This window comes from Schistocerca serialis, chromosome 9 (assembly GCF_023864345.2).
Source record: "Schistocerca serialis cubense isolate TAMUIC-IGC-003099 chromosome 9, iqSchSeri2.2, whole genome shotgun sequence".
Taxonomy (NCBI): domain Eukaryota; kingdom Metazoa; phylum Arthropoda; class Insecta; order Orthoptera; family Acrididae; genus Schistocerca; species Schistocerca serialis.
In genome coordinates this window covers 142,051,111-142,123,199 of record NC_064646.1, presented here as the reverse complement: position 1 = coordinate 142,123,199, position 72,089 = coordinate 142,051,111, and the positions used below count along the sequence as shown (strand labels likewise).

The window sequence follows — 72,089 nt, the reverse complement described above, 5'->3', positions numbered from 1 at the left end:
CCTTTCTGCGGAATCTCTTGCTGTACAGATGTTGATCCATTCTAGTCTGTGACGCAACAGTGTTGATACACTACGATAGCACGTCTTCTCTTCACAATTGGTTGTTTACAGTGGTTAGTTCAGACTGACAGCGCAGTTACTGCGCTGAGGTCGCTTTTATGTCAGAAATAAAATGAATCTCCAAATTCTTTGGGAGGACGGTTTACATTCCGCTCAGTACTAAATTCAGTACTTTTAAAGCACTTCCTGAGGACTAAGATTCAAACAATCTGCCTTGGAATGAGGGGACATTAATGTTAGTAAGCCCACCGGTGTTTTTAGTGAAAGACTGGAAAGAAATTGTGATCGTGACAAATTGAATACGACAGGCCCGTAGTATTTAATAATCACTCTGACCACATCGGATCTAAACGATCATAAAGGTATGATAAGGAGAGTTTCCATGACGTCACAGATTTGATGTCGACGTCCGACATGTGAGTAGCCGTAAACATTAGCTTCTAATAGAAGCTTTTGATAAAAAAATGCCAGTCTGCGTCATTTAGAGGGATTCAAGTCATTCTCATTATAGTCTCATTTGTAAAGAAAACACGTTTCGTTCGTAAGTGCACTCGTTCAACCAATATTCTCTACTATGTATATGAAGTTTAGTTGCACTGCTTACTTTTATGGTGGTGGTTACACTTTCCTGTGAATGCAACTCGAAGAGCGCTCTGGTTAAGCGCTGGGACAAGGATACAGCAAACCGCTCAGACATAGCAAAATACGTTCTCAGTATTTTCGGGAAGAGGGCACAAACGGAACTACAATTTCTTTAATCTTTATGAAAGGAAAATGCGGTATTATGAACCTGTAACGCTATTAACGGTAATACCTGCATCTGTCGTCCAACTTCTTTAGTTTGTTTTTACTCGTTGTGACTTCTGTATCACCAAACTGATTCATTTAACATCTATGTAAATGTCTTATTCATTTTTATGACTATTTATGTAATTGTAATTAATCTATGGATGTTATTTCAAAAGTAATATACTGTGAAAGAATGGAAATGTTAATACTTTACTTGGAGCATTTGTTTATGCGTAGGACATATTGTACTCATGTAAAACATGGAGGGAAGACCCTCTGCGACGTAACTGGCTTCGCGGTAGTAGAAGAGGTGAATCTGGGGGTCGAACAGCAGAGTTCCTCTGTGCCATGAATCAGCCGGTGGCTAGCATGCAACGTGTTCACATCTTGCTAACTCGACGAGGCAAGAAGAACAGCAAGATTATACAACAAAGCCTCGGATGTGGAAGTAATTTGGCTTATTGTTCGTGACATACTTTGGCTGGCTCTGTACTACGAAACTCCGACGCTAAGAAGAGAATTTTCAGAGCTGGTTACATAGCGAGAGCTATGGATATTTTTGCCTCATTTTTGGATAGCCACAGCAGATCGACACTGCTACCAATTTCATCTCAAATTACCAGTTGACGCTCTTTCCTGATTACTGATTAATTGCATAGACGAGTTATGGGGTTTCTCCGGCCTCCATACTTTATCCTTAGTCGTTTTTCTGGACAGGCTCCTAACCCAATTGCTACGATAATACCGAGTATCCTATTTTACTGAACTCAAAAGCAATGATCCTTCGTAACATAAATTAATAAACTTTGTGGAGTTTTAAAGTACATAATTATTTAGTGAGCATAAGTTTTGAAATACTCCCCGTAATTTTCATAAAAGGATAGTTGAAGTTTCATCAGAGTACAATTACTAAGAGAAGATTAAAAGTGTTCAGTTTAAAGATTCTTTTTATTGAAATAACACTGTTTATTGAAACTTCCTGGCACATTGAAACTGTGTGCCCGACCGAGACTCGAACCCGTGGACTTTGCCTTTCGAGGGCAAGTGCTCTATCACTCAGCTATCCAAGCACGACTCACGCCCCGTCCTCACAGCTTTACTTCTGCCAGTACCTCGTCTCCTACCTTCCAAACTACAGAAGCTCTCCCGAGATCGAGTCTCGGTCCGGCACACAGTTTTAATCTGCCAGGAAGTTTCATATCAGCCCACACTTCGCTGCACAGTGAAAATCTCATTCTTGGAACACTTTATTATTTCATGTGTTATATATTTAAGAATGTTTCTCAAATTGTGTTGTGATTAAAATGTTCAGCCTTTGTCGGAGTCTAATGATAGACTAGTTTCCAGGTCCCCATGTTAGGCCAGATTTAAATTTCAGCTACAATAAAGGTACTCAAGAAGTACAACTGTCATTATTATAACTTGTGTGTACATAGTAAGAAAATAGTTACAACTATTCAGGCTGTGCTACATTCAGCTATCACATGTCCCATCTTAGTTCAATACTATAAGGAAGTGAATATTCCTTGAGAATACAAATAAGAATCAGTAGAAAAGACCCAATTACTTGGTAACTATTGCAGTTGTAGTACTCTCCAATAATTAATGTGAAAAAAGTACCCCTCGTCAATGTTAGCAGTGATCCACCATTAGTAGCCATTTTTACTTACAATGATCATTAGCTTCCTACTGTAAAGTAGATATAGTAGGTGTAATTGAGAGTCAGTTGTTGCCCTCACGCATTAATACTCCAGCTGTGTAGTTCGTGTTAGATCATCGTACATTACTTGCAAAAATTGCGCTACTGTCTTGTATCTTTGCAGCAAAAAAAATTCAGTATCAAGCAAAGCCAATCCTAATAGTTAACTTTCTTGCTAAACCTAGTACTTGGCACAACTTTGCCCAAAGAGGATGGTGGTCGTTTTTTGTATGTAATTATAGTTTATTTGACCGCCAATAGAACCTTGGTTCGATTCCCGTTTGTTCTGCTGCTGCTTCCCTTCTATAGAAATCTTTAGAGAAACAAAAATAGTCCAATACCTTTCCATTACGCACGATCACGTTCAAGTAAGTATCCTTTCATAGGAGTAACGTTATCGGTGTATTGCTAATTTAGTTGTAGCTGGTAGCGTTATAAGCCTTTTCACACCACACTGAACCGCCCTGCTTAACCCGCAGCACAGGACAGATAGCATAAGTTGTGGAAAGGGACCAAAATAAGGGGCCGTCAGTTACACTCGAACATACAACTTCATTATTTGATCAGACGTTACAAGAACCCAATACATTTTTTTAACACACAGCTTTAATCTTTGGGACTTAATTACAGGCTGAAAGCCACCTTAATTTAAAAACGGCTGAAGGCCAATAACTTAAAACGCAAGCATAAACAGAAATTTAAAAGGCAAGCCTTATCTGAAAACAGTTCTTTAGTTAAGCTGAAGTAAACAAGTTAAATTCAAATCGGCTGAAGGACCAACGCTTAAAATTCCATAACATTATTTTTTTAAATACCAAAGGCCTTGCGTGAAACAGTTCTTTAATTTACGCTAAAGGCCTTAAGAGCAAACAACTCAAACTCAAAATCAGCTGAAGTCCCAAGACTTAAAATTCAACAACATTAAAAGTTTTAAAATGCCAAAGGGCTTACGTTAAACAGTACTTTAAACTAGGCTGAAGGCATTAAGAGCAAAACAACTCTAATTTTTTTAAAAAATCGGCTAGAAGCCACAGAAGTACAAACAACAAGAACAAATTTTAAAAAAATATGGCAGAGCACCCAAGGGCGCTCAGATGTTCGAGGGTCGGCCTGTAATTCCAACACTAATGCTCGCTTAGGTGAGCCAGGCAGTCGAGCCAACCATTCACGATCCAACGACAACCCAACCGATTGACAGTCAACGGACACACTGACAAGATAACTTCCACTTCACGCGACCAAGGAACAACAGGGATTCCAACGGAATAATGTAGAAGATATTGGCGCCCAGAACCAGTCATACACGCAGCTGTCAAACTGCGCACCGTGCTGGACAGCAACAACACGATGAGGAAACTACACTGCCTGAAATTTACGTCAACGGCCAGGGCAGGTAACCAGAATGTTAACGGCCACAAGGTAGAAGATTCGGCTGGTGCACTTCAATTCAAATAACCAAATACAGTGAAACTCCACCGGAAGGTGGCTAGAGTTTTCTAAGCTGAAAACCATGTTGTTGCTCGCGGGAATATCCCAACAGCCGACAACGAATCCCAATCGACAATCGACACAATGTGAACAGTCTTGACTTGCTGGTAGGTTAAATCAAAACTCAACTTCCGCGTCCAGGGTCGGTGAGCCATGGAGCTCGTAGCAATGGGAACAGCGCCACACACTCCGACACCATGTAGAGACTGCCAGCGGGCCTGGCCAAACTACGCCCACCGAGAATTCCTCGCTGCTCCACGCCAACCGACTGACTGGTCGCACACCGCCCAGCCAGAAACTATAAGCGCCAGGTCAAGGATAGTCTAAGGTGCGAATATCGATACACGCTGCTGCTGCCACCCACGGAAGGAGAGGATAACAGCACAATCGCGATAATCGCGGGAGACTAAAAACAGAATCGTAAGGAAGGTTTACTCCAGCGCATAGCATGAGCCAGCCGTGGCTCACACATGTTTCACTTCTTGATTGTTCGAAACGTGTAAAAAAATATTAAACTGATGAGGCCACATGCGACGTATTACTGTATCAAATGTGGCTTTAAGACCAGATAAACGTCTGAAAACGCCTATCTGACACTTTCATTCACGAAAGCGCTGTAACATTTACTATTTAAAACAACAGTTGGGGACCTGAGAGAAATTAAGAACATGAAGCGGTTCTGTACACTAGTCCGCTAATTTTTACGGGCTGCTAACATGGAGACGTCGGGTTCAAAGCAACGCACAGCGATTGTCTGTAGCGCCACCACCCCTTATTATATCTCCATCTAACTGATGTTACAATATGTGATGAAAAGTATCCGGACACCTGGCTGAAAATGACTTACAAGTTCATGGTGCTCTTCATCAGTAATGCTGGAATTCAGTAAGGTGTTGGCCCACCCTTAGCCTTGATGACAGCTTCCACTCTCGCAGGCATACATTCAATCAGGTGCTGGAAGGTTTCTTGGGGAATGGCAGCCCATTCTTCACAGAATGCTACACTGAGGAGAGGTATCGATGTCGGTTGGTGAGGCCTGGCACGAAGTTGGCGTTGCAAAACACCCCAGAGATTTTCTGTAGGATTCAGGTCAGAACTCTGTGCAGGCCAGTCCACTACAGGGATGTGATTGTCGTGCAACCACTCCGCCACAGGTCGTGCATTACGAACAGGTGCTCGAACGTGTTGAAAAATGCAGTCGCCATTTCCGAATTGCTCTTCAACAGTGGGAACTAAGAAGATGCTTAAAACATCAATGTAGGCCTGTGCTATGATAGTGCCACACAAAACAACAACGGGTGCAAGCCCCCTCCATGGAAAACACGACCACACCATAACACCGCCGCCTCCAAATTTTACTGTTGGCACTACACACGCCGGTAGATGACGTTCACCGAGCATTCGCCATACCCACACCCTGCCATGGGATTGCCCCATTGTGTACCGTTATTGGTCACTCCACACAATGTTTTTTCACGGTTCAATCGTCCAATGTCTACGCTCCTTACACCAAGCAAGGCGTCGTTTGGTATTTACCAGCGTGATGTGAGGCTTATGACCAGCCGCTCGACCATGCAGTGCAAGTTTTCTCGCACCCCGCCTAACTCCCATAGTACTTGCAGTGGATCCTGATGCAATTCGAAATTCCTGTGTGATGGTCTGGATATATGTCTGCCTATTACACATTACGACCCTTTTCAACTGTCACCATTCTCTGTCAGTCAACAGACGAGGTCGGTCTGTACGCTTTTGTGCTTACGTGTCCCATCACGTTTCCACTTCAGTATCACATCGGAAACTGTGGACCTATGGATGTTTAGGAGTGTGGAAATCTCACGCACATATGTATGACACAAGTCACACCCAATCAGCTGACCACGTTCGAAGTCCATGAGATCCGCGGAGCGCCCCATTCTGCTCTCTCACGATGTCTGATGACTACTGAGGTCGCCGATATGGAGTACCTGGCAGTAGGTGGCACCTAACATGAAAGACGTATGTTTCTGGGGTGTCCATATACTTTTGATCACATAGTGTATGTAACGTTAGTTCTCTTTAGAGGTCACCCAGTACTCTGATAACACTCTGTTTCGTAAGGATCAGTGTTTTTCTTTTTTTTGTAGGTTTCTTTGTCCGTTGCCATAATGGAATTTTGAAAATTGCTGAATATTTGACACCGGGAAATTTATGCATAATACATCAGATGTCGACGTTGGCTGTTTACAAGATGAACATATTGATCACAACGTCGTATTTTCCTACACAAATTTTTCATTTAGTCATTAGCTAATTATATCGTACTTACATTGAACATACATTCAAGAAACGTGATTTCCCTAAATCGCTCCAGGCAAATGCCGGGATGGTTCCTCTGAAAGGGCACGGCCGACTTCCTTCCCCATCCTTCCCTAATCCGATGAGACCGATGACCACGCTGTCTGGTCTCCTTCCCCAAACCAACCAACCAACCATTCAAGAAACGCAATACAAACTATTGTCAAAATAATAAAATTATTGTGGGATAGCTGCCAACTTTTCATTTCTTATACACCCAACACTTAAAAAAGTAAAGCTCTCACACATCCACAGTCCGATCATCGCCAAGCAGGTATGATCCTACAGACGACCTAACGAGGTAACGCAGTGGTTAGCACACTGGATTCGAATTCGGGAGGACGGCGGTTCAAACCCGCGGCTGGCCATCTTTATTTACGTTTTTTCCATGATTTCCCTAAATCGCTTCAGGCAAATGCCATAATGCTTCCACTGCAATGGCGCAGCCGATTTCCTTCCCCATCCTTCCCTAATCCGATGGGACCGATGTTTGGTCCTCTTCCCCAAATCAACCAATCAATCCTGTAGACGAGACGGCGTAAGTAGATCCCTGACAGCTCGCAGCACTGTTGCCAGTTTTCAACTGCGAAGCGCTAATTGCTGGAAGAGAAAACAGTAACTGTCCACGGAGCTGTGACAATACTGTGACGCTGCCAAAGGCACGTTTACAAAATCAAGTCACGTTATTGGTTGAGGCAGGTGTACGAAGCTATTGCGCCCAGACCTCTTCAACTGACACAGATCAGCTCACACCAACTCAACTATTGCCCTCCTCTTACCTTTAAACTGACTTACTCAGGATCTACACTTTAATGTGTCAGCTCCAAAACACTGTGTAGCTCGGCATTTTTCATAATAACAAACACTGCCAGAAGCTGCATAAGCGACAGCTGTCACATGAAAATTTAGTACTGATAGTTAATCAAATTCGGTTATGTATCACTGAACCTCTGAGCCAAACCCCCTTCACAAATAAAGGTCATATTACTCTCGGGATATGATTTATTAACCAACATTAATCAGATTATATTGCATTCTACAATTAAACTTTGTAGCTGTAATTTGCTGTGTATTGTTTCCTTTCAGTTTCGTTTGTGAAATATCTGCCGTATTTATCTGATATATCTTCTTTTTGGATATATAATGTGTTTTGCAGTTGTGGCTAGATTGAGAGGAAGTAGTTCAAATTAGATTAATCTTAATTGTATCATCTGCTATCCTGGTTCTTTGGTTCTACGTATTGTATGTTAAGAAAGTGGATTTGCTTGCTAATATGGCTCTGTACTTATTATCATGTAGGTTAATTTTGATTGTATGACATCGTGTTTGTCATTTTTTTTGCCTAATTACGAAATTGTGTGTCCCCGCTTGAAACCCCCAACTTCCCCATAGTTCAATAATATGAACGAATGTTGTCATTTGAAATGAGACTCGGATATTTTTGTACAGGGTCTTGTTTGGAAACGTGGGATTACTTGTGGTTAAAGTTATCACGTTGACCACATTATCAGTCAACGCCTAGGCCTTAATTGCACCGATGATTTCACGTCTATTTGTAAATGAATCGCTGATTCCAAAAACAACCTAAGTCACATTCACCTACTTTTAAGGAAAGTGAGAAAAGCAATATACGTACTATACCAGTTATTAGAATAAGGTGAAACTTAAGATGAAAATTGAGTAGCGCTCAACAGGCTTATTGTCAACATCTCATACGTACATGCTAATCCATTTGCATTGCAAAAATCTTTTTATGCTGTGAATTTCTGTTGTTTTTGCAATCAATGCAATTGATGATAAAAAAAATTCAAAAAATACAGTAACAAATTAATTATTTTTTTTTAGAATACAGTACACTGTTCTTATATTTATTGCAGAGCTGTAATACGACATTTTGAATGCTTTCGCTAATTAACGCTGTTTACAAAAGGAAAAACAAGTAAAAAAACAAAATAGTTTTTAATGTATACAGTGGGTAAGTCCACCCAACGCTTCTTGCATATTTGCTGTAGGCCACGTTAGAACTTCATTCCAGAAGGTTGACACACTTTCACTGTCAGGAACAAATCGTGCTCATTATGCAATGTCTTCCATTTTCTTCACCCCAATAGGTACTTTCGTATCGTAGCAATACTTTTCATGTGGCAATTGTGGCTTCTTCCTTTGTTCAAATTTCAAGCAGAAGTTATTGGTCCGAAGCCCATTAATGCTTCCATAATTCCTGGCATTGATGATTTGTAATGGAAATGATGAAACTTTGAAATATTTAGTGGTACACTGTCAGCCTCGTTTCGATGTTTCAATAGAAAATTAAATGTTGGCCACCACTTCTTGACGTCTACTATCTCATCTCCATCCATCAAATACACGATGTAATTTCAGTTTGCAGTTATTATAAGCTCCATTAATTCATGAATTTAGTACATCCTCTCTACTTTCTTGAGAGCTCTCTTTATTACCCCAAATGCCCTGTCACATGTCAGGAATGAATGATGGTGGATAGGGTAAAAATATTCAATCTTTTCAAATCGGTCTAATCCCACAAGAGCTAAATTCAGGCCGATCATTGTGATGTGTTTGTTCTGTCCCCGGCAGTTATCGGAAAACAGAAGTAAGTTTTTCACATCTGGGCTATATATTCATTTATGTAGCTTAATAGAAAACTACAAACTTTGTTGGGTCCTTTCTTCGCATTCCCTTCATGACAGAGACAAAAAACAATTGACCTTGTATGTAGATTATGTGTACAAAATACTGCAACCGTAGAACAGCTGTTGCACCGGGACATGAGGAAGTTGAAAATTTTACATGTTGACGGTATGGCCTTAACACTCCCACATTTCCCTCTTCCGTCTTTCGGCGTCTGCCCACTACACAGCATTTCGCCAATTCCTTTAACTCTCGCATCAGTTACTGCACAAATACGTACAAAAGCTTTTATACATACCACAAATCGTTTGTCTCCAACGAGGACACAGTAGCTAAAAGATTTTTCATTCCTGCACCCCTTCTCATTCCTTGGGCGGAGTCTTTTAACATCGCTAACTGTAACCAGTCCTTGCAAATAAAGGTCCTGATCATTCTTGGAGTCCATGTTCAGAAAACGTGCTAAAGAGTGAGTTCTGCAATAACACTAAAACAGCTTCTTCGAAAATTGCAGTCTTCTCATGTCACCTTTTTCGGAATTGCTTCGCCTCTATAATTCATAAGTTCCGCTTCACGAATTTTAGCTTTCTCCATAACATTTCTTTGATATTCCGAAGAATGTTTCACCCTTTCCTTCTCATAACTGTTGATACACGCCACTTCATCCATTTTAGCAAGAATACCAAAAATCAACCATGCCAATTTCTTCAGTACAGTTGTACCGCACTTTACTTCAATGCCATCAGTCGAAAAGAAAAATAACCGGAGTCCTGGACTTCGGATGCTTCTGCACTCAGCTCAAAGTTCCTGCCTCTGTTTGAACGGCAACAAACGATGACTTTGGCTGTTTTCGTGCACAGTCTGGTGGAGCTTCATGCAGAGAACGCATTTTTGCATGAACTCAGTTTTCACCGGCCTCCACACGAAGAAAATAAAAGCGACGCGCCGCCTATACTCGGCCGCACTAGAAGAGTCGTGGTTTGTGATCTATATCAATAGCTTGCATGTATAATGTATATTTCGAAGAACACTGATTATTTGCATGTCGCCTCTACGAAGCGCAAGCATTTGGTTGAATTGATACAGATAGTCCCCAAAATGAGAATATGTGACATGATAAAGCACATTGAGCAGTGGTAAATTTGTTGTTTTGAAGAGCGCGCCGCAGCGCGTAGCGTGAAGCAGTCGCCCTCCGTTTCTGGCGGTGGCGCCGCTGTGGCAATCGCAGCTTTGGTGTCTCCCTGTGGTGGAAAAGGGGAAAGGTTGGCTGTTCACGTGCATTTAAGGGGCGCTATGAGCTCGCCAAGGGCATCCCTCCAAAACCCAGGCGATCATTGTAGGCAAAACCACCCCTCCCTTCCGCCTCCTTGATTTCTATCTCACCATCTATGGCCGTCCTATTGCCCTCACTCCCACCCTTAAGTACCTTGGCGTCACCCTCGACCGTCGCCTCTCCTGGACTCCCCACCTCCGGACAATCCAAGCCAAGGCACGCTCCCGACTCAGTCGCCTCAAGCTCCTCTCTGGCCGTACGTGGGGTCTGGACCTCTCCACCATCCTCCACACCTATAAGTCCCTCATCCGCCCTATCCTTTGTTATGCCCATCCGGCTTGGATCTCCGCCCCCCCCTACCTTTTATAAATCCCTCCAAATCCTCGAACGTCATGCTCTCCGCCTCACCTATCGCATCCGTCTCCCCTCCCCCACGCGGATCCTGTACAATCTCATCCCCTTCCCCCACCTCCTCCTTTTCCTTGAAAGGATACGGACCCTGTACACCTCCCGCAAACTCGATCCTCCTCACCCGCTCGTCTCCCCGATCCTCTCCCACCCCCGCCCGCTGCCGCGCCTGTATTCGCACGTCCCACCCCGTCTCCATCTCTCCACCCTCCTTACCCTCTCCCAAGGTGGCTTCCGCCAGCTCCCCCTCCCTGATGATGTCCTCCTCCCCTGCATCTACCCCTCCTATCAACTTTGATCCTCCCCCCCACCTCCTGTGTCCTTTCCTTTAGGCACCCTCCCTCCCTCCCTTCCCTTCCCTTCTCTTTCCTTTCCCCCCTCCCTCCTCCCCTCTCCCCGGGGCTTCCCCTCCCCCTTCCTCCCTCCCCCTTCCTCCCTCCCCCTTCCTCCCTCCCCCTTCCTCCCTCCCCCTCTCTCCTTTGCCCATGGCATCTCTGCTCTCCCCTCTCCCATTCCCCTTCCCCTTCCTCCTCCTCCACCTCCTCTCTTGGCAGGTCCCCGGACTCATACACGCTCAGTGAACATTCGCGCGGCGGAGATCATCGCCGTCAGTGTTTCGTGTATGTGCCTTCGATTGTGTGTAGTGTTGTTCGCCGTCACGCCACCACCGTTCCGTGCCGTCGCCATCATCCATGTTATGTGCACCGTGTCGCCTCGTGTTAGTGATGTTTCTCGTCCAGCGTGAATGGCTCCATGTTTTTTCGATTTTTAGTGTCTACATTTTTTGCCCACCGTTTTTACTGTCTACTCTGTGCCACCTTTATGTACTACTTGTTGTCAAAGTCAAGGCTGAAGAGCGGCGTATTGTGCTGCTGACAGCCCGCCTTTGTCTAAGGTGTTTAAAATCACAATAAAGAAAAAAAAAAAACCTCGCCAAGGGCGGTTGGTCAGTCGGGGCGAGTCTGGTCAGTTGGTCATCCAGGTCAGTGTGGGGCAGTCAGTGTCTGTCTGTCGTCCGGAGTGCTAGTATGTGTTAAGCCGCTAGTCTGCTAGAGTTTGTTCAGGCGATGGTCATTGGTGGTTGGATCGATCGGTTGGTCGGTCGCGCACCGGGACACAAGATGACTGGTCCGTCTTGAGCGTCGGCGCATGAGAGGTCGCCACGTCAGTCCAGTGGGCCGCGCCGTATAGCGAGGGGTAGTGGCTTCGCGGCTGACAGGAGAGCAACAGGGGGTCAACAACCCACGACATCGGTCTGGCCGGCGCGAGCTGCGACGCGGTGAGACGGGAGATCGGTGCGCCTTCCTGCGTCCGTTGAAGCGGCTGGTAGCAGACGGTTCGGGAGAACGTTTTGGGGGTGCTGCGCCAGGTCTTCGCCAGACATTGTAGTTTATTAGATTCGTGATATGTTGTTTCATTTACTTGTTAAATTCTACTTGTTTCTTGGTCAGTCTCTCGTCCCTATTTGTTAGGCAGTTAGTGTCTGTCTGTCTGTCTGTCGGTCGGTCTGCCTTACGTCAATAGGTGCCTCTGTCATGTTTGTCGGATTCAGTGTTAACAAATTTTTTGCTTAAGGTGTTATGACCGAATTCCTGAAATATGTTTTTATCTTGCCTATCATCTTCAGAGGCGGTATATGTGTAATGTAGAGCATGTTTGTACATTTTATGTAAGACTGCATTTCATGGGTTTTTGTTTAAATGGTCATTTTACCGTAAGAGTTTTCTTTAAAAACAAGTTGCACTTTCGGTGGCAAGTAATTTTTATAATGTGAGTGTTTTGTACCATTTCCATCCCTCCTACGGGGTGCATAGTTGGTGTTTGTGTGAGTTGTTAAAATTTTTAGTTTAAAGTAATCTGGTGTGTTTCAGATTTGCACCAGTGTAGTCTTTCAGAGGCTGTTGTGAGCGGTCGTGACTATGGCCGTGTTAAAAGGGAGCTCCAGGCTTCCCAGCCCGAAAGATAATACTGTCAAAAAAAGAAAAAAAGTTATTTCTTCCACTGAATAAATTGTAACTTGATGTTTAGAGGGTGCTTTCTGATTATAATTTTAAATCTGTCTTTTTTTTTTTAAAAAAAAGAAAGAGTTTTTAGGAACAAAATTTCCATTTGTTGAAAGAAATTTGCTTCCTCAGTTACACACTGGCAACCACTTCCACGCTCACATAGTGTGATTAAATGTGTCAATGTTCTTGATGAATCGCTAGTAAATAAAGTAAATTATTTAAGAAAAGGTTTTGAAAGTAAATCCACGATTCCGATATGACTATAAGGTAGAAGACTAGAAATAATTATCCTAGTCAGCGTGCTATTGGCTGTCGTCGTCTCACAGCCCTCTCTGGTGTATCGTTCTCGATCTTCATGCAGGCGCTTGTCGTTACGCCGGAACAATTGTTGCTATAATGATGTCATGATCGCTAATCCTCGTTAGTATACTAACATTGCCGATAAGATCCAGTGTATTTGTAGCTAGAAGGTCTAAGGTATTTCCGTGATGTATGGACAGCTGAGCTAGCTGCTCAAGACGGTTTTCAGAAAACGTTCAAAAGTATTTCGCATGACTTTGTCTGTACCCCCCCACAATGAATCCATAGAGATCCCAACCTATGTCGGCAGATTAAAGGTGCCTCCAACTAGTACTGAATGATTTCATCCACGCGTACGATCATTTGTGTCACATAATAAAAATACATAGGAAGGACATGTATGGCATAGTATATCAGAATGTCAAACGTAAAACAATCATTATAGAAATACCATACACAATGGATCACATATAACATATTCGATGCACTGTCTGATATATTATGTAAGGACTGTTTTACATTTGAGATGGCGATGTGCTATGTCACGCATGTTCTTGATATGTCGTTTTCTTATGTGACGCAAATGATTGTACCGATGGATAAGATTCCTTGAAGTGTAGCACATAAGATCAAAAGATGGCAACAAAACCGGTTATCTGAATAAATACTCAAAAAAGTGATAGTGGCATTTTTGAAGTTCGTTACTTTTTTTTTAATTACCTATACTTATTGAAAATAATCTGCTGACTTCACATATAATTTTTTTAGCCTTCTAAGTTATATTCATATGCTTTATCATGTCACATATTCTCATTTCGGGGACTCTGTAACAGTTCAACCAAAGGTTTGCGCTTCTTAGAGGCAGACACTTGTTTGTCATCTTCTTGTATGTACAGACAGTGCTATCCATCACAGTGTAAACAAAAAGTTTAAAATTTCGGTGCTCTTTCGAGGCATGTATCATTTGTTTTTCAAATTTCTAGAAATAAAAATTGCTCTTTTTTTTAGATTGCCATAAACGACTCTATCTACACCTTCAAAATTTAATCCTAGGAAGGCGAAGCTTATTTTATTATAAACGTTTCAGTTTAGCATCGATTTCATATGGAACACAACATTTATTTGATTTTTACTAAAATTCGAAAAATATACTTTAGAAAATCCCCCTTTCGTATTTTTAAAATATTCTGGTTTTCATGTATGTACTCATAAACAATGGTTTAAATTTGATAATGGAGAAGGGACTGGTTACTGACAGAGAATCCCTTGAGTGTGAGGTCGCAAAAGGCCAATGATGTTTACAGCATTCTACGCTCCACATATTGTCTATCATACAAATACAATAGTACAAAAGAGGCTGAAGATATGCGTTGGTGAGCACAGCATGAGGCTATACGGAGCGTAGTTGAAGAGCATAGTCGACGAGTAACTGACAACTTTGCTACAGGGCTAGTGGTGTTGATACAAAGCAGAACAATGGCAACGATAAACAAAACAAACATTCGCAAAATATTTACAACAGTTACCGAAGTTTACATTTCGTCAGATAGGAACCCAAGGAATTTCATAGGGTAAGAAAGAAGTGGCACATGAAACATTACCTTTTGTGCAATATGAAATAGTGTGATGTACACGGTCGATTGTGCGGACAGTACACATGAGGAGTACGGTGATGACGGTACATACTTCACAAATCAAAGTGATATTAAAACAGGTGTGAAGCCATGTAGTTGTCATCCTTATCGGACAGGGAGCCACAAATCACGTCTCCAGGGAAATGTAGCAAAGGACAATCGTTGTCCAAGGAATGGATACTAAACATAATTATGTACATGGAAGATCATACGCAACATAGTAAAAAAAGTTATTAACAGATTTCGAATAGGTCATCAGCAACATGACTGGTTAGTGCATAAGTCCTAAAAAGAGGACAAGGCCAACTTACTACAAAAACTAGTGTTTGTGCTTTTCAACGATGCTCGATACTACAGGGTGTTTCAAAAATGACCAGTATATTTGAAACGGCAATAAAAACTAAACGAGCAGCGATAGAAATACACCGTTTGTTGCAATATGCTTGGGACAACAGTACATTTTCAGGCGGACAAACTTTCGAAATTACAGTAGTTACAATTTTCAACAACAGATGGCGCTGCAAGTGATGTGAAAGATATAGAAGACAACGCAGTCTGTGGGTGCGCCATTCTGTACGTCGTCTTTCTGCTGTAAGCGTGTGCTGCTCACAACGTGCAAGTGTGCTGTAGACAACATGGTTTATTCCTTAGAACAGAGGACTTTTCTGGTGTTGGAATTCCACCGCCTAGAACACAGTGTTGTTGCAACAAGACGAAGTTTTCAACGGAGGTTTAATGTAACCAAAGGACCGAAAAGCGGTACAATAAAGGATCTGTTTGAAAAATTTCAACGGACTGGGAACGTGACGGATGAATGTCCTGGAAAGGTAGGGCGACCGTGTATGGCAACCACAGAGGGCAACGCGCAGCTAGTGCAGCAGGTGATCCAACAGCGGCCTCGGGTTTCCGTTCGCCGTGTTGCAGCTGCGGTCCGAATGACGCCAACGTCCACGTATTGTCTCATGCGCCAGAGTTTACACCTCTATCCATACAAAATTCAAATGCGGCAACCCCTCAGCGCCACTACCATTGCTGCACGAGAGACATTCGCTAACGATATAGTGCACAGGATTGATGACGGCGATATGCATGTGGGCAGCATTTGGTTTACTAACGAAGCTTATTTTTACCTGGACGGCTTTGTCAATAAACAGAACTGGCGCATATGGGGAACCGAAAAGCCCCATGTTGCAGTCCCATCGTCCCTGCATCCTCAAAAGGTACTGGTCTGGGCCGCCATTTCTTCCAAAGGAATCATTGGCCCATTTTTCAGATCCGAAACGATTACTGCATCACGCTATCTGGACATTCTTCGTGAATTTGTGGCGGTACAAACTGCCTTAGACGACACTGCGAACACCTCGTGGTTTATGCAAGATGGTGCCCGGCCACATCGCACGGCCGACGTCTTTAATTTCCTGAATGAATATTTCGATGATCGTGTGATTGCTTTGGGCTATCCGAAACATACAGGAGGTGGCGTGGATTGGCCTTCCTATTCGCCAGACATGAACCCCTGTGACTTCTTTCTGTGGGGTACTTGAAAGACCAGGTGTACCGCCAGAATCCAGAAACAATTGAACAGCTGAAGCAGTACATCTCATCTGCATGTGAAGCCATTCCGCCAGACACGTTGTCAAAGGTTTCGGGTAATTTCAATCAGAGACTACGCCATATTATTGCTACGCATGGTGGATATGTGGAAAATATCGTACTATAGAGTTTCCCAGACCGCAGCGCCATCTGTTGTTGAAAATTGTAACTACTGTAATTTCGAAAGTTTGTCTGCCTGAAAATGTACTGTTGTCCCAAGCATATTGCAACAAACGGTGTATTTCTATCGCTGCTCGTTTAGTCTTTATTGCCGTTTCAAATATACCGGTCATTTTTGAAACACCCTGTATTAACAAGATGTGCATAATAGTGACCTACTACGTTCGGACGACATGGATTACAATGATTTCAAGGGAACCAGTAGATGGTTGCATAACTTCAGACAGTGCTATAGAATTGGAAAACGAACAAAGTGTCAACCAGACGATGCACAGCAAACTGTGGAATCGGTCCGAAAATTTGTATATGAGATAAATTTACTTTTGCTTGATTCCTGGTCTGCGTACAAAAGTCATATTCCTTTAGAGAAAACTACCGTTTCTGAAAGTCCGCCTGCTTGGCTCAGTGATGGCATGTTTGCCTACCATGTAGCAGGTCCGGATTCGATTGTCAGCTCGGTTAGATATTTTTATTCTGTTGTCATCATCCTCCCATTATCATTGACATGCAAATCACCCAATGTGGCATCATCTGAAATAAGTCTTGCAACCCGGCGGGCGAACTTCCCTGGTTGGGGCCTTCAACGCCACACAATCATTTCATTTTTTCGTTCCTGAAAATTGTGTGATATCGCAATTCATGCCACCTGGAACTAGTGGACAAATTCAGACTCTGGGTGTTTCTTTTTCCCGTGTCTAGGAGTTCGCCTTCGATTTCGATGGTACGAACCATTGTGATCACTGTTGCGCGCCTTTTTTCATTCGATGTTCACGGTGCGAGTTAATGATTTGTTTGAACATTTCTTGAATGTCGACGATGTCCATTCTCTGAAGTGTGATGCAAACATCCCATAGAAAGTTGATGTCTGAACCTCACGAACACTCATTTTCTGTCGCCCTCCTCATGCGTATGATGAGTCATTAGAAGCTAAAATTTCCTGCCAAAATTGTTAACACAACACTTTCAAGACTGAACTTGCGACCTCGCACTCAAGTTGGTTCTTGTGAGATGTTAAGTTAAGAATATTATATTACATAAAGGAATTACGAGATTTTATTAACAAACGCCAGTAATTTTCATTGAACGTCAAGTTGAAGTATTTGACAGATTTTAATTGAATTTTATGTTTATTAATGTTTGTATTCCCCTATTGTACATAATTCAAAATGAATGTTAGAAATGGTTTTTCGAGCGAAGTCATACAGCTGCCTGGGGCCACGATTTTCTTTCGAATAGTCTTTGTAGACTTGGTTTAGTAGAAAGTCTTTTGACAGCGCCACCAAATCCAATGCAATCATATTTATAATGTGTTGTGCGAAAATTGTCACACTCCACATATTCTCAATCATTTGAAGGCATACGTCAGGATTCGTTTTATGTGTAGTACTGCACTACCACCAGAAAAATAGAATATATTTTTAATGTTAGAGAATTTTTCCTTTGATCCTGAGAGGTAATTGTGATGTTTCAGTTCATTACTTCCGTCATTGTACGACACAACTGAAAGATGCAACATGATTTGGTTGAATATGCAGTGCTAGAACTGGATTTTGTATTGAGGCACAAACAAGGTAACAATGAAAGGCCGCTCTAGTTGCCGATATGTGCTTTATGTAAGTCGACGACAAGTTTAGCCCTTTAAATCAAGTCTGTTTTCAACTGGGACTGAAAGTTCCATTATTAATGCACAATGATGAAAATACGAACTGTATTCAGCAAAATCATAGATCATGGCAACTTTTACCTCTTATGTGTTACTTTGTGTAGCAAGAAAACTGGTTTACCTCAATTTTTAAACATTTTCTAGCAACGGAAGCTGTGGTTAACTACTTTCAAACGCACTTTCCGTTACGTCTACTTTTTGACACCAGTAGGCCCCAAGTAACGAAATGAATATTTCACACTTCAGAGGTAAAGAGTATCCGTCACATAAATGCAAAGACGTCTGTAAAATATACAGTGGTGTAACTATCATCTACTAGAAAGGAAAAGCTAAAACAAGGATTCCCTATTTGTTAGTTGTTGACCATTCCTTGTAATATGAACTGCAAAGAGAAATCACTGCGGTGCAGTACTCTATTCAAAAACTGATATCCCTTTCCACCAATCCTTTTTTCTGTTTTTGTATTTGATGCAAACACATATCCGGAAGAAACAAACATATTTTCTGACAAAGAAATGTAGTGTTTTTGATATTTTGAAAATCCAATATTTCTGGTATTGTTGCAGGATAAGATAAATCTCACGGCGTATCCAATTTTAGAGCTTTAAAATTATACAAGAGTCAAGCTTACAGCTTCAATAGTTTTGGAAAATTTATAACATTTTGAAACCATAAAGCAAACAACATGCATGTCCAATACCTGTTAGAATTTTCAGTAGTTTTGAACTACACAGCTACTGCCAAATAAAAAAATTCAGAGATATCTGAGACACCAATGTTCGATATTAACCAAAATTGGTTATTTGATATGGTTAGTCTTCTCGTACATAAAAAATACGTTTCAGCCTTTCTCATTGAAAAAAAACTCTGTAATATACTTTTTGTTAGAATTACTTCCTCTTAATAACAAAATAGCATTTTCACATTCGATAGGCAGTTACTACACTGCGAATCTGGACGTGATACAACTGGGGTGAGAATATTAGATATTGCCGTGAAATGACGTATGGGAATCGAAAAAGCTAATGTAAACCCATCTTTCATTAGCCTCTTCAGAATTATCTTATAAGCGCTACACGAATTCTTACAATTTCGTCCAACTTCTAGCCGGGATTGACGATAGGCCAGAGGCGTTTCAAATTTTGTTTTCATCGATTTCCTCTTTTGATGACAGATGAAGAAGTGATATAATGCTCAATCGAATCCCTCAATCGATAGGAAAATACGCCAAGAATGCACAACATAAATGTTATTGTACACGAAAACACAAAACTAAGGAAATCCGTTTATGTCAGAGCCGGGAGTGGTTTTAATGTCACAGGCAGAGATCTTTTATGTACCTAACTACGAAACAAAGATAGTTTAGAGGAAGAGGCTTGCTCAGTACAGATTAGCGTGGAGAACTGCATCAAAGCAGTGTTAGGTCTGAAGACCACAAGAACTGCCTTGTTGCAACTAGCAACCAACATTGTGGTTGGATGGTAGACAATATGAGGGGCGTGGAATGTTGTAAACAGCGTCATTACGTCTGGCATTCTTTAACTTTACGACCGCATCCGGTAACCTTTTGAATGCCTGATCGCAGTTAACACTAAAAGCGCAGTCTCGAGGTTCTTTAGTTATTCCAACCGCATCGTGTTATTTCTAAACACTCTGGGTTTCCCCCTTTTCACATCCATGCCCTAATATTGCTTTTATTACGCGTTCGATAGATGAATACAGGACTCAACCTCAACCTTAGTCTAGGCGTAGCAGTTGTGACTGTTAATCCAGAGATGTTCTATCTCATATTAGGACACACACACACACACACACACACACACACACACACACACAACTTTGTAGAAACAGAGAATACATAAATAGTTGATACAATTAATTAGCTGACGAGAAGATGGTGGTGTCAGTTTCTAAGGCGCTGAGGAGTGTATAAGTTACTTGCACTGACACGGCTCTCCTGCTTTGACCAGGGAGATGTGTGACATGGATAACTATGTTGTTTTCCTTCTCTATTTTCATTGTTGCACGCAGTCAGATACCCAGAAATATGTTGAACTGCAACAATGTTTGGGCGAAGTTAAGTGCGTGAAGTAGTGTGAGTGGGGTAGTGATGAGTGATGAGATGTATGGAATAATAACATAAGATTTTAATTTTTTTGTTCATAATTAAGACCCAAAGTTCTATATTATATTATCTACATTCTGTATGTTGTACATCTCTTTCGAAGTGATTTGTCGGCGTAACTGTTCAGAAGCATCAAAGAATGAATAAACATATTTTTTTTTTGTTGTAGCTGACGTACTCGGACGTTCAGTGGTTATGTGGCCACCAGGAGCAAAATAAAACCCTCTAATATGACAGTAGTCCGTAAAACAGCATACACTGTTTAAAAAGTGAGGGATGCACAAACTCGTCTTGGAGGCTGATGAGGCAGACGAACAGATGTGGCAGTTCAAAGAAACTGCCCCCACTTCCGCTTCAACGACTGTATTGCTGGTGCGAGCGCTCTCGGAGGAACATAAACTATTCAGAGAATTTCCCTGTCTTCTCCAGCGTCGACACTTCGCTTAATGTATTTAGAACGCCACTCTTCTGGACTGGATGATGAAAATTGTGTGCGCTGAGATGTTGACCCATTTTATGTGATGTTTAACCACGGCAAACTTTGGTACAGTCTCTTCACCTCGACAACGTTGCAGTAGCGCTAATTTGCTCCGTAACTCCGAATATGTCGCGCAGCTTCTCAAGCTGACGAAAAGTATATGCAGTTTCTTCGTATGAGACCGCCGGATTAGGGCCTATGCGGAGACAGTCTCTGACAGAATGACGTAGTGATGACGTACGACGACCTGGCACAATCCGCCTATGGGCTACAAATGTTCATTATAATAGCAACCACGGCAGTCAGTTGCTCCTGATGAAACCTATTCGAGGATTTCGTCGAATGCTCAAGATTTTATCCAGATTTGACGTGACAAGTGAAATGAGAAGGTGTCCGTAAGAGGACAACGCGAGAATCTGGTTTCTATTTTTTTATACCTATAGTAAACGGAATTCAGAACTCACAGATTCATCCCACAAAATAGTTCGGCGCAATTCTCAAAAATTCTCGAGAAAATCGGATTTGAAATTTTCCGACCGTCCTTAATATGCTAAAGCAAGGTTGCTGTTCACCTATTGGCTGTGTGCCTACGTGGAAGAATGTTCGCCTGCGAGCAGGAGTTTTAGTTTCGATTCCTGGCTGATTTAAATTTTTAAACAGAGGTGCATTTTCTGCTAGCAATTCCGTGAAGATGGGAAAAAATCAGTAGTGTTAGAGACACGTAATCGATGGTTCGAGTATTGTTGCGACTATTTTTTGGTCTTCCTTCCGTTCAATTCGAATAACTGTCATTTCAATACAAAATTCATCAAATATATGCTAACTAACACATATCTAATTGCTGTTATTATGAAAATTGCATGTCTTATTTCTAATTACATATCCCACACAAGAATACGGTTTTCATTTCATACGAGTATATAAATCCTACATCACTGATCTTTTGTAAAAGATTGTTTAAATTTGAAACAAAATTGCTAGTTAAATTCTTTCTCATGCTTAGGTATTTTACGCCTCAGAAAAATGTTCATGGAGATGCACCGCTGCTTAAAATGTTTCCACGGTTGGAAACCAAACTCACAGCCACACTACACTTTTTCTATATGAATTTATTGAGCAACAGCAAACACCAAACATTTACATTAACTTTAAATACAGCATTTAAATGAAATGTATAAATGGTCACAACTTTTCTCTTTTCCATTACTGTTGAGGATTTCGTGTTTATCGTTCTTCATGTGTTGTTTCAAGTCATTCGTAAGTAGACACTCCTCCCTTGTTGCCGATGCAGTTTATAAAACAATATATGAACCACGTGAGTGATCTTGTCTTGGATGTTGGAAACGACTTGACGTTCATGTACACTATTTTCTTGCTGTTTATTTTGCCAACAGTCACTGATAGCAATCCTGCTGATTTAAATTTTATTCGTTTCCACAGACCTGCGACTGTGGAGCAACCTCCCTGTGATGTCGCGCAGCTGTCGGCGTCAAATCATCTATGAACATGTAATCTGCTGTGCTGAACATTTAGCTTAAGGGTTTGTCTGCAAAATATGATCAGACCGTCTTCCAATTTAAGTCTTTGCGTTTCATCTGGTTTGCTGTGGGGCATAGAGAAAAATCGGCGTTGCTTTATCATACTAAAGACGGTCGAGAAACTTCAGAGTCAATTTTCTGGAGAATTTTTGAAAGTTGCAATGAACTGCTTTCGCTGATTGATGTTTGAGTTCCGATCTTGATGTACCGCAAATATAAAAATATATATACTAGGTCTACAACTTTTCTTCCGCCGTTTTTTCTCGAAATTCGGGGCTTTATTCTGAAAAACTTACAACAAAATTATGATTCATAATATTGCCAATCGCTGGCCACTACATTCTCCCATCTTTCGGATAGCATACGAATCCCGTGGCGGAAGAACTGGGCGTCTTTTGGGGATCCTTGAATCGATTCAATTTTGCACTTGTTCATACGATCGGAAGGACTGGTCAGCCAGACTGTATGCCACTGATCGAAAAAGGTGGTAGTCAGAGAGAGCAACGTATGGACAATACGGTGGGAGGGATAGGACTTCTCATTTCAACGTTTCCATGTATAGTATGACGGGTTTTGCGACATGGGGTCGAACACTGACCTGCTGCAAAATTACCTTTACGTGTCCATCGCTGTATTGTGGTTGTTTGTGTATCAGTGCTGCACTCGAACGCATCTGTTGCTTTCGTTAATGATGTCCTGTGACTGTCTTCGTCTGCTTCAGTAGCTACGAAAACGTTCTGTCTTCCACTGCCATGCCGGTCTTCAACATCAAAAGCACCGTTGTTAAGGCGTTGAAAACATTCTCTGCACGTTTAAGAACCACAGCCGGAGATTCCTTCATGTTAAAGCAAAAAATTAAAACCTCCCGCAAATGGCGAGAAATGGGTACGTAAGTTGACGTACTAAATCGAGAATAACCTTATTATGCAATCACAAATCGACTAATATTTTTATGGCATCATGTTTACAGGTGCCTAAGCTTATTATATTACACCTGTGACCGATCACCTGAGCCCCTTTGCCGCTACTGCCGTCTATTGCAAAACTGCGGAAGCGAAGTTGTAGACCCAATATGTGTACAAAAATTGGATTGTCATGCGGTTCCCGTATTAGCCTACTGCATGAACTTGTTTTCTGTTATACGGAAAATATTTCCGGAAAAAAAGGTTGCAGTATTACTTCAAAAGGCATAAATCAATCTGGCATGGTTATCGTCCTCGGCACGAGATTTTTCTTGACAGGCGACAAGCAGCAGAGATCACTCGATGCCACTCCAGCCTCACAGTGGCCGTGATCCATTTATCAGGCGCGATAAACGCGAGACAAGGACGCTCTTGTGGACCTATCTGTGGCCGTCGTGGCGTAGTCGCCGATCACCAGTCTGTGCAAGAGCAACCCACGAGCCACTTGGGACCAGGTGAGGTCATCTTATAAGTAACAGTTGCCCTAGTTTTGTCATGTGACCGTAAACACATCGTAGTCGCTCCCCCGATATCTGCCAACCACGTCATCAACTTCTGATCGTTTATCCACACAGTGGGCTTCAGGGGAAATAGTAAATACGAGGCGCATTTTTAAAATAAGTACCGTTCTGAAATATTGCCACTGGAGCTCTGCAGCTGCCGTACTGCGCATGCTCGTAAAGTATCTCCAATTGTTACTTATCCACAAACACATAAGCGATAGCTTTCGATTTAATTAACGTTCATTTACACTTTTTTTAATATGACTGAGCCGATTTAAAATTCCACCGATTTTGAAATACGCGCTCTTCTGTTTTTTAAATGGAAGAGACATGAAAGCTAAAAATTCGTCAGCAGATTAGTGAAATGTGTGGTGAACACGCTATGAGCGCTAGAAGAGTTAGAATATGGCGAAGAGCATTTTAAGATGGTTGCAGAAATGTACACGATATGAAACGAAGTACGAGGCTGGTTTGAAAAGTTCTCGAAACGGAATAGAAAAAAAGTACTTACATCACTCAAACTTTTTTATTTTTCAATGCAGTCTCCTTGTAGATTAATGCACTTGGTCCAACGATGTTCCAGTGCCCTGATCCCATCTCTAAAATGAGTTTCCTCCATGTCTGAAAAATAGTTGTCAAATCCAGCTATCAATTCTTCGTCTGAAGTGAATCTTCGTCCACCAAGAAAAATTTTCAGTCAGTCTGACGGAGCCATATCATGTGAATAAGGCGGATGTGGCAACAATTAAATCCTTATTTCGTGTAATTTTGCCATGGCGACGGCACATGTGTGCGGGCGCGTTTTTGATCCAGCGTCAAGAGTCACGGCACCCATCTTGCAGATAATTTTTTTTTCGTTTCTGATTCTTCAGTTAAAATGTGATGTACCCTTTCAGATGACATCTGCCAAGCGTGAACAATTTCATGCACTTTCAATCGGCGATCCTACTTGACCATTTTGTGCAATGATTTCTGGAGTAGCGACACACCTTGGCCGACCACTGGGCGGATCATCATCTAAGCTCTGCCGACCGAATTTAAATTCATTTGTCCAATTGGCAAAAGTTGAATATGAAGGAGCAGAGTCCCCCAGTGTAGTCTGGAAATCGCCATTAATGCCCTTTGCTTTCATACATTTCTTTACGAAGTACTTAATCACTGCTCGAATCTTTTTTTTTCATCTTGGCAAATCACTATGCGGGAACAACAACAGAATCACGTCACCGCCACAGCTCTCTTCCAAGGGCACTGGCGTGGCACGTGTTTACGGGCAACAGTCCAATGAATATCATGTGAACAACTCGTTGCGCTAACGCTGACCTCTTGTGGTGATTCCGAGAACTTTTCAAACCTTACTCATGCCCTGGTGCGGAAAGTCAATAAAAAATGGATATCATGATGTCATCATTTCTTCATGCTTTTCTTCAAATTCAGGAAGTGTTCTGTACGAAGCTGTAACAAGACGCTTACAATATCGGAAGTTGTGTGCACTCTCACTTAGGAAAGTCCTACAGAGTTGTACAAAAGAAACGCATTGAATTTAGCCGTATCCTCCACCCCAACCCATTGCCGCACCTCTATCGCTGTATCTCTCCCTCTCTCCACCTCCACACCCTCCATCTCCTTCATCAGGGCTATTTCCAGCGCCTCTCCCTCCCGGATGTTGAACTTCGCTGTGACGTATATCCTTCCTTCCAACTGTAACCTTGCCTTGCTCCCCCCCCCCCCCCAGAGCCACCACTCTTCCTGTCCCCTCCATCACTCACAGCGGATTTTTCTCCTTCACTCCCTGATTCTCTGCACCCCCTCCTCAGCTGTCTTCTTCCCCTGTCCCTTCCCACCTCAGCTCTCATTCGGCGCCCCCCCCCCTCCATCTCATCTCCCTTTCTTGCCCCTCCTCCTCGCCTCCTTTCCCCTTCCTCCCATTTCCCTTGTCTCCCCCCTTGCAGATCCTACCAGTTTTTAATCGTTATCAGTTTGCTGCATTAGTGCTGTGTTTTGGTGTCATTATACAGTGTCATCTAGTGATGTGGTTTCAATTGTGTGCTCGATCTGTCTTTCGTCCATGACTTATCCTTGCTACGCTGTCCGTCACGTGGCAGGTTCACTCGTTCTACAAATTGTTATGCTCCAGCCATACTTTGCCTGGCGCCTTTTAATGTAGTGTGTGGTTTTCTGTGTACCGTACTTGTTTAGATTTTTATCTCCGATCTAGAGGCTTTGTATGCCTTCTATTCGTCTGTTCTGCCTTTTTTTGTTTTTAAATTCCGCCATGTTACGTTCTTTATATTGTTTTAAATGTCTTCCTATCTATTTATGGTAATGAGAAGTAGTAGAAATGAGAACAGCGAAAAACTTAACATCAGGATTGATGGTCACGAAGTCAATGAAGTTAAGGAATTCTGCTACCTAGGCAGTAAAATAACCAATGACGGACAGAGCAAGGAGGACATCAAAAGCAGACTCGCTATGGCAAAAAAGGCATTTCTGGCCAAGAGAAGTCTACTAATATCAAATACCGGCCTTAATTTGAGGAAGAAATTTCTGAGGATGTACGTCTGGAGTACAGCATTGTATGGTAGTGAAACATGGACTGTGGGAAAACCGGAACAGAAGAGAATCGAAGCATTTGAGGTGTGGTGCTATAGACGAATGTTGAAAATTAGGTGGACTGATAAGGCAGGAGGAGGTTCTACACAGAATCGGAGAGGAAAGGAATATGTGGAAAACACTGATAAGGAGAAGGGACAGGATGATAAGACATCTGCTAAGACATGAAGGAATGACTTCCATGGTACTAGAGGGAGCTGTAGAGGGCAAAAACTGTAGAGGAAGACAGAGATTGGAATCCGTCAAGCAAATAATTGAGGACGTAGGTTGCAAGTGCTACTCTGAGGTGAAGAGGTTAGCACAGGAAAGGAATTCGTGGCGGGCTGCATCAAACCAGTCAGTAGACTGATGACCAAAAAAAAATGTATTTATGTCTCTCGGCTGAAGAGCAGCGCTTGTGTTGCTGCCAGCCCGCCCCTGACAAAAAAGGGAAAAAAAATTATCTGTATCCAAGGGAAAAAATGTTGTAAGGTACATTGTCACTGGTATAAACGGCGTTCTGTAAACTCCGCCCACTTGTGCGTAGTAAAGGTCGAGGAAAGCTCCACTAATCCTCCTGTCCAAACTCCGCAACTTTCCTGGCAGGTACGCTACCCCACCACATTAATATGACTACCGGTCAAAAGCCCGAATAATTACTTCTTGCAGTGCGGGCCAGCTGCGACACGTGCAGGAAGAGAATCATTGAGGCCCTGGAAGATACCGATAGGGATGTGTAGAAGAGCTGAGGACTCTGATGTCCTGTTTTCCTTTACAGCAACTACTAATGAAATTGAGTGGAGATTGTCTAACAAGAACTAATTGTATAATGACAATTTTTTGCATTTGGAATTGATCATAGTTTACTTTATCTTCTGTCGAACTCATTCACAAAATTTCTGATTATGACTAGACCTTCAGAAATTACAATGGAAAGCATCAAAATCAAAATACGAATATAGAATTTAAAAATAGAATATCTTCTATTTGACAAAGCACCCTTTCAAATAAATATGAAAGAATGTACTGCCCGTACTCCTAGAGCAGCATATGGTATATATAATAAACTTGAAATTGGTTTCAAAAATACATAAAAGACCAGTACTACATACGTGTAGAGGTGAAATAAGCTGAATATAGTTTCATTTCTCACTCCTAACGCTAATTTGAGTATCTCCACAAGTGACTTAAATACATAAAAACCATTTTTTATGATAATTAATTAAAAACCCTCAGCTGCCGACAGGTGTTGTTGACATGCCTTGATGCGGACAGCTGAAAATGTGTGCCCCGACCGGGACTCGAATCCGTGATCTCCCACTTACCTGACAGACACTCCATCCATCTGAGCCACCGAGGACACACATGAATAGCGCGGCTGCAGGGACTTAACCCTCACACGCTTCCCGTGAGACCCACATTCCCAACTGTCCACAATCTACATACGTTAAGTTCCTAATAGATACTTGCCCAAGACCAAGGTCTTGCCCAGACCAAGGTCAATGGCCGGGTAGCCTTTAACTATATATCTTTATATGAAGATAGTAACTGTTCTCTTACGGGAATCGTCACCTGCATGGTCATCAATGTTATCTGTTCTTTCGAGAATAGTTACTATCTTCATAATTTTTTTATAAATCGTCAGTATTTCCAAGTGGAAGATATATATGTACTATATCACTGAAATTAGCTAAGGTAACCTTTTAAAAAAACAGTGTGGATCATAAAATTACGTAATAACAAACATTTTCTATGATGACAATGCACAATGATATTCTATATTAGGAAACAGTATGCATGTCGGCCATTGGGACTGCTTTTCTTTCATCAGAAGCTTGTTTACGCCCCTGGGCATTTGGATGGCGGTGTCAACGGGGCTCGGACAGGGCGGCTGCTAAATTTCTACCTACCTTGAGCGCATCTGAACAGACCACTACGAGAGTAGGGATCGTCTTCGTTGGGCGAGGACTCGTGGTGTAAATAGAGTGAGCAACTAATTGCCAGGAATATTGGGCGCAAATTTCACAGATTAGTGTTCAGGGTCGAATTTCAATGGGCGCAGCTTTCGTAGCCCCGCGGAGTAGCCGCGCGGTCTCAGGCGCCTTGCCACGGTTCGCGCGGCTACCCCCATCGTAGGTTCGAGTCCTCCTTCGGGCGCGGATGTGTGTTGTCCATAGCCTAATTACTTTAAGTTAGATTAAGTAGAGTGTAAACCTAGGGATCAACGACCTTAGCAGTTTGATCCCATAGGAACTTAACCACAAATTTCCAAAAAATGGTTCAAATGGCTCTGAGCACTATGCGACTTAACTTCTGAGGTCATCAGTCACCTAGAACTTAGAACTAAGTAAACCTAACTAACCTAAGGACATCACACACACCCATGCCCGAGGCAGGATTCGAACCTGCGACCGTAGCGGTCACGCGGGTCCAGACTGAAGCGCCTAGAACCGCACGGCCACACCGGCCGACCAAAATTTCCAGCATTCATACACTCGTGACTAACAAAAGTTGCTTATGTTACACCGGAATCAAAACAACGGTCCTTGGAATCGAATCGTTTAGTATCCCCTATAAACTGAAGTTCCAGTAAATGGTTTCAGCCCGTAAAATTATGTGCACTGTGTTTTGAGATATGCAAGGTATTTTGGTTGCCGATTTATTTGCCGCAACGTGGAGCATGTAGTGGACACAGTTATTTTGAGATCTTAAAGAAATTGCGCCACCGAATCCAAAACAAACAGCATGGCATCCTCCGTAGAGTGATAGTTTTGCTGCACTTGAGATAACATCGCCACGTGTGGGAGCAGTGTGAGCACCCTCCGCGTAGCCCTGACTTAGCGCTCAGTGGCTGTAACTTGTTCTTGCACTTAAAGAAGAGCCTTTCTGGATAGCGCTAGAAGGAAGATGTTGTTACCAGTTCAGTACACGACTGGTTAAAACTGCATGCGGTAGAGTTCTGTGAGGATGGACCTTGGAAGCTGGTCATAGCATACGATAAGTACCTTAACAGGAGTAAAAATTCTGTTGAAAAGAAGATTTGAAGTCGAGCTTTTCATCTAAAAATAGAGTTCTTGTAATAATGTTTTTATTTTCATTTTATTTTAACCTGGCACTTCAAAAAATTTCCTCTTATTTGATGAAGCTCTGGCATGGACATTGCACGATTTATAATTCAGAAGTTCATATAAAACAGCTTCCAGTTTTCAGTGGTCGAAGAGATACAGCTGCGCCACACGGGGTAGCCGTGTGGTCTCTGGCGCCTTGTCACGGTCCACGAGGCTCCCCCCGTCGGAGGTTCGAGCCCCCTCGGGCATGGGTGTGTGTGTTGTCCTTAGCGTAAGTTAGTTTAAGGTAGATTAAGTAGTGCGTCATCTGAGGGACCGATGATCTCAGCATTTTGGTCCCACAATACCTTACCACAAATTTCCAAGATACAGCTGGCTGAAGCTGTGTACGCTTCACAGTACCGGTATAACTGCTGACCGGCCCTTAGAATTCGAAGTCTGGCATCTGGACGATCTGGCAACACTATAGGATGCGGAAGTATCTGCAGGCAGTGCTGTATTTCGCTCGAGGTGTTAAAATGCTCGCCTTTTAGTAGTATACGTCACGCAGTGTAGATACAGAGCACAGAGTTCGAATCCTCTCTTTCTGTGGTTTCTTTTTTTTTTTTTTACCCCTTCTCGGCTGTCTGTTAAGGGCTTCAGTCAGATGCAACCTCGATTTGGCGAGAGAGCTCGTGGTTGCGTCAACATCAACACAGTTTATGCTCGAGAGTTTGCTGGTCCAGCAGTGGCCACAGACCACCAGCCACTTGACGGCGACCACCGTCTCACCAGGTGAGCGCGGCGCGTTTCTGCTCTCACATAGGTAAGCCTGAAATTTTCTTGTTCGAGTTTGGCCTTTCGCGCAAAATAGCTTCGATAAACCGAATGAACACCGTGCAGTTACACAAGACGCGTATGTCACTAAAAGTGTGTTCAACAATTGTCATTTTCTTATTTGAAGTACTAGTACTCGTCTTCCAGTTGCGAATTGGAGTTTGCTCATTTTAAATCTTGTGAACATAGTTTGAACGTTGTACAGGGACATCCAGAGTCCGTTAACATTTGAAACGATCAAATCACGGAATAATGTACATAGAGAGGTAAAACTTGACTCACATGCCTGAAATGCCACGGAGTTTTATTGAAACCAAAAACGAATGCAGAAACCGTTCAAAATATGGTGCTGGAAAGCAACACGTCAGTGACGCTGGATGAGAATTGTGTATGAGCTGTAGTGAGAGGAGAAAAATGCGCCAGCAGTCGCGGCATTTGGGCTTTAACAGAAAAAGCACTGTTAGTGAAGCTTTACTATCACAATGGAGAATCCGCTTGATAAGCCCGCTGAACCAGCTGAGCAGAACAGGTGATTAGAATTGTGGAAAGGGCCAAATAAGGTTGGAGTCAGTTTCACCTTAAACTTTTAATTGAATAACACATTTACAACCAAAGCGGCACAGAGCCGAACTTTTACAACTACGAGTTTCAAACTTCAAATCTTTCACGGCTGAAGGCCTCCAAACAAGAAATCTTAAAAATCAACAAGGTAAATTTCAAGTGAGTGAAAACACGCAATTACAGTTACATACAAAAATAACTAAAAAATCTATATATCACAGCTAGGCTGAAAGCCTCAAGGCAAGGGTGGATAGACAAACATAAACGAAGTACAATACAAACGGCTGAAGGCCCAAAATAAAATTTTCAATATTATAAAATAAATTACGATAAACTTTCAAAGGCAGAAGGCCGCAATGTTTATGATTGGAAGGTAATTTTAAGAATAAGGTTACAAAGTTGAAGGCCCACAATTAATTATCCAGAGTTTTAAGAAAGTATAGCCATAAGCCGTAAGTTTTACGTAGCTGAAACTGGACTAAAAGAAAAGACAACTCAACGGCAACAACCTTTCAGCAAATATCCACTTGCCGGAATTCAAACTTACTTACATAAAACACATTAAAACCAAGAATGTTGTTTTTAATCATTGGCTATCATAGATTATAACCAGACAGTTAAACACCGATGAGTAAGACGGTAAAGACAACAGCACTCAGAAGCCTCCAGGGGGTCGGTCTGCCCTCGTTCACTTAGGCGAGACAGGTGGTGAGCCCAACTACACTTGATCTGTCGGAACCCAACCAAGGGACAGCCATGGACCGACCGACAAACGACTTGCTTGCCACCAATCGGTACATAAGAATTCAAACACAAAATGTTACGGGCGTGATTATCCACAATGTAATATGTATATGAATTAAGCTGTCAAAACTACACAACGTGTTGGACAGACAAGAGGTGAGGAAAGGACGCTGCCTGAAATTACGTTAATGGCCAGGGCAGGGAATCGGAACACTAACGGCCACAATGCATTGAGTTTGACGGACATCATTTTGAGCATTTATTGCATTAATGTGGTATTTACAGGTAATCACGCTGTAACAGCATGCGTGCTCAGAAATGATAAGTTCACAAAGGTACATGTGTCACATAGGAACAACCGAAATAAAATATTCAAACGTACCTACGTTCTGTATTTTAATTTTAAAATCCTACCTGTTAGCAACTGTTCGTCTAAAATTGTGAGCCATATGTTTGTGACTATTACAGCGCCATCTATCACAAAGCGAAAAAAGTGGTCCAACTAAAACATTCATATTTCTTTACATACTACATGAATATGTAATAAAAAAAGGAGGTTCCTATTTTAAAAAACGCAGTCGATATCCGTTTGACCTATGTCAGCGCCATCTGGTTTCCTCCTTCAAGCTAGACGAGTTTCATTCTTTGTAGTTTTTTCGTTTGATGCTTATTTCGTGAGATATTTGGCCCGCTCACTATCAATGGACCACCCTGCACATCAGTTTTAAAGTTTTACAATGAGTTTATAAACATTGTCACTATCTCTTCTTTCGTCTAAGTTTTCAATGAATTTGTTGAAAGTACTTCTTCTTCATTCACTTGTGGTGTTTTTAAATTTGGTGTTATCTTTCACCATTCTACCACATACCTTTGTTCTCTCATTGAATCCACTTTTTTCCTCGCATTCTCTCTGTCTGTTTTCATGAGAGAGAAAGATCTGGAGAAACCTCGTGGGTGTCCCAGCAGTACCCGATGGATCAAGGAGAACAGCATCAGTCACGTTCCGCTTGGATACTGAACATGAATGTTTGGCCGCCCCGCCCATCTGCATAAGATATCCATCCTGCCGTTTGCGGAAGGTGTTCTGTGTCACAAAAAAGGTTCGATCACGATCAAAGAACATTTAAAAGAGTGTAAAGTGATTGTAATGCAGACCGAATAACATTGTATTGGGAATCATTAAGAAGAACGACAATAAGTGCCAGAACTTTAAAGTAATAGTTATAATTTATGGTGTTGAGTTCATAAAAATAGTTCCACACAGAAACTGCAGCTAATGTTGTCTTTTACTTAGTGGTTTATTTTTCCTAGCCATGATGATGGAAATAAGGCGAGAAATGAGTGCTGTAGTCCTTCGATAGCTCTGAGTAATGGAGTCACGCTGTAATGTGAAGGCTGCATTGGCTCTTGCTTTAAATCTCGCTGGAAGCCGGCTTAACTACTCTGTGGCAGTGCTACAACCAACCAGATCGAAAATGAATAAGGAAATCTTAGAAAACTTCTGTATCGGTAACCTTCTCACTAGTTCCAGTACTGTATAGTGTAACAACGAAAAACTTACGATATTCCATACTTCATAAGGCCTTTTATTTCTTCTGCCGACGTAATTTTGATTTTGGTCAATAGATCATTTTAGTTATGACATCGTGGCACTGAATAAGTTATTAACTGGGTTTTTTAATGCGTCCACTCTAATAATTTTGACTGTGTGCACAAATGTGATACATTTACCGTAATTTATCAATCTGTGATTATAATTACAGCATACAATATGTACATTTTTGGACCTGTCATGACATTATGATTGGCTCAAATGGTTCTGAGCACTATGGGACTTAACATCTTAGGTCATCAGTCCCCTAGAACTTAGAACTACTTAAACTTAACTAACCTAAGGACATCACACACATCCATGCCCGAGGCAGGATTCGAACCTGCGACCGTAGCAGTCCCGCGGTTCCGGACTGCAGCGCCTAGAACCGCACGGCCACAACGGCCGGCCATTATGACATCTGCTAAACCAACGTTAAGCTTCTGAAACTGACATACTAATCTATTGAAACCGATAAAGCAAAATAAAAATAGCTCTGCAACTGAAATATACACGGTATTGCAGCTGCTGAGAACATAACAGCTATGAATAAAATAATGTTTGAATATGTCGCAGGACAGCACGTAAACACACCTTTCAAGATACTGTCCATTCTGTTCAGTTGCTCTTCCAAGTGCTTTTGCTATCTCTGAAAGAATTACAATGTCATTGGCAGACGTCAAAGTTTTCATTTCTTCTCCGTGATCTATGGTTCCCACTCGAAATTCTTCTTTTGTTTTCTTTACTGCTTGCTGAATGTACAGATTGAATAACATTGGTGATAGGCTACAATGCTGGCTCACTCCCTTCTCAGCCTCTTTCATGCCCCTCGACTTTTGTAACGGCCTTCTGGTTACTGTGAAAGTTGTAAATAGCCTTGTCTCCCTGTGTTTTAAAACCCCTGATACGTTCAGAATTTCAAAGACAGTATTCCAGTTAACATTGTCAAAAGTTTTCTCAAAGTCTACACATGCTATCAAAGTAGGTTTGCCTTTCCTTAACCTATCTTCTAAGTAAAGTCGTAGGGTCAGTACTGCCATGCATGTTCCTACATGATCCGACTTCTACCAATCTTTCCATTCTTCTATAAAGAATTCGTATTAGTATTTTGCAACCAAGGTTTATTAAACAGATAGTTGGATATTATTGACACCTACTTTCTTTGGAATTGGAATTACTACATTATTCTCGAAATCTGAGAATATGTCGGCTGTCTTATACACATTGCACATCAGATGAAAGGGTTTTGTCATGGTTGGCTCTGCCAAGGCTCTCAGTAGCTCCGACGCAATGCTGTCTACTCCCGGGGCCTTGTTTCGACTCAGATGTTTCAATGCTCTGTCATATTCTACTCGCAGTATCACATCTACATCGTACTTTTTAAGCCACCTAAGGCTTTGTGGCGGAGGATATTTTTTGTACCTCTAACTAAGCCCTCCAACCCTATTCCTATGGCGAATAGTGCGTGGGAAGAATGCATTAACTGTAATTTCTCGAATTTTCTCCTCATATTCATTACGTCAGACTTACGTGGGGGAAGGGGGAGTAATAAATTGTCCAACTCTCCCCAGAAAGTGTTCTCTAGAAATTTCGACAGAAATTTCCTCAGTTATGCACAATGCCTCTCTTGTAAGATCTTCCAATGGAGTTTGTTGAGCATCTCCTTAACACTCTCGTGTCGACTAAGCAATCCTGTGACGAAATGTGACGCTCTTCATTGCATCTTCTCTCTCTCTCTCTCTCTTCTATCAGTCCTATCTGCTAGGGATCCCAGATAGATGAACAATACTCACGAATAGGTCGAACAAGTGCCGGCCACTTCCTTCGTGGATGAGTTATATTTCCTTGAGATTCTTCCTATGAATCTGAGCCTGGCATCTGCTTTTCCCTTTATTTGTTATATGTGGTCATTCCATTTAAGGTCGCTCTGGATAGTTACTTCCTGTGTATACGCAATATGTTACATTTATTTACGTTGAGGGTCAACTGTCAGAGCCTGCACCATTCATCAATTCTCTGAAGTCGTTCTACAAATCGTTACTATTTCTGTCGCTACTACTTTGTTATAGGTAACCGCATCATATGCGAACAGCCTTAGACAGCATCCGACTCTTTCTACTAGATCATTTATATACATTGTAAACAGTAACTGTCCTATAACACTTCCTTGGAGTACCCTGGAAATTACCTTTACATCTGTCGATGTTGTTCTATTAAGAGCGACGTGCTGGATTCTGTCTGCAAGCAAGTCTTGAATCCAGTCGCAAATCTGCTCCGATACTCGATAAGCTCATACTTTTTCAGTGCGGGACGGTGTCCGATGCCTTCCTGAAGTCAAGGAACACGACAGCAACCTGAACGACATTTTTTACGGCGTTGTGGATCTCATCTTCATCTACGTCCTCTTCCATTTCGATAACATTCCCTTCAAGTTCATCTCCCTTGCATAGACGCTCTACGTTCTTCTTTCACCTTTCATCTTTCCATTCTTTGCATACGACTGGTTTTGCATTTGAGCTCTCTATATTCACACACTTGTTTCTCTTTTCTCCAAAGACGCCATTAATTTTCCTACCAGAAATACCTAGCTTTCTTCTACGGAACTATGCTTCTAAATCCTTACATTTGCCCTTTACCCATTCCTGCTTAGACCGAGCGAGCTGGCGTACTGGTTAGCACATTGGACTCACTTTCGGGAGGAAGACGATTCAAACCGACGTCCGGCCATCCAGATTTGGGTTTTCTGTGATTTCTCTAAATCTTTCTGGTCAAATGACGGCGTGGTTCCTTGGAAGGGGCATGGCGGATTTTCTTCCCCACCCTTGACACAATCCGAGCATGTGCTCCGTCTCTATTGACCTCAATGTCGACGGGACGTTAAAGCCAATCTTCCTTTCTTTCTTCATTCCTGCTCAGCCATTTTGCACTTACTGTCAGTCTCACTATTTAGACATTCGTATTCCCTTTCACCTGCTCTATTGACTTCATTTATGTATTATTCCCTTTCATCAGTTAGATTCAACATCTTCAGTGTTATCCTAGAATTCCTACCAGGCCTTGGATTTTTACCCATTTGATCCCCTGCTACTTTACCTATTTCATCTCTCAAAGCTACCCATTCGTCTTCTACTGTTTTTATCCCCCTGTTCTAGTCAATCGTTGCCTAGTAGTCTCTCTGAAAGTCTCTCAACAACCTGAGGTTCTTTCAAGCTATCCAGGTCCCATCTTCCTAGTATACTACCTTTTGTAGTTTCTGTAGTTCTAATTTACAGTTCATAACCAATAAATTGTGGTCAGAATCCACATCTCCCCCTGGAAATGTATTACAATTCAAAATGTGGTTCCGAAATCACTATCTTACATTTATATAATCAATCTGAAATCTTCCGGTGTCTCCAGGTCTCTTCCACGTGTACAACCTTCTTTCATGATTCTTAAACCAAGTGTTAGTTATGATTACATTATGCTCTGTGCAAATTTCTACCAGGTGACTTTCTCTCTCATTCCTTTCCCCAAGACAATATTCACATAAAATTTTTCCTTCTATTTCTTTTCCTAGTATCCAATACCAGGGCCCCATCGCAGTTAAATTTTCGTCTGTTTTAACGAGCTGACAATTTTATTTCACCTCACAATACATTTCTTCAATCTCTTCACCATCTGCAGAGTTAGTTGGAATATAAAATTGTACTATTGTGTTGCGTGTTGGCTTTGTATCTATCTTGGTTATGATAATCTGTTTACTATGCTGTTCACAGTCCTTTACCCGCATCCCTACTTTCTTATTCACTACTAAATCTACACCTGCTGTTCCCCTGCTTCATTTTGTATTTATAACCCTGTATTCAACTGACCAGAAGTTCTGTTCCTCCTGCCACTACACTGCACTAATTCCTACTATATCTAACTTCATCCTATTCATTTCCCTTTTTAAATTTTCTAACCTACGAACCCGATTAAGGGATCTATCATTCCACCCTCCGATCCGTAGAATACCAGTTTGTTTCCCCTGATGATATCCTCCAGAGTAGTGCCCGGCAGGAGATCCGAATGGGGGACTATTTTACCTCTGGAATATCTTACGTAAGAGGATGCCGTCATCATTTAATCATACAATAGAGCTGCATGCTCTCGGTAAAAATTACGGCTGTAGTTTCCCCCTACTTTCAGCAAGGCTTTCTTGGTTGGTGTTACAAGGCCAGCCCAGTCAGTCACCCAGACTGTTGCCCCCGCAAATACTGACAAGAATGCTGCCACTGTGCAGGAATCACACGTTTGTCTGGCCTCTCAACAGATGCCCTTCCGCTGTGGTTGCACCTACGGCGTGGGCGTATGTACCGTAGAGGCCCGCAAGCCACTCCTCCACCGAAAGGTCCGCGATTCATGGACGATGGACTCATTTGTAACCCTCAGGTGTTATTTCACTGCACTAGCAATGCAAATTCACCATACAGCTGCATCACCCAATTTATTTTGATATTCAGTTGACGTACAATCGATCTCTATAGTATTTAGTCCCCACATCTTGTACCAAATAGGCTTGCGAAATCGACAACTTCAGCTGATTTCTTAATAACGTCCTCCCATTCTCGACGAATGTCCATGGTACTTGTCAGTGGTACTATTGATACTCAAATTTCGATGAACGTTTGAACCTGGTCAGTCTAGAATTGAAGGAAACGGTGGAAGTAGCTGTTAAGTCGTTAAAATGTATTTTGAGTTATGCATGTTATTTCTTTGGTGAAATTCAAAAACAAGAGTGTAAATAAAGTAAGACAAATCGAATTATATACTTTTCCTAGTGACTCATATGGAAAAATCGGTAGTGTAGTCAACCTAATGCTAACTACACTACTGGCCATTAAAATTGCTACACAACGAAGATTCCGTGCTACAGACGCGAAATTTAACCGACAGGAAGAAGATGCTCTGATATGTAAATGATTACCTTTTCAGAGCATTCACACAAAGTTGGCACCGGTGGCGACTTTGATAAAGGACGGATTGTAGCCTATCGCGATTGCGGTTTATCGTATCGCGACATTGCTGCTCGCGTTGGTTGAGATCCGATGACGGTTTGCAGAATATGGAATCGGTGGGTTCAGGAGGGATATACGGAACGCCGTACTGGATCCCAACGGCCTCGTATCACTAGCAGTCGAGATGACAGGCATCTTATCCGCATGGCTGTAATGGATCGTGCAGCCATGTCTCGATCCCTGAGTCAACAGATGGGGACGTTTGCAAGACAACAACCATCTACACGAACAGTTCGATGACGTTTGCAGCAGCATGGACTATCAGCTCGGAGACCATGGCTGTGGTTACCCTTGATGCTGCATCAGAGACAGGAGCGCCTGTGACGATGCACTTAATGACGATCCTGGGTGCACGAATGGCAAAACGTCATTTTTTCGGATGAATCCAGGTTCTGTTTACAGCGTCATGATGGCTGCATCCGTGTTTGGCGACATCGCGGTGAACGCCCATTGGAAGCGTGTATTCGTCATCGCCATACTGGCGTATCACCCGGTGAGATGGTATGGGGTGCCATTGGTTACACGTCTCGGTCACCTCTTTTTCGCTTTGACGGCACTTTGAACAGTGGACGTTGCATTTCAGATGTGTTACGACCCGTGGCTCTACCCTTCATTCGATCTCCATGCGAAACCCTACATTTCAGCAGAATAATGCACGACCGCATTTGCAGGTCCTGTACGGGCCTTTCTGGATACAGAAAATGTTCGACTGCTGCCCTGGCCAGCACATTCTCCAGATCTCTCACCAATTGGAAATGTCTGGTCAATGGTGGCCGAACAACTGGCTCGTCACAATATGCCAGTCACTTCTCTCGATGAACTGTGGTAGGGCGTGTTGAAGCCGCATGGGCAGCTGTACCTGTACACGCCATCCAAGCTCTGTTTGACTCAATGTCCAGGCGTATCAAGGCCGCTATTACGGCCAGAGGTGGTGGTTCTGGGTACTGATTTCTCAGGATCTATGCACCCAAATTGCGTCAAAATGTAATCACATGTCAGTTCTAGTATAATATATTTGTCCAATGAATACCCGTTTATCATCTGCATTTCTTCTTGGTGTAGCAGTTTTAATGGCCAGTAGTGTAAATTCGTGGTTCACTTTCTTCTGCAGAGCCCTTCAGCTATCATTAGCAGGCTAGCCAGAAGTGCAGGACAGTGAGACTGAAGAGACACATCATGTTTTGGAGCCACAGATGGGTGCCCCGTGGAGGCATCTGCTGGTGGCGGCCGCTTGCCTGTCGGCGTCGACGGCGGCCCGCATACTGGCCGTGTACAGCGTGCCGGCCTGGAGCCACTGGAACGTGTTCCGGCCTCTGCTATGGGAGCTGGCTGAGAGGGGGCACCACGTCACCATTCTCACCTCCCACCGCGAGAACCAGCCGCACCCTAACTGGACCGTTGCGCCAGTTGGCGAGCACCTCGATCTGATGCCGGGTGAGTCACAATACAACCACTTGCCGACACCGCCATCAGTCGTACACGTATCTGTGCTGTGACTATCATATAAACCTACTTCAAGTCTTCTTAAGTGAGGTAACACACTTCCAGCTAGATATGAAACATGTGGAAAAGAGCATCGACTTCATTCTCCGCATACGCAAACAGCTGCAGTCACTTTTACTAGGATATTATATTTTTTCTGGAGCAATGTTGCTCCAACAACATATACGTACAATAGCTGGTCAACAGTATCCAGACACTTGTTAGTGGACACTAATATGAGGTATGTCCACCCTTCACTTGTGTGACGGTTTGATCTCTACTGGAGACGCTTTCAATGAGCTGTCTCAATGTCAGTGCAGAAAGGGAAGCCCACTCTTCCTCAAGTGATGAAATCAGAAGAGTTAGTGAAGTTGGACGGTGGAGTCCAGAGGGAAGTCCACATACGACGGGTGTTTGAAAAGTCCACGCAAAAATAAAAACTACTTACGTGTTTGGGGTAAATCTTTTTTATTTTTCGACATAGTCTCCTTTTAGACTTACACACTTTATGCAACGCTGTTCTAATTTGTTGATCCCTTCCGAATAATAAGAATTATCCAAGTCTACAAAATAGCTATTAGTTGGTGCAATCGCCTCCTCGTTTGAATTAAATCTTCGTCCTGCTAGCCATTTCTCCAAATTGGGGAACAAATAGTCGCCCGAGGGGGCCAAATCTGGAGAATAGAATTTTGCGACCACAACTGCTGAGGTGTGTGCTGATGCATTGTCGTGATGGAAAAGGAGTTTTTTGCGGTCCAATCGCCGGTGTTTTTATTGCAGTTCTGTTTTAACCGGTCCAATAACGATGAATAATATTCACTTATAATAGTTTTACCCTTTTCCAGATAGTCGATGAGGATTATCCCTAGCGAATCCCAAAAGGCAGTCGCCATAACCTTTCCGGCCAAAGGAATGGTCTTCGCCTTTTTTTGGTGCAGATTCTCGCTTAGTAACCAATTGTTTAGATTGTTGTTTGGTCTCAGGAAAGACGCTTTAAGTCCTGAGGATTCTTCCAGAACAGCTGCAAACCATCCTTGCAACACTTCACACGATTTCGTTTTTGGTCAAGCGTGAGCAATGGCGGAACCCATCTTGCGGATAGCTTTCTCACGTCCAAATGTTTATGCAAAGTATTATGCACGCATTCATTCGAGATGCCCACAGCACTAGCAATCTCACGCACCTTAACCCTTCTGCCATCCATCACCATATTACGGATTTTATGGTTCAATGGTTAAATGGTTCAAATGGCACTGAGCACTATGGGACTTAACATCTGAGTCCATTAGTCCCCTAGAACTTAGAACTACTTAAACCTAACTAACCTAAGGACATCACAGACATCCATGCCCGAGGCAGGATTCGAACCTGCGACCGTGTTGGTCGCGCGGTTCCAGACTGAAGCACCCTAGAACCGCTCGTCCACAGCGGACGGTGGATTTTGTCAATGATTTATGGAGTCGTAACCTCCACAGGGCGTCCAGAACGTTCAGCATCACTTTTGCCTAAATGGCCACTCAGAAAATTTTGAAACCACTTATAAACTGTTCTAATCGAAGGTGCAGAGTCACCGTAATGTTTATCAAGCTTCTCTTTAGTCTCCTGAGACGTTTTGCCTTTCATAAAGTAATGTTTAATCACCACACGAAATTCTTTTTCGTCCATTTTTTGACAAAAACTTAACTTTCTTGATTCACACAAATACCAAACACAAATAAATAGACCAATATGGCTGAAACTTGATGTGGGTTCTTTCCAAAGATGCTACTAACTAAACATGACCTCGATACACGCCGGTGGTGCCATCTCTCGCACTTTGCACGGATTTTTCAAACGCCCCTCGAACTATCTCATCCAGAAAATGTTCCATTGGGTTCAGGTCGGAATTCTGGAGAGGTCAAGTCATTGCACAAAAGTTATTGTCCACAAACTGTTGCGTCACAGATAGTGCTTTATGATAGGGTGATTTGTCACGCTGATAGAAACAGTCTTCGTCTGCGAGCTTTTGCTCAACCATATGCAACATACAATGTTGTAAGATGCATTCAGGCTCTTCTGCATTTAGCTTTTCCTTCAGCGCAATAAGTGAACTACACTGTACCCATGAAAAACAACCCCGTGCCGTACCACCACTCCTTCGTGTTCACTGGCAGTATTACACATAAAGACAGCTAAAGTTCTCCAGGCATCCGCTACAACCAAGTACTTCCATCGGATTGCCACAGGATACAGCGTGATCCTTCACTCCAAATCACTCATTTCCAGTCATCTACTGTCCCGTGGCACCGATCTCTACATCACCTCAAGCATCGTTTAGCACATAAGTGGGTGACTTATGAGTACCTGCTCATCACTGAATCCCATTCCTTTTAACTCCCTACGCACAGTAATCATGCTAGCTGGACAGCTGGTAGCATTTTTGGAACTCACGAGTGATTCCTTCTGCTAACGTCAAGGGATTTTTTACAGCCACCCTCTGCAGTACTCGACGATCCCTGCCTGTCAGTAGACTTGGAAGGCTTTCTGATTTACGCCTGTAGCCAGTTCTGCAATAGAAATTTAATATATTTTCTCACTCCATTTTCAAATGGTGGCATTCACTTTGTTTATCCTGCTGTCTTTCTGTGAAATTACGAAAAATACTCGGGGTAAAGAAGGTTATTTCACATGAGAAAAAAATGTCATCAGGCACAACGTGGGCTTGTAGCTAGTAACAAACACTTATCGAAATTTAACAGCGTTGCAATAGAGAAAACCTTGTCAATAATGTACATATTTCAAACATTCATTGCTTCCAAACTACGGAAGATAGACACACAATTGCAACTTTCCTGGAAAGAGAAAAGATCAAATTTTTATGCATGTAACGTGAGCACCATGAGTTACACGACATGTATCAGAATGGTGGCTAATTTCCTGCCACATACGAAGTAGATGGTCCCTCGTTATCGAATTCACAGCTTCAACAATGCGATGTCGCAGACTTTCAACACTGACAGGTATAGGGGGGATAAAAAAGTTGTCTTTTACGTAACCGCACAGATAAAAGACGCCAGATGTGAGGTCTGGAGACCTGGGGGGACACCGGCGATGAAGTTCATCATCTGCTCCTCCTCTTCCAGTCCACCGACCTGGAATGATGTCATTCAGGTAACGTAGGACGTGCTTAGAGAACAGTTAACGCTTACTAATATGCATTCTAAGAGAAAAAAAGATTAACTCCAAAGGAACTTTCCGACTGACGGAAATAGGCTGATGTGACGTAAATGTGCACACAAACAAATGATTACACTTACAGAAAAATTAGATGATTAATTCAAGAGAAAGAAACTAAGCAAGTCAATAACGATATGAAGATAGTAACTGTTCCGCAAGAACACTTACCAATGTAGCCCATGCAGCTTCTCTAGAAAGAAATGATAATTAATCGAAACCCTCAGCTGCTAACAGATGCTGCTGATATACCTCAATGGGGAAAGCTAAAAACGTGTTTCCCTACTGGGACTCGAACCCGGGATCTCCTGCTATCCATCTTTTTTTTTTTTTTTTTTCTTCATTTTGTTCGTTGGATCTGCTGGGGGCGAACGTTGTAAGACATCCGTTTTAATTTCGTTGTTGCTCGATTAACTCAGTTTTCTTATTACAGAGGGCAGCTAACCCTCTGACCGAACACGCTGAGCTACCGTGCCGGCTGTCCATCTAAGCCAGCGAGCGACAGAGGACAGCGCGACTGCAGGGACTTATCCCTTGCGCGCTTCCCGTGAGACCCACATTCCCAACTGTCCACAATCTACATTCGTAGTGTTCCTAAAGGATATTTGCCCATCCACTCGTTACTCGCGCCTACTAAGGTGACGATTCCCGTAAGAGTTCGGGCAAAATGTGCGCATTCGCACAGGAGGTCAATGGCCGGGTAGCCTTTAACTATATGAAGATGGTATCTGTTCCCGAAAGAATAGATACCAATGATGACCATGCATCTTCTCTATAGTTAAAGGCTACCTGGGCATTGACCTTCTTCCGTGCGAATGCGCACATTTTCCCCGAACTCTTACGGGAATCGTGGCGCGAGTAATGAGTGGATGGGCAAATATCCTTTAGGAACATTACGACTGTAGGTTGTGGACAGTTGGGAATGTGGGTCTCACGGGAAGTGCGCAAGGGTTAAGTCCCTGCAGTCGCACTATCCTCTGTGCCCTCGGTGGCTTAGATGGATAGAGCGTCTGCCATGTAAGTAGGAGATCCCGGGTTCGAGTCCCGGTCGGTGCACACATTTTCAGCTGTCCCCATTAAGGGATATCAAGAACACCAGTTGGCAGCAGAGGGTTTCGATTAATTATCATTTCTTAAGTCAATAACGCGTTGCTTTACCTCTGCATCTTGTGAAAGCAGTTATTTGACTTAACATTGACTGATGTCGTTCTTTGGCGCATCGTGCCAAATTCTGTCCAACGGATTCACAAGATCGTCAAAATCCGGAGATGGTTGGAAATGTCTGATCGTAATGCCCCAAACGTTCTCGAATGGTGGGAAATCCGATGATCTTGCTGGCCAAGGTACGCAGACTGGCAGTAAGCACTCTTGCCGTGTGCGGCCTACCATTACCTTGCCCAAATGTAAGCCCAGGGTGGCTTGCCATCAAGGGCCACAAAACGGGGCGTAGAATGTCGTCGACATACCGCTGTGCTGATGGCAGCCGAAGGGTTGGTGCTATGAAAAGAAATGGCAGCGCAGACCATCGCTCTCGCTTGTCAGGAGATATTGTGGGCGACAATCAGTCTGGTATCCCACCTCTGTTCTGGGCCTCTCCAGACACGTCTTCGGCCTGTAATCTAATTGACTGGAGTAGAATTGTCTTCAGTGATCGAGTTGAGTTCCGATGACCACCGAAGAGTTGACTTCTAACGTACCTAGCCACTGGATGCCACATGAGCAACAAATCTATCAGGGACATTCCAGTCGTCCTAATTCGGCCCATATGGTGATATGGATAATCCACACATTTTTGTAGCCAATGCTAATCCACGCTTAAGGTGGCGTAGAGAGAGGTGCCACTGGGCAGTAGATGACTATAAACGAGTGATGAATCACGTTGTACCCTGCGGCAGTCCGATGAAAGGGCTTGAGTTTGGCGAATGCCTGCATAACGTTAACTGGCATCTGTGTTGGGGCAACAATGAAGTGTGTTTTAGTACAGGGATATTTTCGAGGTACCGTTGTGCTCCCATCGTTGAGCTTAAGAATACACTCGATGTTGAAGGATATGACACATTTTACAAAACTGTGTCCTGCGTACAGTAGAGGAACGCTAAAGAGCTGATGAGTGGTTGTATCAGCAGAACAATGCACGTTCTCAAGAGGCAACATCTGTCAGCAATGGTTTGTGCACAGTAATATTCCCGAAATGGACTGGTCTGCACAGATCGTGAACTAAACCCAATGGAACACCTTTAGAATGAGTTACAACGTCGGCTTTGCTCCAGACCCTAGTGTACAATGCTACTACGATGCTTTCTCTGGTTTCGGCTCTTGAGGCAGAACGGTCTGTCATTTCTCCACATACAGTGAGACAGCTCATGGAAAGTGTCCCATGCAGAGCACAAATTTTCATAAAACCGAAGGATTGGCACATCCCATATTAATGACCAGTAGGTATCCTGACACTTGATCAACCAGTGTACATTGTCTGATGTAACTCTTTTTGTGGTTCCCGTTTCTGATCTACATCTCCGCTTTCCAACCCACCAAATACAATTTTCTAATAAATTAATATATTTTTAGAGATTATTAATTCCAGTGTGGCTGGAGCTAAAGAACGAGACGTATAATGAAACTTTCCGCTAACCCCGTCAACCCCTCCACCCAAAAACATTAATGTGTGACTTTATAATTTTACGTATATAAATTTTCAGATTTCTCAGCTAACTTTTGGAGAACAAAGTGCAATGGAAACTTAGAGTCTCGAAAATTCCAAGAAATTCTATAAATTGAAAGCTACGATTAACAAAGGGTATTTTTCTGTTCGTTGCTAGAGTACCTACGCTGGTGGACGGCCTTACAAGGAGACCGTATACGGACAACACTCAGACAGGAAACGCAGAAGTTTACAGGCTGACCGTAACTGCTGTCAACAAGAAATCCGACACGGTTTGCGAGTCCACAGTTAGAGCATGCAAAAACCGCGGGAAGTTGTGTAAAAGAAGGCAGAAAGGAAGCGACTCTCAACTAAGGAAAGAGACGACTGTCGGAGAACGTAGGTGGAAAAGTTCCAGATAAACAGAGTTCGCTTCATTTACACACCTGCACAGGCGTACTATGCACACCTGTGTGCACTCAGTTGCATAACACATCTACTTCTAAAAGTTTGGCCGAATCCTTCCCAAGTACTGTATTTCTTTGAGCTGCAATTCCTGGTAATAACTGAAAAAAATCGCAACACCAAAAACTAATTCATATATAGTAATGAAATTTCGTGAATACATTTGCCTGGATAACATATTAAAGTGATCAACGTTGCAAGACCACAGGTTAACATAAGCGAGAGATAAGGCATTGGAAATATGAAACGCTGGCATATTAATAACCAGTGTAACCGACAGAATGTTGATTGCAAACGCGCATGCGTTGTTTTGTACAAACGCCGGATGTCTATTTGCGAGATGGGGTTCCTTGCTTGTAGCACTTGGCTGTACAGTACAGGGACAGTTCAAAAATGGTTCGAATAGCTCTGAGCACTATGGGACTTAACATCTGAGGTCATCAGTCCCCTAGACTTAGAACTACTTAAACCTAACTAACCTAAGGACAGCACACACATCCATGCCCGAGGCTGGATTCGAACCTGCGACGGTAGCAGCAGCGCGGGTCCGGACTGAAGCGCTTAGAACCGCTCGGCCACAACGGCCGGCTACAGGGACAGTTAATTTTGTATGTGGGTGACGCTGGAGTAACGTCCGATGGTGTCCCATATAATTGCGTATGCTTCCGCGGCCAGAGTCAGTCGACATAAAAGTTTTCTGGGTATGGTACCACGTCATAATGTAAAAACTACTGCTGCAGTAGTTTTTACATTATGACGCGGTACCATACCCAGAAAACTTTTATATCTATGTCCCATATGTTCTCGATTGGAGACACATCTGGTAGTCCAGCAGGCCAAGGTAACACGTCGATACTATGTACAGTTTGTTGGGTTACAACACCGGTATGTGGGCGAGCGTTATTCCGTTGGAAAGAAATCCTGGAATGCAGTCATGAATGGTAGCACAAGAGGTCGAATCATCAGATTGACGTACAATTTTGGAGTCAAGGTGCGTGTGACAACCATGAGAATGATCCTGATGTCGTACGAAGTCGGATTCCAGTCCAAAACTTCAGGTGTAGCACCAGTGTTTCTAGCACGCAAACGCCGGCCGCTGTGGCCGAGCGGTTCTAGGCGCTTCAGTCCGGGACCGCGCTGGGGTTGCGGTCGCAGGTTCGGATCCTGCCTCGGGCATGGATGTGTGTGATGTCCTTGGGTTAGTTAGGTTCAAATGGTTCAAATGGCTGAGCACTATGGGACTCAACTGCTGTGGTCATAAGTCCCCTAGAATTTAGAACTACTTAAACCTAACTAACCTAAGGACATCACACACATCCATGCCCGAGGCAGGATTCGAACCTGCGACCGTAGCGGTCGTGCGGGTTAGTTAGGTTTAAGTAGTTGTAAATCTAGGGGACTGATGTCCTCAGATGTTAAGTCCCATAGTGCTCAGAGCTATTTGAACCATTTGAATCTAGCACGCAAACAGGTTGGTTGCAAGCCCTGAACTGCCCTCCTATCAAACACACAGCCATCGGAAAACACAACAGACCTGCACCTTGCTCTCCAACGAGCTGTGGCTTGACACCACTGAAGTCGCAAATGGTGATGGGTTGGGGTCAGTGGAACGCACGGTACAGACCGTCTGGCTCGGAGCTGTCCTTGAAGTAATCTATTTGCAACAGTTCGTTGTGTCACTGCGGTGCCAACTGCTACTTAAATTGCTGGGCAGATGATGTATGATGCACAGTAGTACCATGTGAACGTCCGGAGACCGCTCTTCTTGCGACCGTACATTCTCGCTACCAACGCTGCCAGCAATCGTGTAGCCACGCGGGATTAGCCGAGCGGTCTCCGGCGCTGCAGTCATGGACTGTGCGGCTGGTCCCGGCGGAGGTTAGAGTCCTCCCTCGGGCAGGGGTGTGTGTGTTTGTCCTTAGGATAATTTAGGTTAAGTAGTGCATAAGATCAGGGACTGATGACCTTAGCAGTTAAGTCCATAAGATTTCAAACACATTTGAAGCAATCGTGTACTTTGGCTACATTCCTGACAAGTTTTGCCACAGTATCCCAGAAGGAACGTACAGCTTCTCGTAACCCTATTACACGACCTCGTTTAAACTCAGTGAGGTGATAGTGGCGCCTTTGTCGCCTTAAAGGCATTCTTGACGAACATCAACTAATCACGACCAATCTCAAAGGTAACTAATACTCACGGCCGTTACAGCGTTGTATTTAAATCAAACCTGACTCGTATCCTCATAGTGATGCTACTAACGCCACTTTTACGCGAATAGCACGAAATCAGAAGAGACATCATCTTTCACATGCAGAAACACGCCTAACAACTTTCCTTTATGTGTCACAACTCCTTGCTGGTGTTGCGATTTTTCTGTCTGTGTATGTCCTAAAGAGATGAACTGAAAACTGACATAAACAAATTAGTGCAATACTGACCACTAAAGTTTGTTACACCACGAAGATGACGTGCTACAGACAGCGAAATTTAACCCACAGGAATAAGATGCTGTGATATGCAAATGATTAGCTTTTCAGAACATTCACACAAGGTTGGCGCCGGTGGTGACACCTACAACGTGCTGACACGAGGAAAGTTTCCAAACGATTTCTCATACACAAACAGCAGTTGACCGTCGTTGCCTGGTGAAACGTTGTTGTGATGCCTCGTGTAAGGAAGAGAAATGCTTACCACCACCTTTCCGACTTTCATAAAGGTCGGATTGTAGCCTATCGCGATTGCGGGTTATCGTATCGCGACGTTGCTGCTCGTGTTGGTCGAGATCCAATGACTGTTAGCAGAATATGGAATCGGTGAGTTCAGGAAGGTTATATGGAACGCCGTCCTGGATCCAAACGGCCTCGTATCACTAGCAGTCGAGATGACAGGCATCTTATCCGCATGGTTGTAACGGATCGTGCAGCCACGTCTCGATCCCTGAGTTAACAGATGGAACAGATGGGAACGTTTGCAAGACAACAACCATCTGCACGAACAGTTAGATGACGTTTGCAGCAGCATGGACTATCAGCTCGGAGACCACGGCTGTGGTTACCCTCGACGCAGCATCACAGACAGGAGCGCCAGCGATGGTGTACTCAACGACGAACCTGGGTCCACGAATGGCAAAACGTCACTTTTCCGGATGAATCCAGGTTCTGATTACAGCATCATGATGGTCGCATCCGTGTTTGGTGACATCACCGTGAACGCACATTGGAAGCGTGTATTCGTCATTGCCATACTGGCGTATCACCCGGCGTGATGGTATGGGGTGCCATTGGTTACACGTCTCGGTCACCTCTTGTTCACATTGACGGCACTCTGAACAGTGGACGTTACATTTCAGATGTGTTACGTCTGGTGGCTCTACCCTTCATTCGGTCCCTGCTAAACCCTACATTTCAGCAGGATAATGCTCGACCGCATGTTGCATGTCCTGTACGGGCCTTTCTGGATACAGAAAATGTTGGATTGCTGCCCTGGCCAGCACATTCTCCAGATCTCTCACCAAGTGAAAACGTCTGGACAAAGGTGGCCGAGCAACTGGCTGGTCACAATACTCCAGTCACTACTCTTGATGAACTGTGCTATCGTGTTGAAGCTGCATGGGCAGCTGTACCTGTACGCACGATCGAAGCTCTGTTTGACTCACTGCCCAGGCGTATCAAGGCCGTTAATACAGCCAGAGGTGGTTGTTCTGGGTACTGATTTCTCAGGATCTAGGCACCCAAATTGCGTGAAAATGTAATCACATGTCAGTTCTAATATAATATATTTGTCCAATGAATATCCGTATATCATCTGCATTTCTTCTTGGTGTAGAAATTTTAATGGGCAGTAGTGTATATAAAATACAGTAAAATATTTTGTATTTCTGTTGGGAGTCAGCAACAAACTGTTACACGCTCCACCCTCCTCCCTCCTCACTAACGCCCTTCCCTTGTAGGCGCACACATAGATATTTTCTCCTTCGGGGCGAACAAGATCGATATGGTAAGGCGCTTGATGCGGTACGGCGAGCGTTCGTGTCCGAGGCTGATGGAAGAGCCCGAGGTGCAGCGACTGCTGGCGTCGCCGGACGACAGCTTCGACCTGCTCATCGCGGAGCTGTTTTTCAACGACTGCCTGCTGGTGCTGGCCCACAAGTTCCGTGTGCCCATAGTGGGCACCTGCCCCTTCGAGGGCGCGCCCTGGATGGACGACATGGTGGCCAACCCGCAGCCGCCCGCCTCCGTGCCCTACGCCTTGCTGGACTACGGCCGGCTCGACTCGCTGCTGGACCGCGCGCTCAACGCGGCCTACGGCGCCCTGGTGAGGGCGTACCGCCGCCACGTCTACCTGCCCGCCGTCGACGCCGTCGTGCAGAAGTACGTGCCCGGCGCTCCGCCGCTGGCCGATCTCGAGCGCACCACGTCCCTGGTCATGATCAACTGGCATCTCAGCTTCAACCGCCCGCGGCCCATGCTTCCCAACGTTGTCGGTTATGGAGGAATGCACATAAAGGCTCCTAAGGCTCTCCCACAGGTAATGCACTGAAAGTTTCTTTTGATGGTATGTACCCTACGTTCATCACACACTGATGAACTAAAACGCAATGACGCCTCGAGAATGAATTACCACTGGCGGCACTGAAGGCACGTAGAGCAGTAAGCGAAGTACACGGGGTGTCCCAGGAGGAACGGTCAGTATTCGTGGATACGACAGGAACCATCACTCGAATCAGAAATGTACGAGGGCCACTCCAAAAGAAATGCACACTATTTTTTTTTTAAATCCATCTTTTATCCTACATGTTTGAAAGTCTTACAGCGTATAGATACATCCTTTATGAACAATATTTTCATTTCTCCACATAATTTCTATCCCTCTCAACTGCCTTACGCCATCTTGGAACCAGTGCCTGTACACCCGCACGGTAAAATTCTGGACCACTGTTTGGCAGCGTGCACAAGGGAGTCATCATCTTCAAACCTTGTTCCACGAAGAGAGTCTTTCAGTTTCCCAAAGAGATGATAGTCGCATGGAGCCAGGTCAGGACTGTAAGGCGGGTGTTTCAGTGTTGTCCATCCGAGTTTTGTGATCGCTTCTGTGGTTTTTTGACTGACATGTGGCCATGTATTGTCGTGCTACAGCAAAACATCCTGCTTTTGACGATGTGGTCGAACACGACTCAGTCGAGCTCGAAGTTTCTTCAGTGTCGTCACATATGCATCAGAATTTATGGTGGTTCCACTTGGCATGATGTCCACAAGGAAGAGTCCTTCGGAATCGAAAAAAACCGTAGCCATAACTTTTCCAGCAGAAGGTATGGTTTTGAATTTTTTTTCTTGAGTGAACTTGCATGATACCGCTCCATTGATTGCTTCTTCGTCTCTGGTGAAAAATGATGGAGCCATGTTCCATCACCTGTCACAATTGTTCCAAGAAATTCATCTCCACCATTCTCATACTGTTCCAAAAGTTCGCTCTATACCGTTTTTCTTGTTTCTTTGTGAGCCACTGTCAACATCCTGGGAACCCACCTGGCACAAACCTTTTTTAACGCCAACACTTTCAATATTCTGCAAACACTTCCTTCCCCTATCCCAACGTAGCGTGACAATTCGTTCACTGTGACGCGTCTGTCAGCTGTGACCAATTCGTTAACTCTCTGCACGTCGTCTGGAGTGTGTGCAGTATGAGGCCTGCCACTGCAAGGACAATCCTCAATATTGCTGTGCCTGCTTTCATCAAGTAACCTGGTTGCCCACCGACTAACTGTACTGCGATCGACAGCAGCATCTCCATATACCTTTTTCAACCTCTTGTGGATGTTTCCCACTGTCTCGTTTTCACAGCACAGGAATTCTATGACAGCACGTTGCTTCTGACGAACGTCAAGTGTAGCAGCCACCTTGAAGATATGTTGTGACAGTGCCACTCTCGGGAACAGGTTGAACTAAGTTTGAAAGCAAGCGGGAAGGATGTATCTACACACTGTAAAACTTTCACACATGCAGGATGAAAACTGTATTTTTACAAAAATAGGGTTCATTTCTTTTGCAGTGATCCTCGAATAGTAAACAGAGGCTCTAAAATGCATACCTTAAGAGTATGAACACTTTATCTTCGGTGCTATGAAACAAATCTCTTTTAAAGTGAGCTCATCGATTTCCATATTACTATAGGATGTAGTATGGACAAAAACGTGAAAAAAACTGTCTAGTAAACATAGTTTTTAGAACGCACCCCTAAGAGCTATGAGCACTTGTTCACAGTTTCACAGTAGCGAAGGTGAAAAAGTGCTCATAGGTCTTAAGGCATGCATTTTAGAGCCCAGGTTTACTATTTTTTACTTAGAATGATCGTTTCTGTCATATCTCTGAATATTGACTATCCCTGTTGGGAGACCCTGTATAAGCATGTGGCGGTTCTACTTCTTAAAAATGAATAATTTAATTAAATATTATTTAGTCCTGAGAGCTAAAGACTTAAAATGTCTGCACTTTTTGAAGTGCCCTGATTTGAAGGACCTATTCCTTATAACAAAACAAATAATGACCCAGCTAATTACTTTATAATCGCAACCAATAAAAGTTAACTGAGCAGAATTCACCTATGTAAATCGTACAGATTGAAAACAGTAGGCATAGCATCGACAAATTAAACACAAGTGAAAATGCAAATCGTCTCTAATATTTCAGTAATAATGAATGTGCGTTGCAACCTGACTTGTCAATTGCGGTGCAGTGGAGATGTTAACCTCGTTTCTGTGGTTATAGCAGCCAAACATGAAGCACTGGCCATGAGCACTTCTGAAGAACCACGTACGGCGTCCCTCCAAGTAGCAGCCTACCTTATTTGCTGTAAAATGCAGGCAGTAAAAGGAGAATACGTAATGTCTGGAATACAGGATGCTATCTTTCACATGAAATGTTACACGAAAATTAGCAGATGCGTCAGTTATCAGAGATAAGGTTGCGTTTCAGAAACCGCGATCAAGTAATGATAGGAGGGTAGAAGTTATGACAACGCACGTAAAAGTCACTGACCAGGATCTTTAATCGAGAGAAAATATTTGTTTTCACATTATATAATTAATTCAAAATGCAGCTGAACAGACTAACGTATGACCCTCATACATACAAAGATATTTGCAAATGGGCCATTTTAGTAAACATCATATGAGCGTAATTCTATACACGGTTTACAACATCAACAATCTCATCTGAATGGAAGACTGAATGAGTTCATTGAATTAATCTTCAGACTACTAAATGACTGAATTTGTATTTTGTCTACTGATCTCGTAAGACAAACACTTAGCAACGACAGGCGGAGCAAAATTTCATTCGGCGCGTTCATTCCAACTTTGCTCCGAAAATCAGCGAAAATTTTCCCACGAGATGCAAATGTCCACGAATGCTTAACAAACTCACTTTGATGATAAGCAATACCCGTGGATAACTCCAGAAAATAAGAAACGTTATCAAACACGGAAATCAGCGACCGGCTCCGTTCAGTTCGGCAACGTCTCACCTAAACAGCGACCAGCTTACGACAGACTATATTGAAACTCCACCAAGAGTTCCTCGCTTGACGGGCAGCGCTGCGATTGGCTCGCTGAACCGAAAATCAAACACACGTCTCTTCCCATAAGGTTCATACAGAAACTTATCAAACTGTTTGCTGTCGATTCTTTGTACAGATTACCCTCTTTGCATTACTTCAACAATGACTGGTTCGCCAAAAACGTAATGTTGAAACTCTTCCAAATGTTCAGCAAAACGGTAATTTGGAAGAAAGCTCGCGAGACATATACCAGGTGCAGAAGTATGAAACCAAAATTTCGTTTCAATAATTTCACGTCTGTTGTTCGTAACTGATAAACAATATTTTATTCAAAATAATCTTCATTGCCATTCATACATTTCTCCAACCTCTCCAACAGTCCTCCTGCTTAGCTGGGTGGCAACCTGCTTGCCTCCCATTCACTGCGCCCGGGTTCGATTCCCGGCCGGGTTGAAGATTTTCTCCGCTCGGGGACTGGGTGTTGTGTTGCCCTCATCATCATTTCACCCTCACCAGAGCTGCAAGTCGCCAAATGTGGCACCGACCGAAACAAGACTTGCACTTGGCGGCCGGACACGACTGGGATATCACGGCCAACAATCTCATACGATCATTTCATTTCACCTCTCCGACAGGCTATGAATGCTATGCCAACATAACAGTTCTTCTTTTGAAGAGAACCAGTCAGCGAGCCATTTTCGTACACTTCCATACGAATTGAATTGTTGTTCAGCGAGAGTGTGTCCCAGTGATGCAAATAGATGATAATCGAATGGAGCCAGGTCTGGAGAATAGGCCGCCAACTGAACGCCTCGATCGTTTCCCTGACGTGTTTATCTGTGTGTGATGGGGCGTTATTATTGAGCAATACGACTCTGTGCTGCGTTTTTCCATATTCCGGTCGTTTTTCACGTAATGCTCGATTTAAATCGATCATTTGCTGTTGGTAGCGATCAGTGTTAACTGCTTCACCAGGTTTCAGCAGCTCATAATAAATGACACCCTTCTGATCCCACCAAACACAGAACATTGTCTTCTTTCCCAAGCGATTTGGTCTTGTATGTGGATGGTCTGCCTGGATTCACCCATGATTTACGACTCTTAGGATTCTCAGAATATATCCAGTTTTCATCACCTGTAACTACTCGATGGAGAAACAACTTTCTTTTGTACCTGGCGAGCAGCGTTTCACTACTGGTCTTTCGATCTGGTTGCTGTCTTTCGTTCAGTTCATGCGGAACCCATTTTCCCACTTTTTGCACCGTTCCCATAGCTTTCAAACGAAATGTTCTGAGAGTTCCTGTTGAGTTTGAGTATCATCTTCACCCAATAAGGCCTGCAATTCGTTGTCTTTCAACTTTTTTGGTGGTTTCTGTTATCATTTCTTCAAATGATGATAAAAGCCGATGTGTCCGCCAGTCGTAGTTTGTAGGCACAAGACTCGACATGTTTACGGGCTTGGAGCAGATAGTGATGTATGGAACTCGGGTTACTGTGTGTTGACATTTGTCGTCAGCTGTTTCAGGAAGCAGATGGCGCTGTAGACACGGCCTCACAGGCCCTACACTGGTGGTTAGCACCATCTATAGGGAAATTCCTGTTCACACTTCTACACCTACTATATCCAAGGTACGGAGTCAGAAATCGATTTTGTTTACAGCGATTACAACTCTAACGACAAAACATGAACAACAAGGATTTTGTGTATAGCCAGCCAAGCAGTCTCCATTTAAAATGATCAGTTTTTTTTAATTAAATGATGGGGCCAGGTGGGTGGGTGGATAGGCAAGGTAAGGTAAGTGGATCAGTTTTTACTGCCAAAAGTGATAACACATTTAGAGGAGAAGCAAGACCGTAAATATTATTACTGCTTGATTATGTCGCAGCAATATGCCACGATTTTCGAGGACATAGTTAGGCAGGAACCTAATAGCACAGATTTAATTGCTGTGACTGAAACGAGCTGTGATCGTATTTACAGCCTTGCTTCTTCTCCGAATGTGTTATCGCTTTTGACAATAAAAACGAATCCACTTACATTCATCCATCCACCAACATAGCCCCATTATCAAACGTAAATGAACTCGTCTTTCGGAGTTTATTATGCCACTGTACTTTGGTAGAGGTAATAAAAATACCGACAACACTGTAAAACTCCAGGCTGTTTTTAAATACATCAAATCGACGCAATTACTATCATATCTTCATATTAACATAACACGAGATATTAGTTTCATGTCGTATTGGAAAAGTTTCTTGCTTCGCCGCACATTACGTGTCGATTCTCGCAATCGATATCTGGCTCCGTGACAATCGCACCTTCGGCGTACATCACATTATCTGCAAATTTGTATTTATTTCAAACGGAGATAAAAAGGGGGGCGACTTACACAGACAGTATTTACACGGATATAAATATACAAAAATGACGACATGTACAGTGTTCAAATAACAGAGCATTACATTCCAATTTGTTACAAAGAAAGAATTAAATTAACCATAAAAGGAAACAAAGACCAGGAGATAGCGGAAGGTTTCAGATTGATTATATAATGGTAAGACAGAAGGATTCAGGAACCAGGTTTTAAACTGTAGGACATTTCCAGAGACAGATGTGGACTATGATCACAATCTCTTGGTTTTGAACTGTAGATTAAAACTGAAGAAACTGCAAAAAGGCAGGATTTTAAGGAGATAAGACCTGGTAAACTGAAAGAACTAAAGGTTGTAGAGAGTTTATGAGGGAGTATTCGGGAACGATTGACAAGAACGGGGTAAAAGAATAGAGCAGAAGAAGAATGGGTAGCTTTGAGAGATGAAATAGTGAAGGCAGCAGAGGATCAAGTAGGTAAAAAGAAGAGGGCTGGTAGAAATCCTTGGTTAACACAAGACATATTGAATTTAATAGACGTTAGGAGAAAATATAAAAATACAGTAAATGAAGCAGGCAAAAAGGAATACACACGTCTCAAAAATGAGATAGACAGGAAGTCCAAAAAGGCTAAGCAGGAATGGCTAGAGGACAGATGTAAGGATGTAGAAGCACATATCACTAGAGGTAAGATAGATGCCGCCTACAGAAAAAATAGAGAGACATTCGGAGAAAAGAGATCTGTATGAATATCAAGAGCTCAGATTGTAAGCCGGTCCTAAGCAAACAGGGAAAAGCCAAAAGGTGGAAGGATATATAGAGGGTCTATACAAGGGCGATGTACATGAGGACAATATTATGGAAATGGAGAAGGACGTAGATGTAGACGAGACGTGAGATATGATACTGCGTCAAGAATTTGGCAGAGCACTGAAAGACCTAAGTAGAAATAAGGGTCCGGGAGTAGAAAACATTCCGTTAGAACTACTGACAGCCTTGGGAGAGCGAGCCATGACCAAACTCTTCAATCTGGTGGTCAAAATGTATGAGACAGGCGAAATAGCCTTAGACATCAAAAAGAAAATAATAATTCTAATTCCAAAGCAAGGAGATGCTTACAGGTGTGAAAATCACCTAAATATCAGTTTAACAAGACACGGTTTCAAAATGCTAACACGACTTCTATACAGACGAATGGAAAAACTGGTAGAAGCCGACCTCGGAGAAGATCATTTTGGATTCCGTAGAGGTGAAGAAACGCGCGAGGCAATACTGACCCTAAGATTTATCTTAGAAGCTAGATTAAGGATAAGCTAACCTACTTTTATAGCGTTTTTAGATTTAGAGAAAGCTTCTGACGATGTTAACTGGAATACTCTCAAATTCTAAAGATGGCAGGGATAAAATACAGGAAGCGAATGGCGATATACAATTTGTACAGAGATTGCAGTTATAAGATTCGAGGGCATGAAAGGGAAGCAGTGGTTGAGAAGGAAGTGAGACGGGGTTGTAGGCTATCCCCGATGTTATTCAATCTGTACATTGAACAAGCAGTTAAGGAAACAAGAGACAAATTTGGAGTAGGAATTAAAATCCAGGGGGAAGATGACATTGTAATTCTGTCAGAGACAGCAAACGACTTGGAAGAACAGTTGAACGGAATGGACAGTGTCTTTCAAGGAGCATATAAGACGAACACCGACAAAAGCAAAACGAGGGTAATGGAATGTAGTCGAATGAAATCAGGTGATGATGAGGGATTTAGGTTAGTAAATGAGACTCTTAAAGAAGTAGATGAGTTTTGCTATTTGGGCAGCAAAATAACTGATAATGGTCGAAGTAGAGAGAAAATAAAATGTACACTGGCGATGGCAAGGAAAGCGTTTCTTAAGAAGAGGAATTTATCATCGAGTATAGATTTAAGTGTCACGAAATCTTTTCTGAATGTATTTTTATGGAGCGTAGTCCTGTATGGATGTGAAACATGGACGATAAACAGTTTAGAGAAGGAGAGAATAGAAGCTTTTGAAATGTGGTGCTACAGCAGAATGCTGAAGATAAAATTGGTAGATCATGTATTTAATGAGGAGGAACTGAATAGAATTGGGGAGAACAGAAGTTTGTGGTACAACCTGACTAAAAGAAGGAATCGATTGGTGGGATACATTCTGAGGCATCACGAGATCAGCAATTTAGTACTGGGGGGAAGAATGGGAGGGGGGGAGGGAGGGAATCGCAGAGGGAGACCAAGCGAGAGGGTTGCACACGATAGTGTAGCACATAGAGGTGCATCAAACCAGTCTTCGGGCTGAAGACCACGAGAACAATATATATAATATGGAAGGGCATAAAAAAATATTTTACCACTGACAATACTGGTCAGAAATTTACCGCATATCAACAAAATAAGACATCCACTACATTATACAGTTGTATGCAAAACTTTACGTGTTGATCGTGACTGTTTCTACCTAGGTCAGGAATATGTAAATATTTTCAAAATCATAGCCCATCTATTACTTCAACCATCACTTAGATATACCGACACATGTACTCTTAACAACCCACAACTCTGTCGTAGCTAAACCTGCACTCTCCTTCTCATACGTTTCACTTTCTGCTCCCCAATCCCACCCTCCCACACACACACATACATATTTATTACACGCACACACAAACATGTAAAATAGTAATAATAAGTAAATTATTCCTTATATACTAATTTTGCCACTCTTGGCAAAATAATTATTACAATTGACGTTTCTAACATGTCATCCTGATTGCTTAAATTTGTACGAAGTATTAACTTATGTCAACTTGACAGATCAGAATCTGTGACCACTAGAGATATTTACACATACATTTATGTTCATCTGTGCAGCCGAAGACTTTCACAATGCTATGAGACTATAGTGGTTTGCTTTGCCATATGTCTTTGAACTGCTACATCCCATCTCTACTCCCTTCAGTATTTACAAAATTTGATAGTGTAAATGACGTGAAACAATAGGAAACGGATCTTGTGACCACTAGAGGTATTATTGTTTTTCTCTTATGTTTACATCTATATTTTCGTTTATCCTTTCAGACAAAGACTTCCACAAAACTATAGGAACCGTTATCAAATTAATTTTTTTTTCTCTACCACACAGCTTCACAAGTTCCCCAAAGTCGTAACAACACATTCACGCCATATTAATACACGTAAATCTACCTCGTGATGGATGTTTATACTTGCGAAACGAGTCCTGGAAACAAACACATAGTGACTGGTAACAGTAACCTTGTCTAAGTATGTAGACTTTCGCAGCTGCTGTTATTGAAGATCAAATCTTCTAGAACATTAGGCCGCATCATGGTCCTCTTCAGTTTCTTCCGGACATACTGGTGTTCACAGTTAGGTGAACACTGTCGGTAGATTCTGAAGCGGATCCCAGCAAAGGGGTCGAAACGTTCTTCGCCTGTAAGAAACTAAAGAGGGCCATGACGTAGCCTAATATCCTAGAAGATTTTATCTTCAATAGTAAAACAGTTGCTTCATTCGACTGACTTCTTTTCTATATACTTGTACTGTGTGCTGACTGTCTAAAGACTTATAAAGTAAAACCCGCTGAAATTGTATTTCCACAGAATATACAGAAGTTTCTTGATGACGCAGAGAATGGAGCTATATATTTCAGTCTTGGCACCAATGTTAAAAGCACAGTCATGAAAAACGAGACGAAATTGGCCTTCGCTGAGGCTTTCTCGCGTCTGAAGCAGAGAGTATTGTGGAAGGTCGATGAGGACGAGCTGCCAAAACAACCAAGTAATGCTATGACATCCAAATGGTTACCACAGCAAGATATATTAGGTAAGAAAAATGCAGCATTTTCTAAATTACCACTGTCTCGAAACCTGTGACATATCCTTTTTTTCGAACATGTATTGGTAATCCCCGTTGTCAGTATTTAGTATCTACGCTGAAGAAACATATTTCTGTTGGATTGTATTCATCTCATTGCATGTACATTAGTTGTCTTGGTGTGGGTTGTAGCCAATAAATCTGTTACAGGGTTCTGCGAGTTAACGAGCATTGCTCTCTCATTTAAATATATGGCCATAAGAGTGAGCCTACAGGAATTGTGAAATGAACCCTGTAGTACAGGACCGCGTGCCACAAAGGACGCAGATTCACCACGAGGTGGGAAAGTCACAGGCGTCTGTTGTCTATTGAGGCCTAACCGATGTAGTGTGCGAGTGAGACAGATGAGAACCTACGTTATAGGGAAACCCAGTAGCAGCCGTTTGTGGCCAAGGAGATGTAGCAGCGTTAAATATGGCGGACCTAAGATCGGCCATAAAGGGAAACATTTATGAAAACTATTTAATTCTGTAGTAATGCAGGGAAACAAGCCACAGTAATTTTAATCTGCCCTCCTCCATAAACTTTCTTGGTGATCCCAATAAAATTTTAATATTGATCACATCTATAATATTTACTGTTAAATTGAAATTAACAAGGTTTGCAACAAAGACCTGACTGCTAAAGTCTGAATGCTTTGATCGATCTGAACGATTGATATTTCGTATAGAAGAGCATAATTAAAAAGACAGACATTGTAAATATCAACTCCGTGACTTTATTTGTTTAAAATATATAGTAAATTTAAATTATCATTATTTTCAGTTAAGCATCAGATCGTCGTTTCCTCCACACAAAACACACTGAACGATGACAGCATGACACCTTATTGAATCATTAGGTAATAGAATATTTGTTGTAAAGTTTAGTGCATAATAGTTACTTTTGTTCTTTATTTAATTATCAGAAAGCACACTGGTGCAAGGCTACTGGCCGTGATATTCAAAGTTAAGAAGGAAATTGCATTGGTTTTATGTAAAAGAATTTAACAATGAATATATTGTTACATTATTTAGAACGTGAAAGTGGTCAAGCGTTGATTATTTAAAATGTTAAAATGTAAAATAATCTAGAATAACTTGTAGCCAATCAGATGGACATCTTCAGGAAAGGGAACTGCCCTAGTCAGTTGAGAGAGTATGTTCGGCGCGCGGGAAGCGCGACCGGGGACGGGCAGAGGGAGTTCTGGTCTACACACCAAAGCGCACAGTTCGGCTGGAGACACCAAAGGGGACAGTTCGGATTGAGACGCGAAAGTGGACAGTCGGTCTTTAGGCAGCTAGGAAGTGAAACGACTAGAAATTTTCGCGTTGTGTGGTATCGCGGGACTTCGTCTCTGAGCGGTGAGCAGCCGCGCGCCTGGTGTGAACTCCAACTTTTCACGTAGATAACTTTTATTCCGCGATGAGATTGTGAATGATCAAACTGCGCCAAATGTATATGCGCTCGAGTGTAACAGTAACTCTAAATACGACCACTTTCGCTATTAGTTTGCTTTCTGAATAAGCATTATTCTAACCAAATCGCAAATCGTTGAGTTAGTTCCCGATATTATTATTACTGTTATTATATGTTAACTTTGTATTTCGCAAACTTGCCATCAGCCAGACAATTTAACCAAATCGTCACAAGTGTCTAATTTAGGGCGTGTAATGCGACACGTGCAGTTCAACACCTAGTCGAGTTTGAGCCAAGACATTTCGACGAAAGGGAACCGCATGTGAGCCCGAACATCGTTGGGATGTTAGCTCGCAGTTCGAAGGCGATCTGGTTAATGTATTTCTTTATCCTGAGATGATCATGTATCACAAGATGGGAAACTTTTTTCTCACTGGGGCCAATAGTTCTGATTTAGCCATACTGACAATAAGTGTTTTCTTTCGGTTCACTGCCTCGGTGAACGAAGAACGTTGTCTACAGCAGCACTTCAATAGACAATTTTGAGTGCTGTGTTAGATTTTTGGTTGCTGTGATCTGTCTGTTTGTGCTTGAAGCAGTGATTTCTGATCCATAGCAGGTGGTATAAGTGTTCTTTTCTATGGATGAAAAGCTCACATAACTTGCGTGTAGTAGCTACACCGCAACACATTTGACCCTGCAGCAGTAGGGATGCATGGTGGTGGTTTCTTCTTCTTCCGTTCCACGCAGCTCGGATTGAAGTATTCCAAAAAAAGGTAAAAAAAAGAAAACGAAGCACCACGAAGGAGCTAACCTAATGGTCCGGAAATCGGTTGATGTGATGTACATGTTCAGACAAACCAATGATTACAATTTCAGAAAAAAAATCCATGATTTACTCAACAGGAAGAGCTTCACAAATGGAAAAAGTCAAAAACGCATTGGTCCACCTCTGGCCCTTGTAAAAGTGGTTATTCGACTTGGCATTGATTGACAGCGTTGATTTGATGTCCTCGTGAGGGATATTGTACGAAATTTTGTCCAACTGGCGCGTTAGATCGTCAAAAATCCAGTTGCTGGTTGGAAGGCCCTGGTACGTTGACGATATTCTACGCCTCGTTTTGTTGCCCTCATAGCAGGCCATTCTGGGCCTACATTTCTGAAAGCTAACGCCCGCCCGCACACGGCGAGAGTTACTACTGCTTTTCTTCGTGCTTATCAAACACTACCTTAGCCAGGAAAGTCACCCACTCTCTCCCCAATTGGGCACATTTGGAATATTATGGACGGAGCCGTCCAACCAGCTCAAGATTTTGACCATCTTACCCGCCAGTTGTTCAGAATTTGGCACGATATCTCCCCAGATGACAACCAACAACTCTCAGTCAGTGCCAAGTTGAGTAACTACTTCCACAACGGCCAGAGGTGGAAGAACGCGCCGTTGGCTAGCTCAGTTTGTGAAGCCTTTTCTCTTGAATGTATCATCCAATTTTTCTGAAATTGTAATCATTTGTTTGTCTGTTCATGTTTACCACATCTACTGATTCGGTCCCATTCGAATAATTCCTTCTTGTCGCGACTTTTTTTTCTTAGAGTGTATATGTGCGCAGAACATTACCCACGAATTGCAGCATCACTCCGCATTTGCTAAATATGTATTGTAATTGGATATACGTGCTAATCTCCTTCCCCCGCTCCCTCTGTCCATCTCCTCCTTCTCCTCTCCCTCTTTCCAACCATCTCCTCCTTTCCCTTTACCCTCTCCACCTCCTCCTACCCTCTCTCTCCATCTTTTCGACCCCTTCTGTCTCTTCATCTCCGTCTCGTCCGCCTCCCTGACCATTTCCTCCTTTCCTCTCTCTATTCAATTTCCTCCCCCTCCTCCCCCCGTCTCTCTCTACATCGTCTCCCTCCCCTCTCTCACCTTGTGCTATGTTCATTGATACTGCAAGAGAAACTTTGATTGGGAACTGTAGTCGCTTAAAATGGTTTTATAAATCGTCTGGGCACATTGGCATATGGAGTATGAGAGAGACATCTCTAACTGCTGGATTTCTGAGGTTAGCAGCTCCAGAGACAGTATTTCACATGGTTTCAATCTGCGAACGCGTAGGATTAGAAAGTTTCGGACGATGCAGATTCCGTAGTCTCGTAATCACAAACTGATAAACCGTAAATGCAACTTTCTTTTCCCGTTTTCCGTTAAAACCGACGGTGAGGACGGAAACAAAGCAACATACTGTTGTGCATAAAAATTTTGTTTACAATTATGTTCAAGGAGAAAGAATATATATGGGAAAAACAAATTTTCTAGTGATAGTCCTACTATAGTAGTTAAACAGACTGCGAGAAAGAAAATTAAATCGCACATTTTCGCATCCCTCCTTAGGTCAGCTTTTCCCCATGTAGTATGTTTTAACAGGAAACTTGTACATTTTTGTTTAAAAAAGCATATAGCCTATGTCATGTTATAATCTGAAGCGTGTCGGTCAAGAGCTTTTCATAACATTTGTTGGTAACATTTCCCATTTATTTATATATTTATACATTGTATATATTTAAAAAACGTATCCTGTAGCCGTCTGAATGCTTATTAGACTAACGAAAAATTGTTTAGTTAGTTGGTCTAAAACTTTTCGAGGTTTGACTGCCATGTTGCACTTAATCTGTGATTCATCATTATAAGTAGATACTCGCGGTGTAGAAAACAACGTAATTCATTTAACAGAGGCAAGTCTCCCGGTCCAGACTCGGTTCCTTTCAAGGTATGCTGATGCAACAGCTTCATATTAGCAATCCTATACAACTACCCACTCGACTTAGATGTGTATCTAAGGACGGGAGAGTTGCCCAGGTCACACCAATACTCAGGAAATGAAATAGAAGTAATCCGCTGAATTATATGCGCAAATTTTTCACGTCAGTTTTCAGTAAGAAACAATGGAAAGTCGCACAGGTCAAGCCAATACACTGGAAATAGGAGTAATCCACTGAATTATAGGTCCATCAGAACACATGAAATACCTCGAAGAATGCGATCTTTTGACACATCATCACGGATTCAGAAAATAAAGTTCTTGTGAAATACAACAGGCTTTTTGCTCACACAAAGAACTGAGAGCTATCGACAAGGTATCTCAGATTGATTCCATATTTCTAGATTTCAAGAAGGCTATCAAGACCGTTTTCACAAGCGACTTGTAATCGAGTAGAGTATCATCGCAATTATACTACTGGATTCACGATTTCTTGTCATAAAAGTCATACTCCGTAGTAACTGACAGAAAATCATTGAGTGAAACAAAACTGGTAGCTGGCGTTGCCCAGCGAATTGTTATAGACCCTCTGCTGTTTATATTCCACAAAAACAATATAGAAGACAATCCGAGCAGCCTTCCTCGATTGTTTACAGATTATGTTGTCGTTTACCGACTGCCAAAGTCATTAATGGAGTAGTACCATTTACAAAATGATTTCCACAAGACATCTATACTGTACGAAAAGTGGCGAATGATACTAAACATTAAAAAGTGTACGGTCGACTACATGAATACTAAAAAGCTTCTGTCAGATTTTGATTACACAATAAATCAACAAAGTTAAATACCTAGGGAACCAAACTGGAAGCATCATATGTAAAATCTCGTAGGAATGCGAAACAAAGATTGCGTTTTATTAGCAGCACGTTTAGAAGATGCAGCTAATGTACTAAAGACTCTATCCACACTAAACTTGTCCGTTCTCTTCCAGAGTACTGGTGCGTGGTGTGTGATCTTTACTACATAGGATTCAAGGCGGACATCGATAAAGTTCAAAGAAATATTGCTTAGACGGTCTTTGAGTCATACAAGTGCTTAGCAAGTCCTGTACGAATACATGAGATGGAAGTCTTCAATAGCAGACGCCTTTCAACTTGAAAACTCGTGTTTCTCCTTTTGAACGTTATTCTATTTTATTTCTTGAGCTGCCAACCACGCAACATCTTGAGAATATTATATCTGTGTCAGGTATTAAGTGCCGCGCGCTATCAGCCGAACGGTCTCAGACGCTGCAGTCATGGACTGTGCGGCTGGTCCCGGCGGAGGTTCGAGTCCTCCCTCGGGCGTGGGTGTGTGTGTTTGTCCTTAGGGTAATTTAGGTTAAGTAGTGTGTAAGCTTAGGGACTGATGACCTTAGCAGTTTAGCACTTAAGTCCCATAAGGTTTCACACATATTTGAACATTTCAGGTATTAAGTTGCCCTCTTACTGCAAACTGGTCTATTTTTGTATTTTACTCCTAATCATGAAGAACGACTCCTTCACATCTTTGCAGATTTTTTGTTGATCTGTGTGTGTGTGTCAAATGCCAACGATAAATTATTTTAAAAAATCATCATATAAATAAGCCTAGCGGGGGTCTGAATTTTTTATATTACATGCCATTGACTTTAGTTTCAGCCGGCGACTAATGTTCCTCAACTTTGTTACAGCTCATAAGAATGTTCGTTTATTTATGACTCACGGCGGTCTCATGAGTATTCAAGAGGCAATATACCATGCAAAACCGATCATAGGATTCCCTGTTTTCGGAGACCAATTCCACAATATGAACAGAGCTGAGGAACTTGGATTTGGAATTAAAATCACATTTGCAAACATATCTCTGGAGTCAATTACTTGGGCCGTCAGTGAAGTACTGGAAACTTCCAGGTACGAACAGCATTTGTCCCTTTTAAATTTCCTTTGCTCGATCTGTAATGTAATAAGGTGTTCCCTAGTTTTAATATTGAACATATGTAATTAATTTTCTGGATTTGGTAATAATATGTCTGTACTGATTCCAGTTATCGAGAAGCAGTGCAGCACAGATCTCGGTTGTTCCGTGACAGTCCAAGGACTCCTCTGGAAGAAGCAGTTTACTGGATAGAATACGTCATACGGCACAAAGGAGCTCAACATATGCGTTCAGGGGCTCTTGATCTCTCGTGGTTCCAGCTGCTCTTACTAGATGTTGTTGGTGCTATTATTCTAGTTACAGTTATACTTCTCTTTAGTGTCTCTGTGATACTCCGACTGCTGTTGAGAACGATTAGGCATGTTCCCGCTGTAATGACCAAAAAGAAAGTTTCCAAACGAGACTAAATTTTCAGGTACTGCTCCCGTCTGGCACGTGCCCTTCGCTGTAGGACCCAGAAGTGTATGAACTCAGTTATCACGTTAAAAACATGCGTTGTCGGAAGAATTCTGCGGGCTACTTCCGTGGTCTGTCATAAATCTGACCTACTCCTTTACCTCTAGGCTGTGCTGGCGCCTCCGTAGAGTTACACTAAGGGATACGTCACGGTACTGTTTGGCTAAAGTACTTACTCGTCCTGCACTCCGACTGGCGCCCGTCTGGTACATAATTACCACTCACTTTGGCACCCTTTGTCCCGGTAGAAGTGACACTTGTTGACTGGAAATATTTTGCTTGTACCTGAGGCTGACTATTTCACTGCCATACTGGGGTACTATCGTCTTGATAATAAGAAAGAAAGTCATTATTTCACATTTATTTGAGATAACCAGAAGAACTCTTCTGTTGAACTGATAAATTTGTACAAAGTTCTCAGCCGTTCACCGGCACTGATGATCATTCCAGATACGCATGTAATATTACGATGTAATAAAGCGTGTGAAATAGATAAATAAAATAATAACTACCCCAGCAACGTATGTGCACAGTTTTATTTTATTTAATTGTGTCTGAAAACATACATCACATAATATAAACATAGTGAAACTGATAGTCAAAGGAAGGCAGCATTCGGTTACGATTATGGACGGGGCTGTAATCAGTTACTGTTGCTTGCCTTTTACAGTTACACATATTTATTTTTAAAACAGTAATTCCAGAAACAATAACTATAAAAGTACCACACGTTATTAACGAACGAATAAACATATGTATTAATAATAGTGTTTACAGTGCGTTACAATTTAGCAAATCACCATAAAATACAGATACAGATAATGCTTAAAAAAACAAGCCACTGTGATCACGGCTGAAGGCCTTACACGCAAAGAATGGCAATAAATTAAGAATGTTTAAGAACTCGCTGCAATTACAACTTACAGGTATTGAAATATTAAAAAATAAGTGGCCACAGACGCAGGAGAAGGTATCAGGTGCTAGGAATGGCAGTAAATAACGTTTTAAGGCTTACTGCTAAAATACAAATATCGAATTATTTTTTTAAGCAAATGACCACAATCACGGCTGAATGCCTTACACGCCAGGAACGGCAATTACATAAAAAATTCAGAAACCTGCTGTAAAACAGCAAATACAAGCAAAGGTCAATTAAAAGATACAAGCAACTGACCACCAAACGGGTGAAAAAAGATGATGGTAACCTTGTAACACATCCCATACACTGCTAGATTTATTCCATAAGGCGGCCGGAACTATTAACTACACATACATAACCTTTAATGTAGGCATTACAAGGTATGGTAATAAATAATACAATAATAAAACAAGGAACCAATCACAGACGGTACTCCAGGAATCGACCTCTGAGAAAGTCAGGCAACAAACACTTTCGCAAGCGATGAGGTAGGTATCCAAGAGTTGCATTCACTTCACAAGATGGTAACTCAGACTAGTGGCAGAGTAACGAATGACTAACGATAATCTTGCTGAAGCATCCTGACGTCCGATAAACCAAATGCAAAGATGGAACAATACCCCAAAGCCGGAACCAGCGGTCTGCACTAAGTCCCCAGAATACTGTGTTTAGAGCGCTGGAGCGAGAAAGGAACCACTACCAGATTTCAGTCCGATTCCGAAAACCCGAAAATCTGAACAAACAAGTCATAATACAGAACACCAGACAAACTAGCAGTAACTAAAAACCCACTCGATTTGCATGCGAGGCAGAACTGAAATGTAACCAACCAAAAATCAGCAACCACACGTCATTGCGGAAACAATCGCAAAGCGAGCCAAAGCCAAGTACCAAATGAGTGACATCAAATTCATTAGGCACACAAACGCACACTGAACTTACTGTGACAACTCTGACGACGGTTGGCAGAATGAAGCAATTCTCTTCACTGCTTTATTAATTCACAGTTGAGTTACCACACCGTCTAATCACTGAGCCAAGTGCTTTTAACACAGTGGGGTCTTCAAGTACTAATCGATACGCAGATCCACCAAACTCCACATGACGGCATGATGATAATCTTTCACATCATGACATACGTACTACGGGGCCCACACGGGTGACTGACTCTGCTCTACTTGGATTGAAATGCACTCATCTTAAAGCTTGCTGGATCCGGTTTACGACGAGGTCGTGCACCCTTCCATCCGGCAGTCCATGAGTGCCGCCAGCAGTCCCGGCGTGTTCTCGTGCTGCACAGACCTGGCTCCTCCTGAGTCCCTAACCGAGCTGCCCACTCGCACGACCCAGAAAAACACGACGTCGCCCCAAAAATAGGGCAACAGTTACTACATATCGATAACCGTCGCTGCTGCCACTAACGGACAGGCAACGCTTGCGAAACGAGTGGCCCCAGTCAAGAAGAGAAGAAGACAAACAACCGCAACCATGCCAACTAAAGGATACGGTCTGGCCTCCAACAGAGGGCGGAAAACTACAAACAGCACCAACGCGAGCCGCGGCACGCCTCCCATACACAGATAATTTTAGTCTGATAATATAAGCATTACCAGTTTTCTACAAACGGGTACCACATAATGAGACGCACTTTGAATGCCGTGTGGCCAATATTTAGGCACATCACAGGCTTCATAGGCTGCTGCCATATTTTGTTAGAGAGCGTGTGCCGTAGTTGGACACAGCTTGCAGATGAGGAAATGATCCATAATTAACTCTTCTCCGCATTCATACAGGATGGAGTCACAAGAAAATCGCCAGTTATTCAGATTGTTCTTACACCTACAGACTCCTAATCGTAGCCTGTGAAACATCCCCTTAGAAAAATTAATGAATGATTGTGCTGGTAAACCCCTTGCGTTATTTGATTTTCAAACAGCTGAGCAAAACTGAACGTATTCAGACATTACTCTCTTTACTTATTCTGATCGTCACTAAACTGACACACAATATTTTTAGCGCAACTTAATCTGACTTTCAATAATCCCACAAAAGAATGGGCCTGACTAACAGTAACGTATACCTCATACAGAGCCCTACGTGGCGTTACCAGTATAAAAACCTAAACAGCCTACTTACACCTGTTGGGCGTTAATTCATGTCAGCCAGCGTTCTTCACAGCCAGAAGGCAGATTCTGACATGGCACCAACCATTCTGTGATGTTGTGGTCACGGTTACGTCAGGAATTTAAGCTAAATGTTGAAGGTTATTCAGTGAGGGCTCTGCAGTTTTGAGGAAGCTTCTGTAACAACATCGTGCTCTCTAAACGGACGACCTAGCGACACAGAGAACGAAAAAAGTATTGCTACAGCCTTATGGTAAGAGACACGAAATGTGTCCTAAACCAAATACGAGAGTTGACTGACGTCTTAGTGGGTTAAATGTCTGTGTTAGATATTCGGCAATCTCCATCTTCGACTGTTTCTGGCCCGACGTCGTCCCGGCAATTGTTATATAAAACTATTAAATTAATTAGAAACAGAGTTGATAAAGGATATTTGTACTGATACTTGTCCCTTATTCGACATCAGTAGCAGCTGAATATTTTGCTTGAAGTTTGTATTAACAAATTCCATTCTGGCGCCCATACTGCAATAGTATTCCGCCGTCTGGATAGTATTTCTCCCTATGAGGACGAGTGGCGCTCACCTCACTATGCTCTGTGAATGAACCGTCAGCTGCACAGGTGATGCCTGTACATGAATACTCCAGATTTAATATTACTTGGAATAAAATGACTAAGGTGCACGAAATGTCCAGAATGATGTGACGGGAACTGTCACAGTACCGTTGGCATTAAGTCACAGCCTACGTACACGTAACTTACATTACGTACAGCGGGCCTCAATAGCGCTGTAGTGGAATAGGAACACAATACGATGATTTCCATGTCAAAACGGGAAAACTAAAAAGTATTCATCTACTGGTCAAAAACAGCATGGGAGAGCAAGGCAAATATTCTCAGCCTATCTCATAGATAGCTTCAACGTTAATGAAATGTTATTAGGATATGTTGCCACCCACTGTCCACGCCGTCGTTGGGATATCTTGCTTGCCTCAGCGATACTGATAGCCGTACAACCACAGCTAATGTTTATCTGCTGAGAGGCCAGACACACGTGTGATTCCGAAGAGGGGTAACAAACTTTTCAGACTTGCAGGGGAAACAGATTCGCCTTGTAACACTAGCCAAAACGGTCTTGCTGTGCTGCTACTGCGAAAGGCTAGTTAAAATATGATGGCATCTGGTAAATTATTCCGAAGATAAAATAGTCCCCAGTTCGGATCTCCGGGTGGGAACTACTCAGGAGGTGCCGTTATCAGAAGAAACAAAACTGGTGTTCTGCGGATCGGAACGCGGGATATTAGATCCCTTAATTGCACAGGTAGGTTAGAAATTTTAATAAGGGAAATGGCAGGTTGAATTTAGATATAGTTGGAGATAGTAAAGTTCGGTTACAGGAGGAGCAGGTGAGTACAGGTTTATAAATACAAAATTTAATGGGCATAATGCAAGAGTACATTTAATAATGAGTAAGTAAATAGGAATGCTGGTAAGCTGCTATGAACTGGACAGTGACCGCAATATTGTGCCAAGATAGACAAAAAGCCCATACTCACCATAGTGGTACAAGCATATATCAAACAGCTGTGCAGGTGACGAAGAGATTGAAGAAATATATGATGAGATAAAGTATTCAGTTAGTTAAGGGGACGGAACTTTAATTGGGATGGGACATTGTAATTCGATAGTAAGAAAAAGAAGAGAAGGAAAAGTTGCAGCTGAATTTGGACTGGGGAAAAGGAATGAAAGAGGAAGCCGTCTGATAGAATTTAGCACACAGCATAATTTAATCATCGCTAACGTTTGGTTTAATGATCATTAAAGAAGGCTGAATACGTTTCGGGCTGATCATATAAGGGTCAGACAGAGATTTCGGAACCTGATTTTAAGTTGTAAGATATTTCCAGGGGAAGATGTGGGCTATAACCACTATTTATTGGTTATTAACGCTAGATTACAACTGAAGAAAATGGGAAAAGATAGGAAATCAAGGAGATGGGAACTGGATAAGTTGAACGAACCAGAGGTTTCGGAGACTGAGGAAACATTAGGCAACGATTTACGTGAGCAGGACAAAGGAATACTGTAGAAGACGAATTGGTAGCTATGATAGATCAGTGAAGGCAGCAGAGGATCAACTAGATAAAAAGACAAGGCCTAATGATGAAAGGAGAGAATATAAGATGGCAGAAAATTATACAGGCGAAGTGGAACACAAATGCGTAAAATATAAGATTGACAAGAAGTGCAAAATTACTTAGCAGAAGAGTCTAGAGGAGAAATGTAAGGATTTAGAAGTAGGGGAAAGATAGACACCACCTGCTTAAAAATTAAAGAGGCTTTTGTCTAGCTCTCAGATGGAAAACCAGTCCTAAGCAAAAAAGGGACAGCTCAAACGTGGAAAGAGTATACCAGGCTCTATACAAGGAAGATGAAGACAGTACTTATAGAAATGAAGAGGAAGTAGGTGAAGATGAGATGGAAGGTAACCTAAGCAAAAAAGGGACAGCTCAAACGTGGAAAGAGTATACCAGGCTCTATACAAGGAAGATGAAGACAGTACTTATAGAAATGAAGAGGAAGTAGGTGAAGATGAGATGGAATGTATGATACTGTGAGAAGAATTTGACAGAAACGTGAAATATCTAAAGCGAAACAATGCCCCTGGAGTAGATGACATTCCGTCAGAACTATTGACAGTCTTGGGAGAGCCACCCATGACAAAGCTCTTCCATCTGGAGTGCAAGATGTGTGAGACAA

At 42.6% G+C, this 72,089-nt stretch overlaps 1 protein-coding gene across 1 annotated transcript; it reads left to right on the top strand.

The window, feature by feature from the left end:
• The first annotated feature begins 23,585 nt into the window (after positions 1 to 23,585).
• Positions 23,586 to 66,811, top strand: LOC126419207 (UDP-glycosyltransferase UGT5-like). The gene is made up of 6 exons (XM_050086343.1): positions 23,586 to 23,631; positions 39,281 to 39,521; positions 49,839 to 50,416; positions 59,445 to 59,667; positions 65,587 to 65,806; positions 65,941 to 66,811. Exons 2-6 carry the CDS (start codon positions 39,281 to 39,283, stop codon positions 66,236 to 66,238), a joined length of 1,560 nt encoding a protein of 519 aa, XP_049942300.1. The 5' UTR covers positions 23,586 to 23,631; the 3' UTR covers positions 66,239 to 66,811.
• Positions 66,812 to 72,089: the final 5,278 nt, after the last annotated feature.

Bases quoted from the DNA above. Each gene is read 5' to 3' on its own strand.
- LOC126419207 (XM_050086343.1), top strand. From the start codon at position 39,281: ATGGGTGCCCCGTGGAGGCATCTGCTGGTGGCGGCCGCTTGCCTGTCG. The intron at 59,668-65,586 runs GTAAGAAAAATG...ACTTTGTTACAG, and splicing joins ACCACAGCAAGATATATTAG to CTCATAAGAATGTTCGTTTA. The intron at 65,807-65,940 runs GTACGAACAGCA...TACTGATTCCAG, and splicing joins GAAGTACTGGAAACTTCCAG to TTATCGAGAAGCAGTGCAGC.